Raw genomic sequence first — 72,089 nt, 5'->3', positions numbered from 1 at the left:
TTTTTGCACCAACTGCCTCTAAAAAGGGCCAATCTGGCAAGCCTGTACTAAATCTATCATGCACGCATTGTTTGATTTGTTGTGATGTAATAATACCAAAAGTAGTGATAAACCGAGCAACGCGATACGCACGCTGTTACGGTAATTCACGTTAAAAAACTCACGGAGAGGAGGAAAGTAAGTTAATTTTGGGTTGATTCAACGTTCGAGTCAGCACAAATCGATTTAATTTTCCCGGCGGGTAATATTGCGTAACAACAATGCCCAATAAGAAATTTACGTTTGTTTTACATTAATTCAACATCTAGTGACGTTGAAGTTGAAGTATCATAAAATAACGTTAATTGCTCAACCAGGTACAGGTAACATATCAAGAGGCTCCCTGCGAAAAGATTGCCTCGATTTACGTCAGCTTATAAGCCAACATAATTTCGGCACAATTGGGACACTGCGAGCAGCACAAAGTCTGTGTGATGAACTAGTCAGAATCGGTATCATTAGATGCTGTATCAGCTGGACGAGATAACGGAAAGCGAGGCGCAACAAGGAGTAGATGCTTACAATAATTTGACGTCTACTGGAGTTTATTCAATGCAAATAGGGTGATATTTCTATAAAAGATTCTCCCAACTGGGCACCTGTCTAGTGTCTAAGCGCCGGCGAAGTAGGAAGTAACCCAAATAAAACATCTAGCAACATTGAATCAACATTCTAGTCTGGTGTAGTCTAAGAAAATTAGTTTTTTATTGTAGTCCTTACAATCACCTCGGCAATTGCCGACGGTAATTTCGAAGAGTGTGGTTAGTCTTTCTCACAAAGACTGCGTTTAGCGTCGCTGCAACAATTAAGCTTTAATAGGTTGGATGTTTTCTTTCTTGCACCTTGCGATCTTATGAGCGCTGCTAAACTAAACAAACTTCTTTTATGTTTTCCTTTGTGACGTAAAAAGCGCGTGACTTGTGACCTGTTATCTTTAAAGTGGCGCCTTCGGATTTGCCGCATTTTGATTTGTAAAAGCGATTGTTTCAGTACGTCCTTGGTTTGTATCGGTTATTTTATTGTCATGTTCATTATGATGTCATATTCATCTTCCCTTACGCTGACCGGGAAGTGAAGTTTGATTGTGACGTAACGAAAGTAAGACCATTCCTAAAAAAGATCAAACGTGGCTTTCTCTCACCAGGAATTGCCAGCGTGTGGCAGTTGCCCTACCAACAACAATGCAGTGAATACCGCATTTTTTTCAACGCAGCGTTGTTGCGGAATTGCTTTGTTCTGTCGGATACCTAGCGAGAGACATAGCGTAAAACAAGAAGTTGCGCTGCAGTTGGTTGGATAATCCAGCGTTTAAGAAAAACGGAAATAATTGTAACGAACACTTCATAAGTGTCATGAAAACAGGGTGGGCGAAACATATTTTGCCCACTCTTGTTTCACAGCAGGGTGGGCGTCGCCCACCCCGCCCACCCTATTTCGACGCCTATGTTGGGTGATATATCAAATTAAAATTTTCGATACGATACGATATCTTTTCAATATCGATATTTATTTCAATTTTATTAGATGTTTGAACTATCACAGTCCTAACTCGTAACTGCAAACTCTTACAAAAACGTTGCCAAGGCCAAACGGCAAAAGTTGAAATTGCCTCGGCAATTGCTTTGAACATTTATTACGAAAAAAATTGTACCAAAACATGTAAAACAAAAAGCGAAAAATCTACTAGAGTAGTCCATCTCGACCGCACTGTTTGATTTGTTGTAATGTAATAATGCCAAAAGTAGCGATTAAGGAGGGGTGCACAACCTTTTTGCTACTGCCGTCCGCATTCAGATTAACTCTATAAAGCACGGCCGCCAGTAATTTTTAAAGGATTTATTTTTAATTTGCATTATTTTAGAGAAGAATTTATTCGTTAATATCTACTAAACTTATCATACTTAGGCAATAGGCTATACCTAATCAGTGGCGGATCTACCGGGTGGGCCTGATTGGTACAGGCCCACCCAGATTGACAGTGGGCCCACCCAAAATCAGATTCATAAAAAAAAAATATTAACGTTTAATACTAGAACAACCATAAACAATTTACACAAAGCTACATTTTGCAACTTTCCGCGAGGATTCGAAAGGTGACTTTGGTGACGTGCTCAAACTAACAGAAAAACTGATGGTAAAACATGAGGTAACTAGCTGGGATGTGGTTGCTTCTCGTGAACGCAAGCTACCTTCGAAGTTTTATAAGTCTATTGTCACCACCTCAGGAATCTCTCCGGCAACTAAAGTCAAGACACCCTTTGTGCCAGCTGCTGTTGAATTACTACATCCATTCAGCGATCATGCCATCAGCGCAGCACACTTCATGGAAGACACTTGGAATGCAGCGTGGTGCGCCACCGACACCAAACTACATGGTTTTATACCCCACCCGGTGGCGCGCCTCCCTGGTATGGACCTGCCTCGGCCGACTTGGGTCAAGCTCAACATAATCCGAACCGGAGTCGGTCGCTTCCATTCCAACATGCACAAGTGGGTCTGGCTCCCTCATCGGCCTGCGAATGCGGCGCGGAGGAACAAACTGCTGACCATGTCGTTCTCGAATGCCCCATCTACAAGGCACCAAATGGAACGCATGGTATAGCAACGCTGGACGAAGCTACACTCACCTGGCTCTCCACCACCTGCCCTGAAAGTTGATTTGATCTAGTCTCAAACAAAAGAAGAAAGAAGACAATGCTGGGAAAAACGTCGGCTGTCAAGAGCAATGAGGATTTAAGGGCACTGTGGAACTGTATTCTTGACAGACAGATCACGGAGTTAAGCTGCCGCTTTATCGACAACACGTAGGCCTATGGATTAATCAGGGCAGCGGCCTCTTTCGCACCTGGATCTATCACTGTGCACGTGTGCACTGTATGGCATTCAAATCGCAGATGCTAAACATGCTATATTCATTCAACACATTAAACGGAAAATAGATCGGGAAAACTTTTCTACCTTGATGAAAGTACTGGACAGCTGCCCTGCTGTCATTTTCTCGAACATGAACAGTGTTTTAAGGACCATCATAACACTGCCTTCCACGTCCTGCATCGTTGAGAGACTTTTCTCCGCAACAAACAGGATTCAAACGCGCTTGAAATCATCCATGCTAACTGGACGCCTTAACAACTTGACACTTTTGAAAAACAACTCATTGACAGTTCGGATTATGATGACATAATCAACTTTTTAACTCAAAACCTAGGAGACTCCGTCTTGTGTAAAAGCTCCGGTAAGTGGTAACACTACGTTTTTGTATGCTGGCCCGCCGTGGCATTATTGGTAAAGGCCCACCACGATATTTCTTAGGCCCACCCATAAATTACGTTTTGAATCCGCCACTGTACCTAATAGTACCATGAAATATCAAACATTTTTTGAAATGAATTTATTCAATAAAAGTCTGCGACATTGCAACTCCCTTGATTTTGCATACGAGCACAATTTAAAACACCAGTCTCAGTTAATTTGTTCGGTACGCGCTTTTTAGGTACTTCATTTGTGAAAAGGCAGACTCACACTTTTCTTCGAATTTTTGACACAGATTTTCCTCGACTTGCCTTCCAATTTTGCATAATTGTGTGACATATGACGACAAAAATGCTGGTTTGAATTATTTCCTTTAACAGTTTTAACTACTTGACTGCATATTAGACACTAAGAAACATCATAGTATGCGTTGCAGTCTCGATCATGAAATAATCCAACTCCCGTTTGGAATTGAATACCCTTTTCTCCTCTGCTACTGTTCTTTTTCTTTTTAAGGACATAGTGCAATGTAGGCAACGCCGGTCTTAGGGTATTTCGGGCCCTGTGCGGAATATGCGTTGCGGGCCCCGATCACAATGATCCAATTTAGTAGCGTAGCTAGGTATTTAAAAGGGGAGGGGGGTTGACGGCGTGTTTGCCCAAGGCGACACTCAGCGTCTGGGGCGCCTCCCTTAGAAATTTTTGAAAAATTACTTTGAATTTGGGGCATTCCGAGAGCATGTTCAACAAAAAATTTGGGTATGAATATTGCTGTAAAAGGTGCTGTCCGGTGGCAAAGGTGGCCTGACGCAACAATCTCAGCACTTGCCTCACCCTAAAGCCACAACTGACGTCAAGGATAGGCTACCACCGGTACTTGCTTGTGAATCGAATTGAATTTTTTCCATTGGAAATGACAACATTACTGTATTTTCTGAGTAAATTGCGACTCCCATAATTTGCGAGCCATGTGCGATCCTACGGTTTGCACACCCCAAAGACCGGCACTTAATGTAGGCTACAGTTACAATGAAATTGGGTTGAGGAAAAAGTTTTGTCTCAAAACGATTTTAACAATATAGCCTAGCCTACAAAAACTTATGATAATAATGTTTTTCAAGTTTTAAAATTTAAAATATTATAATAATTACAAGGGTATCCAGTGGTTCTAGATATCCCTGTATAGCCTAATATTTAAAATTCATTTCATTTTTTTAATAAAATAATTTTTTTGCTTCAAAAACAAGGCACGGCCGCCAACACATGCTAATTAAATTACGTGTTAACGGCCGCATGATTATTCATCGACGGCCGCATGCGGCCGTACGGCCGCAGGTTGAACACCGTTGCGATAAAGCGAGCAACGCGATACGCACGCTGTTACGGTAATTCACGGGGAGGAACAGTAAGTTAATTTTGCGTGAATTCAACGTTCGAGTCAGCACAAATCGATTTAATTTTCCCGGCGGGTTATATTGCGTAACAACAATGCCAAAAAGAAATTTACGTTTGTTTTACATTAATTCGACATCTAACGAGGTTGAATTATCATAAATTAATAGCTCCCTGCGAGAAGATTGCCTCGATTTACGTATGCACTAACATAGTTTCGGCACAATTGGGATACTGCGAGCAACACAAAGTCTCTTTGATAAAGAACTAGCTGTCAGAATCGGAATCATCAGATGCTGTATTGGAGGATGAGGTTGTCGCGTCATCACTGGAATCAGACACATCAAGAGGCTCATCGCTTGGCTGTAAATCTACACTGTCTTTGCCGTTCGCAATGAAGCGTCCACGTTTTGCGGCTTTCGTGCCTTGATACCCATCCACACGCCTCTTTCGCAGAGCTCCATTAGGGTATTGACTAAAGAACAAATCTATGGCCGTGGCATAACGACTGGCAGGAATGTGTAACTCTAACCTTACAAGCGCTCGTGTGGCCTCGGCATTTTTATTGCCGACGCTAATTTCAAAGACTGAGAAACTCTTTTCCTAATTAGAACAAAAATATCGAAAAGTATCGAAGTATCGACTATTTTTTCAAATATCGTATCGTTTTTTTCAATATCGCCCAACACTAGTGGCAATTTAACCTGCACTTGAAAAACATCTCTCTAAAGAAGCAGATGTGGCAGTTACACAAAAATATTGCGCTTGACAAAAAAGATCTCTTTAATGCGAACAACGAAACTCGCACATTTTTCCTATGCCGGGTTGCACTAAATCAGGGGTTCTTAACCTTTTTTGTCTTGTTTACCCCTTGCCGAATGAAAAAAGTAAAATTTACCCCCACCGTTTTGGTGGCCCCTTGTGATGTCCGTGCCCAAACTTCGAGGTCATAAATCTCGTTGCGACTTCTACTGACTTTTCAATCATCAATTGTTGGAAAATTTGTGTAAATTTATTTTTGTACTCTTCTACTCCACAGATCTAATTTTGTCTAAAAGCCCTGAATTTTATCATGTAGGCCTACATCTATAATGGTATCATCACTTTTTCCTTGAGTTTGCATATTGAGCTGGTTCAAACTTGAAAAAATGTCTGTCAAGTAAACCAATGCACTAATAAATTTGTGGTCGCCAAAGTGCTTATACTCATCGGGGATTTGCGTTCTCGATTTAAATCTCGATTTCACCATATAGTTCGAAAACTCGAGACAAAACAATACCCCTAAAGAGCCACCGAACTTCGGTGTGATAAAGGAGAACAGAGTGTTGTGATCTCATCTGCTCACAAACCACTTTGAAAAGACGATGTTTAAGAGCACGTGCCCTGATAAAATTCACACATTCAACCACATGCTTCAATACTGCTTTCAAATATTCTGGAAAGGCTTTACTTGCCAGTGCATGTTGATGAAGCGTACAGTGAGTAGAAATGATGTTCGGTGCGGGTTGTTTCACCAGAGTTGTATAGCCAGACTTAGCATTGAGCATAGAAGGGGCACCGTCTGTGCAAAGTGAACCCACATGTTTCCAGGATATATTATTTTGAAAGAAACTATCATTTTTTTCCAGAACATTAACCGCTTTGGTAGTCGTCTCTAAACTTTCGCACATCAAGAATTCCTCTTTCATCTCACCAGCATGCACATATCGACAGTAAACCAACAAATATGCACAGTTCGACACGTCAGTGACTCGTCTAGCTGAAGACTAATTCTTGCCTTACTAGCTCGAATTTCGTCTTTGTGGTCGAAGTTCTAATTAGGTTGTGTACTGTGAAAATGTAGCACACATACCCTGCTGAAATGAAACTGGTAGTCTACTTGCGTGGAGATAAAAGAAAAAGAAGAAAACTTACAGCATAAATTTGAATCAAAATCGAATGCAACACTATCAGTTTTTTAATAACTTAAAAAATGAAGTTTGCTTTAATTTATGATTCAGTAAATTTACCCCCTCGGTAGGTGAAATTTACCCCCAGGGGGTAAATTTACCCCCGGTTAAGAACCCCTGCACTAAATCGATAAACAATTCTACTTTCGCTGCAGCGAATTCGTTGCGACCAGAAGCAGTGTTGTCAGATTGGGCGATTTATCTGCAATTGGGCTACTTTTAGTTGGGCTTGGCGCCAAAAAATGTTGGTTTGCGACTTGCGCTTTTTTGGGCTACTTTCAGTCTCTTATTTGGCGCGATACGGCGCTTAAATTTGGCAGAACTTTAAGTTGTTTGGCAGTGAATTTTGAGTTGGCAGAATGGAATAATTGGTAGAATCCGACGAGCCTTTGAAAATGTTGGTAAAGTTTCGGTTTATTACGGAAAAAATGACGTTATTTTTATGATTCGGCATGACTCGCATGAGGATTGATTTTACCGCTGATCATGAGCAGCTTTGACTGTTGTTGCATTAATGCTGTATTTATTTTCATCCGGGAAAACGGAAGGACTGACTGGTGAGTGGCGAAAGTGAAATTGCACTTGTATCGAATATCGGAAATTATAGTTATGATCTTTTTAGTGCCATAATTTTTGAAGCTTTTATTGGTGTCTAAGCTATAAATTAAAGTTGGAAAAATTGAATGTCAGTGGAGAAATATACTGAATGTAAACTGGTCTTCCTTGTATGATGAAAAAACAATGATAGATTGTTGTAGGCTACTTTTTGTACCAAGGTGTACGAGTTTAGAAATGCTGCAGTGCAGGGAAGTATAAATTTAGAGAAGTTGCTCAATTGGCACTAACAATGTATATCAATCAGCAATGCATTGGTTGAGCGAGCATTTTCGAGAGTTTCTGCAATCAAAACCAAACTGCGAAATCGTATGGGACTTCAACTTTTGTCAGCGATTTTGAGGATCAGAACTCTGCTGCAACAATTGGAAAAATGACTGGTTGATCCCCGGTCATCAGTGCTGAAGTATGATAGCTCTATTTATGAAAATGAAGCTTCAGCAGTTGATGAAAGAATTTTGTCGGGTCTTAGTTCTTAGTAGTTCATCTGAGTTGACAGGCTTATGCTATGCGTTAGCATCTACTATGGAACCATTTGTATCTTGAATTTGAAAATAGGAATTTGTAGGAAGTCTGTATAGCATTGTCCCATCTAAGTTTTTTTCTATTGAACAATGCTTGATTCAATATTGAACATTCTACGGTACTTCTTGTATGTTGTAACAGTGTATGCATTTTGTATCTACACAATCAGCATGATGGACAAAGATGTTGCTTTGTCCATGACTCTTGGGGGCATGCCTCAAAACCTCCCTAGAAAGCTTGCGCCTTCGTCGCTCGATCGTCGACGTCGCGACGGCAAATTGGGCTACTTTTAAATCGCTTTGGCGCATTTTTGGGCTCTTTTTTTTCAAATCTGGCAACACTGACCAGAAGGAGTGGTACGGAGTCAATCGTTAAAGCGGTTTCAATTATTCGATTTCATATGCATTTTGAAACCGGTTAGGCCTCACAACCGGTTATTCTATATCATATTCGGTATTCTATTTTGCCCATCCCTATTCAGTGCTTCCACTTTTGCAAAGCTAGATTACCACTTGTATTACTACATTTTGCCCTCAGATTACCACATGTTTTACTGTGACTTTCTTCCCAATTTCAACTGTATTTTGACTTACTTTTACATTTACAAAGTGGCTATTTTTACCCACTTGTTGCCATGGTTACAATCAGGTGTTGCCAGAGTTAGGATTAAAGTTAGAAAGGGTTAAGGCAAGGGTTACAATTAGGAATAAGGTTAGGGTTTTGATCTTTACCCAGAACTAAATAAAATTCTAAAATATACCGTAAGCTTTTGTTTTTAACCGTTTTAAACTTTTCTCAAACTAAGGCAAAATTCCTTATCTGGCAACGCAACGCTATTATTCATCTGCGGTGGGATGGCGCAACGGATAAGGCGTTGGCTTTCCAATTATGCAAACCTGGTTCAACTCCCGACTTCAGCTGGTTGTTGAAAACACCACTCACCTCTACCCAGTACCCAGGGTGTAATAAATTGGGTGGGCATAGTTGCTGAAGTAAAGGCGGCCGAGAGAAAGGAACTAGCCACCCTACTCTCCTTAGTGCCGAAGGCTTAATACAAGGCAGTGGCTATTTGACCGGCGCCGGTCTTTAAATCTGAAACACTATTTGACCGGTCATGACGTCACTATATAGGCATTTTTTTCTTTTTCAAAGCAAAAGACGAGAAGAGTGCCTATATAAGTTCTAAATTCAACATCAATGTTCAACTGATTCGGTGGCGCGTAGGATACGTATCGGGCTGGTGCTCCAGAGGGAATGAGTTCGATACTACGTGGAAGCTTTTTTGTGACTCAATCGTTAGGCTTCTGCATTTTTGTGGTCAATTATTAATTTGAGTAGCCTACAGCCCAATTTTTTATGTCTTATACCGGTATGAGTAATAAAGGTATGAGTAATAAAGTTAGGGTTTTTTAATTTTCTTGAATTGAAGAATTTTTCTGGATAATTTTTCGTTTGTCATTAGAGAATGTGACCGTGTTTGCCAAACGACGCAAAAATGTAATGACCAACGGAAAATTATGACAAACGGAAAATTACCCAGAGAAATTCTCAAATTCCAGAAGATTAAAAACTCTAACTTTATTACTTAATTTCCTTGAATTTAAGAATTTCTCTGGATAATTTTCCGTTTGTCATAAGAGGATGTGACCGTGTTTGCCAAACGACGCAAAAATGTAATAATAAAAATTAAAAATGAATGTAAAATGTATGTAAAACGCAAAAATATAATAATAAAAATTAAAAATAAAAGAAGCTGCCGCATAGTATCGAACTCATTCCCTCTGGAGCAGTGGCTCCGAGAGGGGAGGAAGTCGGGCCAGTTTCCCCCCTAGAAAAACATTGTAAAGGAAAAACGAGTACAGGGTTCCCACGCAGTCGGGAAAGTAGGGAAAAAGTAGGGAATTTGAAAACCCGTTTTCCAGACCGGGAAAAGGTCGGGAATTTTGTGAAACCTCCGTCGTGGTATTGAAAAAGTATGGAAAACCTTGATGACTAAATTGTAGATAAAAAATCCGATGTATTGGTATCGGTGATATCGGCCATTGTTTGAGTATCGGTATCGGCAAAATTTGGCCGATACTAAACAGGTAAAAAAGGCGCTTGCTGCGGATTTTCTACAGAAGCAAAGATATAGATTTTTTAAAGTAGTAACTAACGTCAGATTGATATAGAAAAATAACAACCTGTTAAATTTTTGATATCTCACACTCCCGTGACTTCTTGCGCGCGCATTTTGGCATTGGTTGCTTGCAGTGATTCTTTCACAAACAAAACGTTTTGTTTCAGCAGTTTTGCCTTGTTTGATTCTTAAGTTGTAAAGGAGACTCAATTTCTCCAATATTTATCATTTGTGTTTTTTTTTTACTCTCAGCAGAGTATAAAACTTGTAAAAGTTTTTCATCCATACAACGTCATGAATGAAATATCTCAAATCGGCGTAATGACGTGACATCATCTAAACATTTTATCAAATAAGGAATTAACAAATTCGATCGTCACAAGTGGTTTGGTTGTGGTAAACAAATACGTTTTGACTTTGAAGTTCAGTGAAACAAAATATCCATTAATCGATATGTAATATATGTAGTCAAATTCCATATCAAGAATAAGTCCATATTTTTTCAGGTTTATGTATGCTCCAGAGATGAGTAGGCACAACAAGACCTTTTACTGATTGGTTCAGTGAGGATTTGTAGTCCCGTTGCTTTCATATTTAGTGAATAGACTCGTTTTCAATTCATTTTTATAAGACATTACGTAATGAAAAAATATGTGATAAGGATGGAAGACATTACGTCGTGTATTTTCAATACAAATTGAAGTTTAAAATTTATTCTTTTGTTCATAGTCGTAATCCTCCTTCAAAGCGGTATTACAAAGAACAATTTTCGATATGGGGGGCATCAAGAATAAGTCGACATGACTTTTAAGGTTTACGTCAGCTCCGGAGATCAGTAACATATAGTATAAGGTTGTCCTCTTAGATACAAGACCATTGGTTTAGTAAGGATTCGTAGTTCCATTACTTTCATTTTGAGTGATCATACTGATTTTCAATTTATTCCTACAAGACATTACGACTACGTAATGAAAAAATATATGATAACTAAGGAAGGAAGACATAAAGTCATTTCTTTTCAATTCAAAATGAAGTTTAAAATTTATTCTTTTGTTCATACTCGTAATCCTCCTTCAAAGCGGTATTACAAAGAACAATGTTGTGGCGCAACATGCAGCTTTTCAATAAAGTTCGGGAACTGTTTTTTTCTTGTTCATCTGCGCTTTAATTACCGGTCATTCTACTGTACAGACAGTGGTGTAGCGTAACCATGGTGTGACTTATTTATTTGTGGGGCACTCCAGAAGCAGAAATATTTAACTTGACATGAAAATTTAGCCTCGGGCGATTTTTGTTCTGTAGCCTAACATTCAAAATTTTACTTATTATCGTATATACTCGAGTGCAGTTTGAGATTTTCGCAAGTGGTTTTCACCTCAAAAAGCCAGGTTCGACTTATACACGGGACAACCTGTTTCCAACTCGGCAGCCTTCAAAATTAACGTATATTTGCTGCTGCAAAATTATTGCCGACCAGACACTGAGTGTGAAACAGCGTCGGCTGAAGTAAAAGTTTTGCATACGTTTATTTGCCGTGATTCAAACTTCAGTTTCAACTTCAAATTTTAATGATTTCTTGTTAATTCTAAACTTTATACACTTGTTGAGCAATACGCAAAGCTCACGAGACAAAAGAGCTGATTTAAGCAATCGATTTTTTATTTTTGCGTGTTGTTCTTATTACGTAACATTCCATGATCGTTGAAGTCGATTAGCGGCCGCATAAAACAATGATGTCAGGTTGGCTAGGTGATAATAGCGGTAAGAGACATCGTTAATGCAGGCAATCTCTGCGACCAAGACCACAATACCTCAGTCCTCAATCACGGTGGCCATTCATTACTAAAACCTACTATCATGACACAACAAAAAAGACAATATCATTCATAAATCCTATTTACTGTACAATGTCTTTGTGATTCAGTGTTCAGAATCACAAAGACAGTGTTCAGTGTTCTTTTCACTTACTTCAGTTTGTCAGTAGTGTGGTTTTTAATTGTTTTGGTTTGGCTTATGGCAGGTTGCCATGTCCGATGGAATGAGGCTTTGAATTGCAGTTTTAGTATTATAAATGTGACCATAGGCGCCAACTTTTATTTTTGAACGAGGTGGCGGATAGCACAATATGGCAACCTATAAACTTTCAAACTGCATGTTTTTGTTTGATTTTTACTAAGCGTGTTTCGTAGATGCAATTGTCTTTTCACACCTGATTTGTAGCTCGATAATTTACAAAGCAACTTTAAAACAAAGCGCAGGAGGTATGTCGTGAATTTTATTGTTACGTTTCTGCTCTGACACTTTACATTTGGCAAAAGTATTTTTGCGAACAGCAGCTCTGTCAATCCAACTGTTAATCAACTGGTCAAGTTGTAACCGTGAAGCTTCAGCTTGATAAACATTTAAAATTAGGACGTGGTTCAATCGATGTTGCGTCATGGTAGATCGCAAGCAGGTTTTTATGCGCCTGAGTGCACTAAACGATCGCTCCGCCTAGCAGGTGGTGGAAGGCAACGATAATCTTCCACCTCCCTGATCGTGCTAACGCTTTTTGCAGTGGCACACTTTCGTTTCGTTCAGGCGTTTGGTCACTTTCATGCTGGCTGAAATCCTGACTAGACGCAACAAAAAATGACTCAATGGAGGGCTGCAATTTTGAACGCTTTTTCGGTGGCATCTTTAAGCTGAATAAAACTGGAATGTCGGCGAAAACTTTTACTGAACGACTTTTCGTAATTTTTTCTATGATGTAACAAGCAACTCCTAAGTCAGACCAATGAATTCCCACCTCACAGTTTGTCACGCATTGACACGCAATTTTACTGCATGAAGTAGATAACAAAGTAGAAATTAAAGCATGAAGTAGATGACAGTACACTCCAATTGAAATCGGAAAATAATTCAAAATGCAAAATCTTCAGTAGTTGAAAAAGGTTGCTTTTATTATTGGAAATTGGCAGGGGGTGTAGCTTTCTTCGAATAGAATCATGTAAACGTGTAAATTTGCAGAACGTTAAAAGTTCTGCTATTTTACTAAGTTCACTTTTTAAATAAAACTCAAAAAGTTTCGAAAATTGCATTTTTTTAATGAAATTTGAAAATAGATATTTATTTATTTATTTAGGGGGTGGAGCTATCAATCATCGAGATAATTTTATTTCCAAGTATTTTATAGCTGTCATAATTTATAGTGATATTTTGAGCAGTTTAAAAATTTTCAAAAAAGATTTTTGAGGGAGGCAATGGAAAGATCGTATTTTATTGATTAATAAATCCCATTGTAAACCTAACAAATGTAACAATGACTTATGACAAGTAACAAATAAAACGATCGCAACAACAAGGAAAAAACTCGTAGCCACGTGTTGCGTGTGGTAATCTTCACGTAGCTTGCTTGATGTTATGCGAGTATCATGCTTGTGACAAAAACAATCATTTTCTTCGCAATACTTTATTGGTTCACCTCTTGCTTTACGTTGACTTGAAGCGAAAACCAATGATAAAAAAAAAGATTTAAACGTCCGTTCAAATTACATTTATTTGCAGTAAGTAATGTAACCTGAACGGGGTGGCTGCCACCCCGCCACAGCGGTTACGGGGTGGCGTGGCCACTCCGTAACCCCGTAAGTCGGCGCCAGTTAATGTGACAGTTTATTCAAACTGATTTCAGTTCGGGTCTTTTGAATAAAAAAGAGTTTTTTCTTCAAACAGGAATCTTCTACTGTACATTTTTATTATTTTTCATACTGATTCGAATGTAATAGAGTCCGGATATACAATTTTAAACCTGTGCATGATCGTGTTTGGAAATAATACAGCACAGAAATTTTCATCGATTAAACACTGTTAATGCGCAATTTAGATCAAAATCAGGTTGGGAATTTTTTTAATTAGTGTTGAAAAAGTAGGGAATTTTTAGAATTTAGTATTGAAAAAGTAAGGAATTTGTTTATAAAAAATGTGTGGGAACCCTGCGAGTAGTTTTTTGTGTTTGCACTTTTGAGGGGGGCCCATTTTTAGTACTAAAGTAAAAATGTACCAACTAAATAATCAACAAATTCTTAAATGAAGTGCGTAGTTCCAAGTATTTCTCAAGCATTGTAAATGTCACTCTCGATGCTTCTCATCAAGAACAAATCATTTTCGTGTTAAGGTAGGCGATGTTGAACACTCAAGAACAGCTTCAAGATGTAAAATCTGAAGCTGAAATGATTTCTGTATCACAGAACGGTTTCGATTGTATTGATAGTGTCAACTTGAAAACTGGTGCTGTTTTAGCTAAGCAGGAACTATTTTTGCTTGACAACTGAACCTTAACTTCAAAATCTGCGTTGGCCAGGCAGAGGATGTTGTATCCAACATAAGTTATCTGGGAAAGTTAAAGGTATCAGTCCAAGCACGATTAAAGAAAGTAAATCCTGTATATTTTTTGTTTATGGATCATCATCAGTCATCATCTCCGCCTGCAGCAGATTGCGCATCAACATGAGTTATTTGCTTCCAAGAGTGGCGATTTTGAGCCAGCTCGCCCAGTGTCGCCAAGTTGAGTCCGGTCCATGATTGGATGTTGTCTTGCCATCGTTTTGGTTGTCTGCCACGTTTTCTTTTTCCTTCTGTGCAAACTTTTCCTTCTGTGCAAACTTTGCTGATTCCAAATTGTGATCTTTAAGTGTGGCCGAACAGTTTTAAAACTTTTGATTTTATTAACTTATTGCTGCAATTGGATGTAATTTTGTCATAGTTAAAAGATCTTCTGTTTTCGTGTGGTCAAGTAGCCTTCTGTTGGTCATGCTTCTCATGATGTGATTTTGGAAGGTAGTGAGTTTTTTCTTTATTTGAGTTTTTTGTTTATGGATGTTGTTGCTTAAATCTAGTTGGAATTCATAATGTTGCCTACAGACAGCGTTGTTCAAATGTCTTATCATTTTTGGAGTAGGCCTAATTGATTATCTGTAAGCTAGTGGCATCTTTAAAGTTATAGCCCAGTCAGAGGAAAAATTCTGAATAATCTAAAGAAAGCTGTCCTATCATCTTGCAAAGAAAATTGACTTCGGGAATGTAATCAAGGCGTGGTGCAGTCAAACCCAATGCTTTACATTACCCTTTTGCAATTGAAGCTATAAAGACGTTACTTAAATGCATCAAGTACGGAACCAACAAGAGCTTGATCGCAAGCTGAGTCAGTGCTAAAGTAGCCTACAACTAGCAGTTTTAAATTTGTGACTGCTTTGTATTATGTGGATTACGGTCCAAACAAGATTCACTGATGAATTTAATGAAATTAAATGAAGATGTAATCTAAGTAAGAGAAAGCTGAGAAGAGTAGGCTACTACTCGCAAGCTAAAGTTGCAGTGGCAATTATAAATTTAAAAGAAAATGATTTGCTTTTCCTGAGGACAGAACGCTTTTACAACTCCACTTAACTAGCTGAATCATTCGAAGAAAATGTATTCTACCGTACATTGCAAAGGATTTGATAGTTGTTGGAATTGACAAATGTATCAACAAACCATGCAACAAACTCAAACATATCGTCGATGAGTTTGAAGTTCCATGAAAATTTCATCGTATGTCTGTTGTGCAGTTGCGGGCATGTGGGACAAATTTAAACCATGTGTAGGCTACAACAATGACATTTTTCAAGACATTTTGGATGAGTTGGTACTTTTGACAGAAAGCCATACAGCAAACTTCAGCTGCAAACCAGAACGAACTACCCCATAATCTCTACACAAGGAAGCATTGATTGCAACTTTCGAAAGGTTTTTCTAAATAGTTTTGTTATGATGTTTTTTGTGTTCCGGTAGCTACCTCCAACGGTTGCGCTTTGAGAACGTGGTTTTAGCAATTACTGAAATTTGTAAAGAATTGTTTGCGCTCCAGTAGGCCTATGACTCAAAACCGATTGAAAAGCCTAACTATACATGTTGTGCATCAATTCAGACGTTGCAAAATTATATCTTTTGATGCTGTGATCCGTAACTTTGCATTACAAAAAGTCCAGAAAGAGTTGAATTAAATCAGGGATGTCCAAAGTCCGGCCCACGGGCCAACTTTGGCCCACGAGACGTTTTTGTATGGCCGGCGCCCGTTGTTGTACAATGTGTTATTTTTGGCCTGCAGACACACAAAAATCATATAAATTCAACTTGCAGTTTTCAGAAAAAATATTGTGGCTGTTGGCCCGCGAACACTTATTATCAAATCTGGCTCGCGTGGGAAAAAAGTGTGGACACTCCTGAATTAAATGCTTGGTTGAACTATTTTTGTTGCCTGTAGGCCTATTGTGTGTTTACAAAGCTTTCTAGACAAAAAAGTTAGCCTCAACGTTCAAATATTATGTAACGCTTTTTTCCGAATTTTTGACCCCCCCTCCCCCATGTAACGCCAACGTAACGCTTTTTTCAATCCCCCCCTCCCCCATGTAACGCTTTTTCAGTACGAATTCAGCACAAAAAACTACCATTCCGTACTCGAAAGCGTTACATAACGTTTTGCTTGAACCCCCTCCCCCCTAATGTGACGCTAACGTAACGCTTTGCATAAACCCCCCCTCCCCCTCGAAAGCGTTACGTAATATTTGAACGTTCCCAAGGGCTATGGCATTCCAAATGACTGCCAGACAAACGAGAGCCAGATGCTGGAAGCTGCTTGACACCAAAACGTAACTAAAATTTCACCAGCTATTTAAAACACCCTAAATAAATCGATTTCGCCTAAAGTACACATGGTTTTTAAGACATAAGACACTGCCATCACGCATACGCAAACCTCTTGCAAAACGTTTTCTATACGAGCAGGGATTATTCGCTAAAAAGTTCAAAACATTGAAAAAACTTTTTTGAAAAAATTTAGTGGGGAAAATTTCACCAAAAAGTTGTCTGGTTCCAAGGTCAAAAAGATTGGCATCAAAAATCTCTAAATTTCACCAGAATTTTTTAAGTTGGTATCCTACTTTCCCATCTGGCAACGCTGAACAGGAGCGCAGCTTAGTTGCCGTCAAGCCCGCACTGACAAGCATCGCTCGGAAGAAGCTGATTGGCTAGTATACTGAGATATTTCAGAGCCAACTTCTTTAGCAGGGACATCTGCTCAATGTTGTTAACTTGTTACGGTGTTACGCCACCAGTCAAACTATCGCAGAGTCGCATACGCACGTGAATTAAAAAAAAGCATTGCACAATTGTGCATGTGTACAAAACGTGAAGAAAATTGTGCGCTTAGTTTATTTGATTGCTCATGCGGGCGAGTGACGTAAGGATGCATGCGCCGTGCACGCACAACCACGTGCAAAACGTTTTTGAAAGTGCGAATGGTGTTAGTGCCAAGAAAAAAGAGAGTAAACCACACTTTTTTCAGTTCACTGTCTCAAGCTGAACAGCTTGCACAAGACATGCATATCTATAAAACCGAATCCTATTACCCGGTTTTATTGCCATTTTGGATTCGGATAGTTTAGGATCCGAATCCTTCTGGATTCGGTATTCTGAATTGCCCATCCCTAATGAGCGATTGTCAAATTGTTTTGTGGGCCGCACAAAATTCTTTGACGGGCCGCAGGTTTGTCACCTTTGATCTAAATGAACGGGCGCCACAGTGCTCCGCACCTAAATATCTTGACGCCACAGTATGCGCGCCTATTTGACCGGCGTCTAACTGTCTGTTCCTAAAAGACTTGCTCCCTACAATATGTCAACATATCATATTATGTCCAAGGTCAAAACAAACCTAACAAGTCAGACAAACCATGTGCCGTAATTAAGAAGCGTTGATCGGATTAGTAAGGTTAATAAAAAGTCTACACATTGTGTGAAATATCTGCATAAAGCAAAATTAAAGAAGAATTCATGTCAAGTATTGTTATGGTGACGTGTACTAGGGTGGCCAAAAAAAATTGAAATTTTTTATTTTTGTTTGCACACCCTCTCATTTGAGGAGGATTCATGAAAAAATGACTCTGTGAAAATTTGAAGTGAATCCGACAAGAGGAAGTGCTCTCCCACCGACCTCAAAGTTTGCTTTTATTGGCATAATCTGTCAAAATTCCTTGAATATGTGACGTAATTCTTTTTTGACTTATCTACATTGCAGTTGCAGCATTTTTGTTTTAACCATTGTTTTACTCTGAATTTATGATACAATAAGTGTTTCCACATGCAGAAATAAATAATGCACAAAATAGATCACATTAACAAGCGTTTGGTATGAAATTAAATGCACTAAACTTTAGCGAAAACCGCATAAAAGTACGTTCACCAGTCACGATCGCAACGCTTTAGGTGACAACACGTTGCCCAGAAATTGCAAGAGAAATGTTTGTAAAGAGTCAAGCCATTGGTTGACTTTATTGCACTTGTTGGAAGCAGCTTTCTGTGGTGTTCGACCACTTGATAGAGGAGCTGGCGCTGTTGTTCATTTTTTGTAAGGACTTCATTGAAGTGAGTAGCTAATTTGACTGCCCAGTGCCCGCTCTGCACAATCATTGACGGCTTTGAGATGAAGCCAAACTTTGCAGGCTTCTTTATAATCATCACGATCACGCCATGTGTCGACAGAAGCAGTGACTCGAAAAGGTTAAGTGAATGCTGTGTTACAAACTGTGCCAAAGAGAGACGTTGAAACTTGACAATTTTGTTTGGGGCAACACGACGAACATCTTCGGGAAATGGGTCTTTCTTAAGAGCATTAACGATTGCTTCTTTTCATCATCTGTGTTATTATCATTGAATAAAGGTAGTGCAGCAAGATCCTCACCGATGTACCACAAGCGCAACCTCAACTTTTTTCTGCCACTTGAGAAATTGCATTGTCAACCTCTTTATAATCCTCTGTGAGCTATAACATTGCTAGGTCATTTGTAGGGGCAGATATTGATGAAGGTGCTGCAAACCAAAAAGTGGCATAGATAGTAGTAGTTAATATTACTTCATGTGCAACTGTACTGCACGCAAGTGGCAGTGTAATCTTATTGATCTTCATCTCGTAGTAGAGACGGCGAAGAACCACACCCCATACAGGCAGCTGACATGGCCCCTCAAGACAGTCAACAAATGGACACCCACTCTCTAGTGTTGACTCTCTTGAGGGGCCATGTCAGCTGCCTGTATGGGGTGTGGTTCTTCACCACCTCTACTACGAGATGAAAATCAATAAGATTACACTGCCACTTGCTTGCAGTACAGTTCTTGTGGGTGAAAGCTAATATCGCTACCACTGCAAAGACTCACGTTGTTACCAAACTAAAACGCATCCATCAAGAGCATATAGGAGAATCAAAGCACAAAGGGAGGCGAAATTCAGCTTCCTAGCTGACCTCAGAAGCTGACTTCACCCAGAGCTTAAGTGCATTATTTGATATTACACATGCTAACTGGGAATGCCACACAACAATACCAGAAGACTGCCAGTTTTTGATAGACCAATGTGGTGCATGACAGATACTGATGACAACAGAGGACCCAATCATGGACTTCTAAATAGTATCAGGACTGGAAACTCAGTTTACAACAGTAGGCCAAACAGTTGGTACAACAGTTGGCCAACAGTGGGCCAACAGGGTTAGTTACTTGGCTGTTGGTCCACTGTTGGCCAACTGTTGTACCAACTGTTTGGCCTACTGTTGTAAACTAAGTTTCCAGTCCTGATATATTTAGAAGTCCATGACCTAATGCATCGCAAAGCTGCTGCAAAGTATAGAAAGCGCAAAGATGATGAACAAAGACGCAACAGAAATCGCATTGATCCAGTACCATCAAGTACTGCTGCTTTCTCATCTGAAAATGATCAGCAGATGATGAAGATTCTTCCAGTGACCCACTATTTGCACCACAAATCCAAATAACAGCAAAACAAAACTCAGTAGGAGCAGCCATTACCAAAACGCTGCATTATCGATAATCCACTGTTTAATCCAGCACTGAACAGAACTATAACATCAAGTCGTCAAGCAATGATGATCATCACTCCTGATCTTGCTGCAGCTGGAATTGATATAAATGAATTGACAATGTCACATTCCTCTGTCATGAATGCTCAAAACACCTCACGTGAAAGCCTTGCAGCTGCAGTGCGGAAAAAATTTAAACCAACTGTTCCACTTGTTGCTCATTTTCATGGTACCATTTGACTAATGCCACTGGCACAAAGTGCGACTCTTTGGCCATTGTAGTTTTTGGTATGCATGTTGAAATACTGCTTGGCATTCCGAAGCTGCCTATTGGAACGGGATCACTAATGGGCCAAAAAGTAGTGGAATTCATACACGAGTTGTAGCAGAGCATTTAGCTGCACTTTGTTTTGACACAACATCAAGCAATATGAGAATCCACACTGGAGCTATCACTGTCGTGCAGCAGGCATTTAATCGAAGGCTGCTATTTCTTGCATGCCGTCGTCTCAAAGCCGTCAATGATTGTGCAGAGCGGGCACTGGGCAGTCAAATTAGCTACTCACTTCAATGAAGTCCTTACGGAAAATAAACAGCAGCGCCAGCTCCTCTATCAGGTGGTCGAGCACCACAGAAAGCTGCTTCCAACAAGTGCAAGTAAAAGCCAACATGCCAACAGCTCCATTAAATAAAATCAATGGCTTGACTCTTTACAAACGTTTCGTTTGCTTTTTCTGGGCAATGTGTTTTCACCTAAAGCGTTGCGATCGTGACTGGTGAACGTACTTTTATGCGGTTTTTGCTAAAGTTTAGTGCATTTAATTTCATACCAAACACTTGTTAATGTGAACTATTTTGTGCATTATTTATGTTTTTCTGCATGTGGAAACACTTATTGTATCATAAATTCAGAGTAAAACAATGGTTAAAACAAAAATGCTGCAACTGCAATGTACATAAGTCAAAAAAGAATTACGTCACATATTCAAGGAATTTTGACGAATTATGCCAATAAAAGCAAACTTTGAGGTCGGTGGGAGAGCACTTCCTCTTGTCGGATTCACTTCAAATTTTTACAGTGTTATTTTTTCATGAATCCTCCTCAAATGAGAGGGTGTGCAAACAAAAATAAAAAATTTCAATTTTTTTTGGCCACCCTAACGTGTACCTTGCAATGAGATGTCTCTGCGACAAACAGGTTGGTCACGGTCATTTGTCTTGTTTCTGCTTGAAGTGCTGGTATTGCAAAATAACATCTTTTGCCTTTTCTTCATAAGGTTGCATCCAAGGACCAAGGTACTACACTACTACAACTATACCTTTTGATATTTTAATCCTTGTGTCTGTTGTTGAAGTTGGGCTGTTTGGGGTTATCACTTGCAGTGTTGGTAAGGCAAAACACAATCTTGGTCTTGGGCATGATATTAAACTGCATCCTTGACGTGTGGAGGAGAGTTAGCAGTCTAGGGTGTTTCATTTGCTCCCTTTATTTGAATTTTGATCTGTCCCTAAGTTAAGTCTAATCCACTTTGGAAAAAAATAACCTTACAATAATTTTTAATGTCATGGCCTCCCGTTCACCCGCCCACCGCGACCTCCAAATTTCTGCCTACTCCAATTGCCATAACTCAAAAACTACTTTTGATAGACATGGGTTGTTGGGTATCAAATTTATTGGCATACCCCACTTTAATTCAAAAATGCTGCCAAAACAACAATCTGAGCAAAAAAACATTTTTTGTCATTTTTGCACAACATAAAAAAAGCACTTAGCATGAATACCCAAACATATGATGTGAACAGCAACCAAACATAAGTGGCAATTGACACAACACCAAAATTAGTCACATGACACAATATTATCAAAAACCATCTATGAAGTAATAGGACATTACAATTAGTAATAGCACAGCAGGGGCAAATGTACACACAACTTCCATTAAGCAGGCAGCAACGTGGTGTGTTGTACTTAGCGCATTGGGTCTTTGCATCAAAGCGTGTTTACATTAATTTCAGCTACTGAAACCACTGTGTTGCTGTTTTCTTGGCAAGAAAGGTCAAAATGATAGCCTCCATCCAGTAATGGGTAGTTCCAAATTCAAATCATACTAATGTAAGTCACTGGAAACAGTGTATCACAGGCAACACCAAAGCAAGTGCTGCAAAAATTGCCTACTATGTGCTGTGCTTCAATGATGTTTTTCCGTCCTGGAGGATAAAAATTCAATGACGACAACACAAGTGGGACATGAATAGTCACAGCAACAGCTAATGCTCATTAAGTAGGGCATGGATAGGATACTAAGGCCTGTATTCTAAGATCCAATTTGAGTTCAAGCTTGAACACAAGTTGAACTTGGGGTATGGTATACCAAATACAGCACATGGACCAAGTCAAACTTGAGTTTCTGCTTGAACTCATGTTGCATCTTAGAATACGGGCTTAAGTTATCTATAATCCTGCAATTAGTTACACTTTTCACAAACTGCAAGTACGATTTTCTCTAAGCCAGTTGATTAACATATTATCATGATTGATGATGCATGCATATAATCCTTAAAGAGGCGGTTGGGCATCATCAACAGTGGGAGCTTCTTTTGCGAAGGGATGGTTGACACTTTCTGTGTTCTTCTGCCACTTGCAGGATGTCTTGGTGCTTGGTAATGGTCTTCACTGCGAGAAGATCCCAAGAAGTTTGAGCTTAATTTTATATACCTTTCAGCACAGTCATTAATTACATTGATTCCTTGGACATTTATCAGGTTTTCTTTGAAGGTGCTGTCATCATGCCATTCATTAACAGGCATGTGCAAAAATTCATGGTTCATGTTCAACAAGTTGAAAAAATACCATGAATCTTGTCCAACTAAATCACCAAGCCTTGTATCTTGGCTATCACCGTATCTTGGCTGCACGAGGAGGCATTGCCAATCTAAGCTACTACAAGTCAAACGAGAGAAGAAGAAGACCGAGCCTTGTTGATGGCTCTAAGTCTAAGGTGTTGTGGAAATGTTGGCTTTCCAAACCCAGATCCATGTCGCTGTTTCGGGATGGCTGAGTGTGTATCAATGCATTGCAGCATTCGATCAGCAAGAAACATCTTTTCTCAAGAATTTTCACAAGAATAGAGAAAGAGGAATCATTTCCTCTGTCAAGTATCAAAGGTGTCTCTTTAATGCCTTCAGAGCACTGGTTGTAATACAGTCATTGATGTTGCTGTCACCTAAACAGCATTTTGCAAAACTTCAAATCATTCCATGGAGCATTAGTGAGTGATGAACATGTCAACCACCACTGAGATTACACAAGAGTGACGAAGTTGACAAAGCCTCTTATCTTTGAAGTTTGTTGAGTGGTAGTAACAGTGCCAGGTGGAAGCTCTCCAATGTATTTTTCCAGAAGACATATCTTAACACAGTAAATTAGCTTTGCCATCCATCTGGCTTTCTGCAAAGCTCTTGGCTTTTTGAAGGTTTTAGGTCATGCAGTGAATGCTACAGGAAAATACGACAGAGTTCAATGAACTCTAAATAATCACCCCTCTGGGAAGTATGCTGAGCAGAACAAAGTTCCAGGACTTTCTGCTTTTGCATTTTTTTGCAAAATTACACTCAAATAATAGATTATAGCGCTTTCTGGAAACACTTTAAGGGTAATATTTGTATGAAATTTATTAGCAGAGTAACAGCTATTAACGTATTAAAGGTAGCTCTTACACACAAACGGGCAAAACTGCGGCTAAAATTAGAGAACACCAAAAACTCAGCTACACAAAAACTCAATAACTACACAAAAACCCAACAGAGTAAGCCATTCTGAAATTGCTTCCACAAATTAATTTAAAAAAACATAAATCGCGTAAATTTTGCGCGATTTACGATTTTCAAAATTTTTTGGTGTCTTTCTGTGTGTCTAACACAAGTCTCTGGGAGTGTTAATGGCCAGACGTCTTAGAAAACGTTATAAATTTCTACAAATTTTATTATATTTTCAACAAAGGGCTCAACTTCGGAATCCAAACTTTGAAAACTTGGGGTCCATGGCCCCTTTCGCCCCCCCTGGCTACGCCTATGGGTCTAACGTTTTGAAGATGGAATATGACGAGAATTTGCCAAAACGTCGGAAACTCTGGAAGGAAATGCTAAAAAATCTTTCTAATTCCTTCATTGTGTTCTTCACTCATCACCAAGACGTAAGTTTGCTAACAGCTGCGTACAAAACATTTACATTTGCAGGCTTTGCTCACCGCTCTTTCATCAATTCTCGTTTATATATTTGATACGTAGCCTACTTTACTTTACTGCCGGCTTGGTTTAGGTTTCATTCAGCACTTTTTTCAATATTTACGCTTATGCTTTTTCAATATTTACGCTCATGTTTTGACATTATTGCGTCACTGTATTCTTATTTAAAACATTACTTGTAGGCTTTAACTGTCCTTTATCAGAACTGATGATGCAATAGCAAGTGCGAAATATATGTTCTGTTACATCTACTGACAACTGATCCCTGTTGCCTTAGCAATTGAGGTTTTAGCAGCTGCGTACAAAGTTGTTTAAACGTCATTGAGTGTTGACGCAACGTGAAGTCGCAACCCTGGTTTGAATTTCTTGTTTGCTGTGGCCAAGCGGATGACCGGAGGTGAAAAAGGCAACTACATTTTTCAGCGCAGACAGCGGCATTGTGCAGATATCCCCTGCACGATGATGCCACTGTCTTGTTTTGCTAACCTTACTCGTTATCTTGTTCGATACATTTGAGTGCTAGGGATTATTGGAACTGCTTCGATAAAGCTGTTTAAAGTTTAAGTTTACCCAAAAATGTAAGTAACGGAGAACCAGCTATCAGTGGGTTACTTTTCACAGCTCAGCAACTATTGCAACGGAATTTTGAATAGTACTTCTGAAGGGAAAGAAGCAAAGACCTCGAAGTATCGAATCAGCTTTCATCTCTTTAGGTTGTTACTTGAGATGTAGAATGCAGTTCATTGCTGCTGATTCCTTTGCTACAAAATAACTTATACATACTGAAAAGGCAGTCAGTGCCCCAATCAGTAGAACGAGGCACTGGTAGTTAGCATTTTTAGCTGTAAAACTAGTGTACAGTTGTAAGGTGAGGCTTGGCCGCTCAGCGTTAGGTAAATCAAATTTCAGGCTGTTTCTATGCTACAACAGCTTGTATTTGTTGCCTACACATGACCGTGTCTCTTTCACCATATGTCCTCACAAAAAATTTATTACGTTGTCATAACCATGTTCGTTCAGTGCCGATAGAACTCGTATCAGTTACGGCAAATCACATTACATTGATGTTTCACCGTGATGTGATGAAAACCTAAAGGTGATGAAAACTCCAAGCGGATGTTAAGACAGCAACGAGCCATGTCTAGCTGTTGATGCTTGTGTTAAAATTTGTTATTTCTTTTGACTTTGGCTCGTTCTTGTGGAAAGTCCGTACCTGCTAGGAAGTGAGGGTGAGTTCATCGAGGCTGCTTGGCGCCACGTGAATACGCAGCCCATTCAATAACCACATGTTCCTTCGCTGCTTCCTGTTGTGTTGCATCTGTGGTTTCATTGTATTGTTGCAATGGGCATAAAACATGATCATAGTTTGTTGACGTCGTGCTGTCTAATCATCATCAGATAATGAAGAATTTTCAAGCCGCAGAAGGTGCAAGTTTACCCACCACGACTTACATTGATTTGTTGGGCGTGTCCTATGCAAGCGGTTCTTCATTTCCGCCTCTTGATTGGTTGGTTTGGATTCGAACGAGTTTCAATTATTAACTCGTGGTGTGTCGTAAAGTTTTAAATTCAAAAATTTTCATCGGTTTGACGTTTGTTTTACGAATCAATGACAGGGCAGGTGATATTATCCGCTCGTCTTTATCACCGGGATGAGTAAATGATTGACGAATCCGTGTGGAAGGCACCATACCACTAATATAGCAATGTTTTTGTTTGCTAAACCCACTTTGTTCCCAGGCTACCATCAAACTACGTACATTAACGATGCGATTCTGTGAGTCTCTGTATCTTGATATCAACATATTATTATTTTAATTAACAAGAAGCCGGTCTGTGAAGCTTGAACAGAATCTAAATCCAATGTTCATCCACTTTTTACTTTGGAGACAACACTTTTGAAATCACCCACTATTTATCAAGCTACTACAGCACAAAGCTTTTGGAATATCAAAGTATGGTTTACTGTCTGCAGATTAGAATCTTTGCGTCTCTAACACGGAGACAACGAAAAGACTGTAGGATTGACTGTTTTACAAGTCGGTTGCCACTCTGTATGGGAATGAATGGTCATGTGACAACACACACAGTAAAACCATTTTAAAAACACTTACAAAAAACGCCATCACATGAAAACTTCTTAGACTGTTTACATTAAAACATTTTTGATGAAACTGAACTTACTATTATGAAAAGTCTAAGTGGAAAACTGTTTGAAGAGTGCATATCCCTGGAAGAGTGCTAGGGACCGTTCAAATATTACGTAACGCTATCGAGGGGGATGGGGGGGGGTTTATGAAAACTGAAAAGCGTTACGTTAGCGTCACATCGGGGGGAGGGGGTTCAAGCAAAACGTTACGTAACGCTTACGAGTACGGTAGTTTATTTGTGCTGGCTGGTATCGTCGTTTGGATACTAAATTAAGCTGAAATCATATCCAACAGCACCAACAAAATCTCTATCAAGTATCAACTACGGTACTGTAATTCCCGTAATTCCAATTCCATACAGGTTCTAAGTGCTTAAAACCTCTCATTGCGGAATTGCAAGGCAGCATTCTTACATCACAAAGCTTGCTTTATATGTTTGATGTGAGTGAACAACATTAGGGTTGCCAGATGGCCTTTTTTTAGGCCAAATTCCAAAAATCTGGCCTTTTTAAAATGCAGTTGGCTTAAAAAAAATTGATGCAACTAAGGCCAGAAAATCTGGCCTTATTTGGCCCTTTTTATGGCTGCAAATTTTGACCGGTTTAGAAAGTGATATTTTAAGTAAATTGCAAATGAAAGTATCACTTATCACTTAAAGCAGTGGTTTTCAACGTTTTTGGTGGAACGGAACCCAATGAAACATTCCAAAAGCTGGAGGAACCCCTGTTCAATAATTTAATTACCTTATGCAAAAAACATCATTTGATTAATAAAATTAAATTGAAATACTTATGTTCAGATTTATTTATGTACAATAGAAATACAAACTGTAAAAAACCTAATAGCCTACTGGCAAAACAAAATGATCTCTAACATGTTCAGTTGTTCACGGCAACTTGACCCACCGGCAGAGGTGGGCAGTAGCGCGCTACTTTTGTAGTGGCGCTACTTTTTTGGTAAAAGTAGCGGTAGCGGCGTTACTTTTTAGTTGGAGTAGCGGCGCTATTTTTGTTCCAATTAGCGGGAGAGGCGTTACTTTTTTTTCAGTCGCACTCCCGCTACTTTTTAATTTAAATTGAAAAAAATGCTTGTTTTTTGCAATGCTGGTGTGGTCAAGCAGCTATATAATTTGCGTGAAGAAGTTGACCGAGATCAGTGATCTTGTAACCTGTGAGGAGTTGAAAATGAAAATCCTTGAAGGGGTGATTCAACAAGTGCTTCAACAACATGAAATGCTTTATGGCATCATGTCTTCATCCCTCCTTCAAGACGTCGTGGCTACAATTTCTGCACTACGTTTCCACGGATAATGCTGACGCACTGCGAGAAAAAGTCAAGACAGATGTAATTCGACTGTTGCAGGAGATCAAGCCAGGTTGATACCGAGAAGAGTGACACCAACACCAGTCATGATTCCGAGTCTCCGATGGTGTATTTTTGGAGTGTTTGCGCCATCCCGTGAAACGTCTGTGCAGATGGAAGCAACAATTGTGGACTCATTTTTTTCGGACAAGAGCGAGTCCTTGAGCTTTTCGAATACCGAGTTAAAACATCTGCTCATTAAATACACCATCCCCAATCCCCATTCCTTCCAGTGCTGCGGTGGAGAGACTTTTCTCTGTTGGAAAAGATGTACTTAAGCGACAGCGGGCAGGACTTAGTGACTCTCATTTTGTAATGCTCGTGTTTTTGAAAGATGCGTAACGATAAATTTCCCTTAGAATGTGTTTTCTATAACGACGTTAAAATGGCAGTGTAAACGAATGATAACATTCGTTTTCAAGGTCATTTTTGCGTCACTAGTGACTTGAGTGTTTTCTAGTGTAATTTTAGACAAAAGTAGCGGAAGAAGTAGCAGTAGCGCGCGCTACTTTGGCCCGAGTAGCGGGTAGCGCGCTACTTTTGTAAATTGGTAGCGGTAGTGCGCGCTACGTTGGCCCAAGTAGCGGGTAGCGCGCTACTTTGAAAGTAGCGGGTGCCCACCGGTGTACAAACGAACTGTCTGAAAGGACTCCTTGAAGTGAAGAAAACATGTGGACAAAATTTGGCAGGAAAGCAGAAAGTTAAAGGTTATCGCACCACAAGAAAACAACGAAAATTCGGGATCGCAGCGAACGTGTTAAAGTGTAGAAAATTTATTAATAGTGGCAAACCTAATCAATATTTGATTATATTTAAACAATATGCATATAATAGACTCTCGGATTTGAATGTAAACTTGCGGAACCCCTAGACTTACTGGCGGAACCTTACGGTTCCGCGGAACCCTGGTGGAAAACCACTGACTTAAAGCCTGAACTACAGTATATCCGTTTTAATTACTAAGTAGAAACATAGAGAGTAGAGAATGTGTTAGCTGTGGACAGGGTGGTTCTATTGAGTTGAACCGGGTGGGCTACTAAACGTTTTCAGTAGGTACATAACGTTTTAATTCCAAAAAAAGAATACAGTAGAACTCGGTTAATCCGGATTCGATTTGACCGGCGATTCCATCCGGATTAGGCGAAGATGCGGATTAACCGATGACGGTTCTATCAAGCCTGACGTTACCTAGATAGAAGGGTGTCGGTAAAAATCACCGAAATTGAACGCATTAGTGTGGTCATCTGTCAATTCCGAGACGCGCGATCACCATATTAGCGATAGAATTCTTTTGAAATGCAGTAGCCTATGCATGTAAAACGATTGTATTTGTAGACTCTGCGTCTAACGCAAGAACACACTGGCAAAAGTTATATCTTCAGACATGCGTGTCGGAATAATCTGTAACTTAGTCACTCAAAACTTTTGAAAACAGTTAAGGAAGACGAGTTTCTTTGGAAAACTTACAAAAAATCAAACAAAGTCTTCTATTGGAAAAACATCACCGACATACCGCCGAAAATTCCACCGACATCTTTTCAAGTGACAGTACGAGTTTGGGCATTTACGCACGAATTTTGCGTTAGGAGGGATTACTGTGCATGAAAAGAAGAAATCCGCAATAATTTATTGCGTCACATTAACGGAACAATAGATAAGAAATTTCTCGCAATAAGCCACGTTACGTTTTAGCATAAAATGGCAAAACTGTCGGGAAAATCCGGATAAAGCGATAGAGAAAGCGCAACTTTTGTCCGGAATAGGCGAAGATCCGGATTAAATAATCCGAAGTCGTTTCTCAAGGAAAAGATTACAAATCATTTGTACTTCCAGTTTCATCCGGATTAGGCGAAGATCCGGATTAACCGAATCCGGATTAACCGAGTTCTACTGTATATCTAAAATTTCATGTCTCAAGCGTAAGCTTTAGGTGCATACCAGGGTTGTCAGAAAGCTTTTGAGAAAAAGAGCCAAATAATGTCAAAAAAGGGCCAAACTGGGTAAAAAAGAGCCAAATTGTTCAATAATGTTAATCACGTTGCTAATAAAACATAATAACGTTACAACATTGCAACAACACATTCTACAACAGGGGCGACGAACTTTTTTGCGGTCGCGGGCCACTTTGTCAATTACACATGAGTTATCGGGCCACACAACTTTTTAATCGTAACCTACTATGAAATGTTTTAGAAGCGACTCAAGATATTATTCATGAAAAGCAGTGGCGTATCCTGGTTGGTGGAGCAAGGGAAGCAATAAAAGTCGTGGGGGATCAGAGCGTGCCGAAGGCACGTGTTTTCTAGGGGGGTCCGGGGGCATGTTCCCCCGGAAAAACTTTGCAAAATTACACTCAAATAATGGATTATAGTGCTTTCAGGAAATACTTTTAGGATAATATTTGTATGAAATTTATAAGCAGACAAACAGCTATTAACTTATTAAAGGTAGCTCTTACACACAAACGGGCAAAAAATGCGGCTAAAATTAGAAAACACCAAAAACTCAGCTGCAGCTACCTACTGCTGTAGTAGCCTACAGTAGCGTAAGCCAGAATTCATTTCAGTCAAGTTTAGCCTAGACCTCACATATCCTGTTTTATGCCAAAGTCTATCCAGCCAGGGTAGCAGTGTAAAGTCAACATTTGGCTCAAACTTTTGCTTACTAGGCCGATATTATAACCAAAACAGCGTGTTAATTTTTTTCATTTTCAGCCCACTGGCGCAAAATCCAACAGAGCAAATTTGCCAGACTATGAAAAGGTCTAAAAGCTAAAATAATACAAAAAAGACCAAAACAAGAAAAATATTAGACAAAAAGGCCAAATGGATATATTTACCTTTTTCTATTAAAAATAATAAAATGTAGCCTACATATATTTTATGACTTGTAGCGGATTTCAATACATTGTAGCAAAAATAATTTTAAAAGTATAACCTGAAAAATAGCAAGTATAAAAGGACTGTGTAGCGAATGAGTTTTAATCCGCCACATTACGAGTATTAAACAAGTATAAAACATGTATTTAACAATGTTGAACATGGTTTCATTTGGTAAGGTTACAATATTTGAGAAATATTGATGATTATGCTTTTTGAAGAAGTAATTTAAAAAACCTAATTTGAGGAATTTGGCCAATCTGGTAACTCTGCGACAGGGAAGCGATTGAAAAGTTGCTTCCATTGATGAGTTAAAAGAAACGTAAATCGAGCAAACTTTGCGCTGCTTTTTTTTTCCTTTCTCTCACTTGTTTCTTAGTATAGCAAAAACGAGAGCAAGGGAAGCGATACGAATGTTTGCTTCCGTAAGTTTCCAACTTTTTTAAAATTAAAGCCGAGCTGAAATCATACGGGGACATGAGTTAGAAAGTGTTCTAATTCGTATTCAGGTAAGGAAATTACGAAATCGTTTTACTGAAAAATATCATTTTCTCTTTTCAATTTTGACAGGGGAAGCAATGCTTCCCTTGCTTCCATTGAGGATACGCCCCTGATGAAAAGTAACAAACGGCAAATGAAAGTAATAAAACCCACACAGTTGAAATTATCTTACGCAGAATCGAAACATACAACAGTAAAAAACAGTACAACATATACAACAACAGTACATACAACAGTACAACATACAAACCAAGATATTTTATCAACACGTGTTTCCACGTCATAATTTTGATATAAACTGGCAAAACGGGCTTTGTAATGGAAAAGCGTCACGTGGGGGAGGGGGTTGACAAAAACGTTACGTTGGCGTCACATGAGGAAGGGGGGTCAAAAATTCGGAAAAGCAGCGTTACGTAATATTTAAACACTCCCCTACTAAAAAGTGCATGATATTGAAATACCAAAAAAACTTTAAATACACATTACACATAGAGTAAATTTACAAAAGTGCCCTCTGTGTGATGTCTGCATGATTGCAATTGGGAATATTTTTAATAGCAATAGAGTTGGCAGGATTTTGGTGTGTCTGGAGCCAGCGTCTGTATAAAAGGGCGACTCCAGCTTGACGAAACATGATTATCAAAATATTGTTTTTGCTCTCTTTCATTGCACTCTATCTTAAACAAAAAACATAAGTGTTTGCTCTAGTCAGTTTTTGTCACTTAAAGTCGCCGCTTCCGTTTCGTTTCCGGCTTCCAGAATGAAGCATTTCCAAATACGCTTCGGCTACTCGACATTTAAAAGTGCATAATACTTAGATCACATTTCAGTCAGCAATAAATAAATTAAAAACAAACTAGAGATGTACCGATGATATCGGCCATTTCTGAAGTATCGACTATATTTGGCCAATAGCCTACCAAAAATGTTTAAAAAGAAACGGATGTAACTTAGATTTTTTGAAGCAGGCTAAGTAACTAACATCACACTTATGATACTTCACACTCCCATTACTAGTGTTCCCTCCCACGTGCATAATTGCGCTGTGACACAAGATCATAGTGCGATTTGATTTCTGCGTAGCCTACTTGCAACGCCTCGAAATTAAAGCAAAGCTTTAAAGTTTATCTTCTATAGAACGTGTCTGTGATCTGCTGAATTATACTTGAATACATTTCTATTTGAAACAAAAAAACATTATCAGTTAAAAAACGACAAAAAGAAGTTAAAAGTTTATGAAACTGAAAAAAATTATTGCGCCTTAGAAAATTTCCTCTCCTTTGGACTCGTCTAGTGACGTAGCCAGAAGAGGAGGGGGCAAAGAAGGGACAAGACTTTTTTCAGGAGGAGCAACATATTTCCCGACGTCATATGTAAAGGCGATATAAATTGCTTTAAAATTTATGTTAGCGTTAAAGTTAAATTGACGATAAAAGATTAACTTACTGTCTTGGACTGGTCATTCGAATTGCATTTCCTGATTCTGGTTCGCTACAATTTGAAGGAAAAGCCATACAAATGACATTTTCTAAATAACGATCATGGTGAATCAAGATAACACATTATTCCGTAATCATATGAAAAAATTAACAGTATGAATCGCAAAAAGGACAAAGAAAAAGTTGCTGTTTTCAATAACAATCGTTAGAAAAATGATTACAAGAAAGCTTGAAAACTTTCTGTGGTTCACTACAGTATGAACTACAGTATGAACAAACTACAATAAAGAGGCTGCGGGTAACATTTAAGTGAGTTAAGTCTTGAGCTTTGTGGTATTTTGGCAAAGGAAAACAACCGGCTCCACTTACCCCAAAACGATTCTCATATCATATTATTGTAGACTGTGGTTATTTGCAGATATCAACAAATTCGTTTAGATCGAGATCAGTTGATCGTTGACACCGTGATCACTAGAAGCCTTTTGTCAGTAATGGCATTAGCCTGCGCAAATAAGACTAAATCAGACTCAGTGCCGAAAAAATTCTTTCTAAGGAAATCCTTATCACTGGGATTGTGACAGCAATTTTGCAGAAATACCAGAGTTCGTGAAAATTTTACAAGGTTCAATTTTGCAGATCAACCCAAGACTGGCTCAAGAGTGAGTGAACCTTTTTAGTCGTGCGTTCGATCATTCTTTTAGCTTGGTGGAATTCATCCAAGAGATCATCAGAATTTAAGTGACATGCGTCTGCAATATGTTTCAAATGGCGGCAGCAATGGCGAGTGGTTAGCACGTTGGGCTCACAGTCGAAAGCCTGCATGTTCGACTCCAGCCACCCGCACTTGCTGTTGTTTCTCTAGGCAAGAAACTTTACGATAATTGCCTCTACCCAGTGATCGATTTCGAGTAATGGGTAGTACCAAATTTAAGTCATAAGTAAAGTAGACAACCGGAAACAGACATTGCCGTCGGCTGCAGCGTGGGTCAGGTGTACGTCGGAAGGCGTACACCGATGCATAGCGCTCAAGTCCGCTTTTCCGCAATGCAGGATAAAGATAAACAAACAAACAAACAAATCTCTCATCAAAAACATTTCGCTCTTTAGATTCAAACACTGAATTTCCCGCATTATGTTGCCATTTGAGCCAGCAAACCTTCGTTAAATCCTCAACAATATCTAACTTTCTTGCATATTGAGAGACGTTATTGGCTAATGCCAATAACGTGATATTAGCAGTAGTGCAAATTACTTTGTGATATTATGTTCTTTTATTGTCAGAACTAAGTTGCAACTAAAATGGGCGAATTTTCTCTAATTGTGAAACCTCATGGCCATCTTTTTATCCGCTTCCATCTGTTTAGCTGTAGCCTAGTTTGTTTGCTTTTTGACAAAAAACGCTCCATTCTGATACAATGTGAATGTACAACTACTGATATTTCACTTATTCATCATACGAAGTAGCTGGTGTTGTGCAAACATCTCCTACAACAAAGCTTCAACTTAGCCTACTCATCCCTGCGGCTGTCCTGACATTTTCATAACTTTCGCAGCGGGAATCCCACGAGCTCACCCATAGCCTACATGGCAGAAATCGAAGCCTTTCCGAAGATCAATATTGTGACATCTTGTTTTTAGCTGGATCAAGGAAAACGAATGTACTTAACCTCAGCATAATTAGTGCAGTCGTGGGAACTTAAAAAGTGGTGTTTGTGGGAAATTTTTTTTATCAAGCTGATACTTTTCTCAGACCTTCTCCATATTATGCAAATGGCTCAAAAAAAATGCCCATCAATCGGATGATGGGAAACCCCCTTTTGGACCCATTTTCCAAATGACGTCCAATCCCTTTATGAAAATTTCAAAGTTTTTCAAAATAGAACATATTATACATCATTTTTCAGCTTTTTTCAAGGAGAACAACTTTTTCTATTAACAATAACCCTAAAAATGTACAGAAAAGAAGTTATTACCGATTAAGCAAAAGGATAAATCTGAATTTCAGGCAAATTTGAAATTATTCGTCACTGTTGGACTTATTCTTCTATATTCTATAACAAAAATTAAACAAAGTAAGCGAAACGTAAATTGAAGCTTTCATCAAAAACGTCAAAGATGTTGCTTTCCTCCTCGTCTTGTCCCGTTTCATATCTTCATTGTACGAGAATTCCTTTTCTTCGGTACCAACATCGACGTCGTGCAGAAGTGAAAAAAAAGTCTACATCTGGAATATCTCGTTCATAGAAATTATTACTTAGATACGAAAAAGATGTAAAACTATCTTTGTATTTAAAGCATACTTAGGCTACTATACTATTACATTCAACACCATGACATTCACCACACGAAGAAACACATGCCATTCCATAATTGCGGCAGGTGCAAGTTTTCGTTCCACATGAATTTTTCGTTAATTTCTTACATCTGCATCTAATTACTTTGGTCAATGCTTCTGGTGCTATAGGCATATCCGTCATTATTGGGAAAAGTTCGTTGTTGCTATTGTTTCTCCATCCCCATTCACAAACATTGAATTTATAAATGCTAAAGACGTAGGCTAACCCATGGAAGTAGGCTGCTCTTTGGCTCGCTGGTAGCATTTCCGGTACATTTATCCCTTCGCATGCCATAGGCCTATACATGTATTTGTCATGTCTAAAAGTAAACAAAGGTAAATATTACATACAGGGTATCTAGAACTGGACAATATCTTAAAAGTGTAAACATTATTATATAATCCCTATGTAAAAATACATACCTGAGTTTAGTAAGCGTTGAATCTTCATTGCCACAATACCAGATCTTGAATGCAGTTATAGAGGCTTCTCGACTTCGTTTTGGGAACTCCAGACATTGCTGATAATTGCAGAATTCTCTTTCAGCGTTTCTGATTTTTGCAAACTTCTTTTCCCTTTTCCAAATATCGATGACGTTGTGTCGCATCCTGACCATGCATGGAGGAAAAGAAGATCTTCTTTAATATCTTTAATACTTGGGTTGGCTTCTTTGATTCTCCAGGTTTTGTTGAAGCGCTCCTTGGTCGAAATAAATATCATCATGAGTGTCAGTCTTCCAATGATGCAGTAACATAGTAACTACATCAGTATCATCAGCAATGACATTTACTGGACCTTTTCGAAGAGAACCTTAATCAAGGGATTTCGCTACAATGGAACCGTCAGCATCATCAGAGCATTTTGCCTCGCGTAATTAACCGCAACTACGGTAAGCTACTACGCAAGAACTCAATAAACAAACAACAAAACTCTCCAAAATTAGACTACGAGCAGTTATTGTCAAACTCCCAATTACAATCCGACTACAACGTAGAGGTCAAGAACAGGTACGCTGCCCTGTGTGACTCAACTATGAATAAAGAAAGCTCTGACGACTTGTCTTCAAAATGGACAGCTCTTCGTACCGCCATCACAGAATCGGCCGAAGCAGTTATATCGCACAAAGCAAAAGCTGCCAATCAAGTATGGATGATCGACGAAGTTCTAAAGCTCATGGATAAGAGAAGAGAATCGAAGAAAGATCTGAAAAATTTCAACTCACTAAATAAGGAAATCAAAACTCGATGCAAGCAACTGAAAGAACGATGGTGGCACCAACAGTGTGACGAGATTGAGCGTAGACCATCCATTGCTCACATCCAAGTGAAGAAGATGCAAAAGAACTCTGTGCACTCCTGCACAGGCTGCATTAAAGCCAAGAACGGTAACATCTTGCTGGAGAAGGATGAAATCCTTGAGAGATGGGCTGAATATATCAGAGACTTGTTCGACGATGCTCGTGGAAACAAACCTGCGATATCGAAAGAGATGGATGGACCACCGATTCTAGAAAGTGAAATACGTCACGCTATAAAGAAAGCCAAATTGAAAAAAGCTCCAGGTCCTGACGCTGTAAATACAGAAACCCTTAAGGTTTTAGACGATTTGGAATAAAAAAGTTGACTGAAATCGCGAATGAGATTTATGACAGCGGAAAAATTCCGGAGGACCTATTACAATCGATCGTCATCACATTACCGAAGAAACCCGGGGCGATTGATTGCGAACTACACCGCACAATCAGTCTAATGAGTCATGTCACCAAAATTTTTCTGACCGTTTTACTCTATCGACTACGCAGATGCATCAATTCCGAAATCTCAGATGTGCAATGCGGATTTGTGAAAGACAAAGGAACTAGAAACGCCACATTCCTAATCAGAACACTTGCTGAGAGGTCGATAGAACACAGGGAAGACCTGTACCTCTGCTTTATGGACTACAGCAAAGCTTTCGATCGCGTTAGACATGAGCCACTCATGGAGATGCTTGACAGCTTAGACACAGATGGTAAAGACCTCCGACTTCTCAGAAATCTCTACTGGGATCAATCAGCAGCAGTCCGGATAGATGGCGAGCTGAGCAAGTGGACACAAATTCGGAGAGGTGTTAGACAGGGGTGCGTAGTTTCACCTGATCTTTTCTCACTCTACGGCGAAATGATCTTACGACATCTAGATGACGAAGAAGGCGTCTCTGTAGGCGGACAACACTTCAACAACATAAGATACGCAGACGACACAGTAGGCTACTAATCGCCACATCAAACTCCAGTTTACAAAATTTACTCGACATAGTCATTAAGCAAAGTGAGAACCTTGGACATAATTTGAATGCAACAAAAACCTTCTGCATGACCATCTCATCAAAAGAAATAACTTCAGTATGCACTATCAAAATACAAAATACAACAGTCTCACAAGTAAATAGTTTCAACTATCTGGGTTCTATGGTCACTTCGAATGGTCGATGCTGGAGCGACGTAAAATCAAGAATTGCACAATCCAAACAAGCTTTCATCAAAATGGACAAAATACTGAAATCTAATTCAATCTCTCTAAACACTAGAATAAGAATTTTACATGTGTACATTTGGTCAGTTCTGCTATATGGCTGTGAATCCTGGACTGTATGCCCGAAGATAGAGACGAAGATCAACAGTGCTGAAATTTGGTTCATTCGTAGAATGATGGGAATTAACTGGACGGATAAAATCACTAACGAAGAAGTGTGGAGACGCTCTGGGTGCACCCCTGGCGTCCTCATCACAACCATCAAAAAAAGGCAAATGACATTTATCGGGCATGTCTACCGCAAACGCGGAATTGAACACTCGGCAATGATGGAGCGATTTCATGGTCAGAGGCACCGGGGACGTCCACGTTTGGAAATGTTCAAAAATCTTTCAACATGGACAAACCAAAATTTTGAAAACCTAATTAGAAGTATGGACAATCGATCGTTGTGGAGACTCACGATAGCCGACGCCTTATTCAGGCATGGCCGATGATGATGAATTAACCGCCATGCGATGTGCCTTTCTCCTCTGCTTTGCAGTTTCATTCTTGTGCATTTCGTTTTGCAATATTCATTATGTAGATCAAGTATTTTCAATGTAGATGTTAGCCTATAGTAAAATCATCAGAGCACTTGTGAACTTCAACTTCGGATTGTCTCAGAAGGGTAGAAACAAACTTGATGAATTCAGCCTTGGTTTCGATGCAGCTGAGGTAGCGCTCTTGAGTAAAAGGAAGTGAATTGCTCGGATCAATTTTCACAAACGTGCTCTGTGGGACGGAATTTCGGCGCAAGTGCTCGTGAGTTTTAGTACTTTCGTCATGATAGACATCAAACACAACAACAGCATGGGTAGGCTATAATGGTTTTGGATATATTTCACATACGAATTTCAAACTTCATTCCTTTTTTCCAGCGAACTTTATGTAGTAGGCCTAATGCACCACCGTCGATAATAGAAGTTGCTTGTTGATTTCCTCTAAGGCACGCGACGAAGAACCAGGCAAAAAATTTTTTCGAAAAGAGGGTTTGTCAGGCTTTCTCATCATGCCTTCCTTGAACATCGATATTGGCTCTGAAGTCAACTCGAATTCGAAAAATTGCTCAAGGCTTTCCTCGCTTTCAGCAAACATCCTATTGCACACGACTTTCGAACCAATACCACTTGCACCACTTTTGTTTTGTTTACTTCCATTAAGGATTCTAATGGTTTGATCAATTGATTGATGCGATAGTAATTGCTACTCTATCTAAGCCTTTTTGGATATTTTGACCAATTTGCTCCGCTTGTTCACAATATTGACGTCATCTTTTCCAGCGATGGACACTAGACCGTTTGAAAGAAAAGATAGGTTTATATCTGGTACCAAGAATGGGTTTTTCGTTGTTAACCAGGCCAGAAACTTTTACAATATTCGTAATCCCTCTTTTTTCTTGAAGCACCCAACTTTTCATGCTGGTTAGCCTACTTCATAGAAACTGAGCCTTGTTTAGTTGCGTCATGGCTTCATGAATACTTGCCGAGTGACTCACACTAAAAACCCAAAGATGATAGTTTCACATCTTTTTCGTATCTAAGTATAATTAGTATGTACGACATACTCCAGAGACTAGACAAAAAACTTAAGAATGAAGGTTTTTTTTCACTTTTGCATAACGTCGATGTTGGTACCGAAAAGGAGTGCTCTTACAATGAAGATGAAACGGGACAAGACGAGGAGAAAAGCAACATCTTTGACGTTTTTGATGATGATGATAGATCCAATTTTTGTTTAATTCTTGTTAACAAATGTAGAATAATAAGTCCAACAGTGACGAATAATTTCAAATTTGCCTGGAATTCATAGATTTATCCTTTTGCTTAGTCGGTAATAACTATTTTTCTGTACATTTTCAGGGTTCTGGTTAATAAAAAAAATTATTCCCCTTGAAAAAAGCTAAAAAATGATGTATAATATGTTCTATTTTGAAAAACTTGAAATTTTCATAAGGAATTGTGACGTCATTTGGAAAATGGGCCCAAAAAGGGGTTTCTCATCATCCGATTGATGGGGATTTTTTTCTGAGCCATTTGCATAGTATGGGGAAGGTCTGAGAAAAGTATCAGCTTGATAACAATTTTTCCCACAAAAAACCTCCCACGACTGCACTAAATCTGTCATTGTTACATTCATTCAATGTAAAATTGACAAATTTTGCTGTCTGTGACCAAATCTGTTTAAATTAGGCGAGCTACTGTAGCCTAATGCTCTATAAAAGATTGAATTGTATAAAAACAGTTCTCCCAGATTAACATCTTATAAATTGGATTTTACAGGGGGGCAATCGCCCCTTCTTGGCTACGCCACTGCGCATGACTCCTTGCGTGCATCTTTTGGCAGTGGTCTCCTGTAGTGATTCTGTCACGCAAACAAATCGTTTTGTTTCAACAGTTTTGCGTTGCCCGATAATTGTGAATGCGGCTCCATGGCTCCAATATTTATCATCTGTGTGTTTAATAGTTATTCATCTGTAAGCTATAACTTAATTTGTTATTCATCTCCAATAGTTATCATCTGTATCATCACAAATCCCATTTCGAAAAAGAACTCGTCGTCGTGTGAGTCTCTGGGGCTGAGAGTCTATCCCTTTACCATCTCAGATTCGATAGTCAATTTCCATATCAAGAATACGTCGATTTGATTTAAGTACAAAATTAAGTTGAGGCCCAACAAGACCATTACTGATTGGTTTAGTGGTCCATTTCCTTTCATTTTGAGTGATTAGCCTAGCTTTCAATTTAGTCTTTAGCTTTCAATTTAGGCTTTAGCTTTCAATTTAGTGGTCCATTTCCTTTCATGTTGAGTGATTAGCCTAGCTTTCAATTTAGTCTTGTAAGACATTATGTAATATGTGAAAAGGATAGCAGACATTACGTCATGTCTTTTCAATACAAAGTGAAGTTTAAATTAGCGTAAATATGCGGTCATTGGAATACTACATTGTTTTAGATTACGTACTGGGCCGCCCTTGAACTCGTCACTCATTGCTGCAGGTTCGTCGTAGATTTCGTTCACAAATCTCATTATAATTACCTCTAATATATTTCAGAACAATCGGCACAGTATCACCATTCACTGACGCACTCTAAAAAGTAAATGTTTGTAGCTTGGTCAGTACAATGCCTGCGCAATGACACGTGCTCCACTCAATTAATGGAAAAATAAATTCATAGGTAGCCTATTATATTTACATCTTTTATTAAAAAAATATGGCGGGCGTTGAATAACTTTGAAGTTTATACAGCGGTGTAGCACAAGCAAAATGAGAGCAATTGCTTTTATTCAGCAAGCAATACAACGATACCCTGCTTATCACAGTCTTGAAGCAACTGGTACAATACAGTGTAGACGATCGGTTTCCTATCGGGACGGTATAAAACTAAAGTGGTTAGATAATGAAGTGACGTGTACAAGGTGGGCGATGATACGAGTCGGTGAAATAATAAGAGAAAACGATCACAGTAGAATGCGGTGGTTCGGTTGGTGATCGAACACCTCGATCACGAATTGAGTGACCTAAAGGTAGAGTGGCCCAAGTCGAAAATCTTCATTTTGAGTAAATCGACTTCAAAGTTAGGCACTTTTTTTACTATGAAGGTGAAGTTGAATCTATCCAGTGAAGTACAGGGAATAATTCATATGACTACAAAAATTTTTTCGGAAAATTGTGTGGTCATATGACGTCACGTTTTTTTTTTATTAGCTTTGTTTATACTTGGGTCACTCTACTGTTTGTATTTTTAGCGAAAAAAAGTGACCCAAGTTTACTTGGTTTTGCAAAAATTCATAATTTCCCAACAGTAAACTGGCCTATCTAAAAAAATTCGAATAAAAAAAAATAAATAAATGCATGTTTTAATGAAATTTTATCCATTGGATAATTGCAACGCATATTTTTGGATTGGGGCAGGATAAATTTGACTTACGCTTAATATAATAAATCGTTTGGCAAGCAACTGGTACCAAAAATTTTCGTAAAAACGTTTTTACTTCAAAGTTCAGCATTCTGATCTAGCTCATGACATCATCAAAACTCAATAAGCAACCATAAATAAAACCGTACACGATCTGGGCGAAACCCTCTTGGGCGACGGTAACGAAAGTTTAGCCGTTTAAAACAGTGGTGACCTATATAATTTATCTAGTTGCTTTGCGGCGTTACTGTTCATCGTGAAGCTTAATAGAAACCCCTAAGAAAAGAGCCAAACGAAGACCTCCCAAGAGGAATGGCCAAAAAGTGGTTGACATCAGTTTTGAACGCTCCTTAACCGTTATCGAAACTTGTCAGTCGCAATACCGATGTTGATGGTGCATTCTGTTGAAACATTTTTCGGTATAAGCGACAGGCAGAAGAATCATCCGGCAACCACTGCAAAGTTCTGATTTCGTGTTACTTCAAGTCTTAAAATGTAATGACTGTCAGTCACAATGTGTTCTGTGAACTGCTGATCCCTAGAGCAGCAGTTCTTAACTTTTTGCCTTGTCGGCACCACCTTGAAATTACCAAACAGTTCTCGCACCCCCTCCTAGGATTGGCTGAAAAGTAATAGTCGCCTACAGTTCGAAATTTTTGTTGAAACCTGGTAAAACAACTTTGCTTCTTACGTCATATTATAACAAACCTTGATAATTCAGCATCCCCGCACCGCCGAGGCACAGGTCTCGCACCCCTTAGTGGTGTGTGCACCCCTAGTTAAGAGCATTCGGATTAAAAAATATCAGTTGACGTTCAGTAGCAGAGGACACAGCTTGTATTAACCACACGCAAATTAGTAGCTTTTACTGCAGTAAATGATTTTATTTTAAGTGCCCACGTTCATTACATGAAGTCACACGGAATCAGAACTTTGCAGTGGTTGCCGGATGATTCTTCTGCCTGTCGCTTATACCGAAAAATGTTTTAACAAAATGCACCATCAGCATCGGTATTGCGACTGACAAGTTTCGATAACGGTTAGGGAGCGTTCAAAACTGATGTCAACCACTTTTTGGCCATTCCTCTTGGGAGGTCTTGGTTTGGCTCTTTTCTTAGGGGTTTCTCTTAAGCTTCACGATAAACCGTGACGTCGCAAAGCAACTAGCTAAATTATATAGGTGTCACCACCGTTCCGAACGGCTAAACTTTCGCTACCGTCGCCCACTTTGGCCGTCACCCACATAAGCCGTGGCCCACTTCGACTGTCGCCCAAGAGGGTTTCGCCCAGATGTCGTGTACCGAAATAAAATGCTGTAACTTTCATTGCAATCACATATACAACAAGTATTCTCTGAAAAGAATTGTAAATTGATTATACAACAAGTACATGCTTCCGTACATTGCTGAAATAACTATATGACTGGTGTACACTGTACAGGTATATTAAATTGATCTACATCGGTTTATAAATATTTGCATGTTTCCGTTTTTCTATTGGTATCCTCAGTAGCATCAAAAGTAAAGACATGTGTTCATTGACGATTCACTCTAAAGTTTTCAATGCAAGTGTAAATGACAATATGTAAAACCCGGTAGCATGGAGTGAAAATGGAAAGCAATATTCCAGTGGTTCAAGGATAAACCCGATAAAAACTTCCCTTGCCCTGTAACCAGACAATTATCTCATTAAATTTCAGTATGGGCTGTTGGTATCAGCTATTGTATAATGCGAATAAAGAACCAACAGAGAGATGGGAATTAAGTTTTATTTTGTTAATGTTATGGAATTTATACACTCATAATATTTTATGTTATGCATGTTGACTGATGATGATATTTTGTCAATCATATTGCATTATGTATGTATGCTACAACATGCACTGCCTTAGCTTGTTCAAAGTTCAACACGAATCCTGCGCTAAATTGGAACACTTTCACTATAGATAAGACTCTAGTTACATTCCCAAATCACCTTCCAAATACTTGTTCCAGATTCTCATTGTGCGAAAGCTTTCTTAGCACACCACCTTACAATCCCAAAAATCTGGAGAAGAGCTTTAGTACAGTAGTTGCCATCCTTGTTGTATATGTGATTACTTGTTGTATAATGTGATTACCTCACAAGCCACTGGAGGACCCAAGGAGTTATCGTCCGATATCCCTACTCTGTGTTCCTTTCAAAAAGTCTGGCTGATCTATGCCCGCGTCAACTCAATCATCAACCCGCTCCTTCCAAAAGAGCAAGCTGGATTTCGGCGCGGAAAATCCACCGTCGATCAGGTTACCCTCTTGACCCAGACATCGAGGACTGCTTTGAGGCAAAAAAAGGCCGGTGCTGTCTTTCTAGATCTCACAGCTGCCTATGACACCGTATGGCATTGCGGCCTTACTTGCAAGCTGCTTTACCTGCTTCCTGACCGACATATGGTCCGTGTGATTATGGAACTTGTCAGGAATCGAAGCTTCACCCTCACCACTGGCAACTCACGGAGAAGCAGACTGAGACGTCTGAAAAACGGCGTCCCACAGGGATCGATCCTGGCTTCAATTCGTTTCAACATCCACACCCACGACCTGCCAACCACAGTCTCCGCAAAATGCGCTTATGCGGATGACCTGGCAATTCTCCACTTCACGAAGTCGTGGGAAATCTAGAAGACATCTTGAGCCAGGACATGCAATGCAAACCCTTTCAGCTTATCTCCAAAACTGGCGACTGAAACTCAGCATACCAAAAATGTGGCAGCAGCTTTCCACCTGCACAATCGGGAAGCTTATCCTGAGATACATGTCCAGAACAACGGAAAATCTCTGTCCTTCTGCCCTGAACCAAAGTACCTTGGGGTGACACCAGACAGATCGCTCACGTACTGCCACCATTTGGTGTCACTGCGTAAGAAACTGACATTCCGCTGCGCTACTTAAGCGCCTGGCAGGCTGTGTCTGTTCTAATTAGCAGACACTGTCTAGTGTCTACAGTATGCCTGTAATATAACAGCATAATCTTGGTGCGCAATGGCCCTTAGTAGTCCTAGCGTTTGTTCTTTGCAGTTGCACGTGGAATTTCAGCGTCGCGAACACACTTGCTCGTTCGTATGCATTATGACACAACAATGCAGAGACAAATCCCCATTGACTTATTGTGGAACAGTACTGCAACGCTGGGTTTCCGACAAGTGTCATTGTTACCATGCCAACTCAATTTACTAAGTTGTGGAAGAGTATACTGTTATTACAGATGTTGAGCTGTTATTGCTTTTGTAATTTTCTTCACGTATTGCAAACCAAGTAAATGTGGTCCACTGTACTATTGGTTAGTTTTGATAACAAATACAAACCAAGTAGACTTGGGCCACTGTTGGATTTGTAATTTTTTTCAGTGATGAACCAAGTTTACTTGGGTCATATTTTTTTCTAACGATAGAACTTCCCAATTTTCCCAAAAAAAATTTTGCATCTTTTGTTGTTCCTATGGAAGCAAAAACTCATTTTCGGTCCAAGTTGACTTGGGCCACTCTACCTTTAGGTCACTCAATTGAAATCCAGGTGAGTCCCGAATCAATGCAAACACAAGATGATGCTACCAACTTGCTCTGTACAGATGATACACTTCAGTGATGCACTAATTTGATAGCAAACTGTTTGGCCTAACGAGCGTGACAAATGAACACCACTGTGGACTCGTGCATCCGAAGTCATTAATTACAAGTAGCGTAGGGTGATGAATATAAATACTTTGGGCGCAGAGCAACCGAAACACTGTAGTACCGGACACATGGTAAAACAATTCACATTTGGCAAGCTATAAAATCTATGGAACATCACCAAACACAAATCTATTGATTGAGGTACCTTACAATTTTCAAGCCTCGGAATAAAAGTGTTGAGTGGTTCAGGTTTCCACAGTCGACTGCCAAGTTGATTTTGCAAACAAAACAAGTTGAAAAGAAAATCACTGCGGGAATTAAAAAGACGAGACACTGCAATAAACATTTTTTTAATCACAAGAAGCCAAGCTCATGTCCAGCACTGCATTGGTCGGGCAAAAGCGTAGCAAATATTGCACGGTGGGTTCGCTCCTTGTTGAACACTGATGGAGCATAAGGCACCTCAATCCAAGGTTGAAGAATCATAAAACAGCCATTAAATTAAACAATCTAAACACAAATAGAAGTAACATGCGATTTCAATCGTCTTTTCCTGCAGCGACCGTTCCATTAGAACGTGAAGGAACGGCACCGGCTTCCTTGTGGATGTCCATGTACTTGGTTAGACCACTGAGCATCTTCCGGAACCACATCACGTTAAGGATGTCGAGGACAACGCAAACAAACAACCACGACATGTGGACCGTGGTGCTCAGACTGGAACAAGAAAGCGGTTTGCGATGACATACGACGGAGATCAGTTTGTATAAACATCAAAACATCATGCATCCTGAAATCGCGAATCAGCGTGATTTAAAAATAACACCGACGTTATGACGTGTGTAATAATGTCAACGAGCAGTGATACCTGCAGGAGTTGGAGGCAGCTAGCAGGAAGAGGCACAGTGTATGGTAAGTTGGGAATATCGTAGAATTTGCTTTCTGACGTGTATTACACTATTTGTGATGATTAAGAAGCAAAAGATACAAACAGAAAGTAAAACAAGGATTGTTTAACCATGAGCGACGCTGCACAGATACTATCCACTAAAGCTGCGAGATGTAAGAGAAAATCATGAAAAATACGTTTGGCAACGACACGTTAGCAAGCAGACACGAATACAACAAAGTTACATGTTCTTACTGGCGATGGTAGTCCTCCGTCTGCGACACGTTCACCACCATGTAGTAGTAATATGGCATGAGGGCTATCCTGGTCAGGAAGAAGCTAAAGGTCATCAAACAGCCGTTGTAGAAGTACAATGAGCCTGTCTTGCTGTTGGTCACCGAGAGCGCCCACCTGTGGATCATGTAATTGTTTTCGAACTTCACAAGGCAGAAAGTATCAGGTAGGAACACAGCACAGTAAAACACACATTGCTTCCTAGTATAGACAGTTTGAACGCCGCCGACTATGGTTCAATATAACGAACATTATTCAAGCAAATGGCAACATACAGAAAAGAACCGAGGCAGCCAGTCAGTTGAGCATCTGAGTGATGCTCAACGAATCAACAAAACCTTCATAGACGGCCTCAAAGGGCATAATTTCCCTTGCATGAAAAAACTACGTTTTGATAAGTTATTAGCCACATGACTATTAACGCTATCATGTAGCCGAAATTAGCTTTTTTACTTGCGTTATCTTTAAACATCTGCTAGTGTAGTTCCTCATCTGAAAGATATATATTTAATTAAAACTTGGCACGTACAAAAGAATTTGCCTAATAACAGCGCGTTTTGGGGATTACAGAAAGATGGTGTTGCATACGAAAAATAAAATATTTCCATTTTAATCAACAAACATTATCATCCAAACAAACAATCGTGTATTATCGAATCATGTTTGCCACAGCCAGAAAAAAACCTTCAAACCGGCAAACTTCACAGTAAATGCATCATCTATTAATTTTTTACATTAGTGATAGTCACTGAAACGTTCAAACTAATTGTGTATCGCGGCCCGTGATCATTTGTAATGGAGGGGCCGCAATATTGCTTCGATATGATTATTGGTCGAGAATGATTTCGTTGGAGTTTTAAAAGATATGCAAGAAATATTGATGATCTATTATGTAGGCTAGCTTATAGCTTAGCTGAGAATTTCTCACCAACCTAAGTTTTACTACCAATAACGCAGTTAAGTGTTAACTATCAAGCTATATTGAATAAACACTTTTAAAATAATTGAAGGTTTAGGACATAGGCGTTGATTACGCGGGGCAAGGGGCGGCGCTCCCTCGGGTCTGAAACAGTGAGGGGGTGAGATATGTCTGGTGCCCTCGATTTTTGTTAAAAGCATTACAATTTTGTCAGAAAACTTTCAGTTTTACGCAAATGCGTAAGCCATCTTTGTTCAAAAAGTCGGCTTCGCTAAATGTCTTGTAGCAAACGTGGCGCATCGGATTGTGCTGTGGCAATTTTAGCTCGTCTATTTAATGTTGAGTCACGATTGAGTTCATAATAATACACAACAATTACAAAAGCTAAAAAGTGTTTGATAAAACGAAGTCCAATTCGATAGTTCATTCAGTTAAACGACCGATTGTGAACCAAGAAACGGCAAGATTAAGCATCTATGCTTCAACTTTTGGGATGTTCGCTTGCATACCTTGAGTGTACGATTGTTTGGTATGTTTTGGTGTAGAGCTCGACCGATATATCGGTCAGCCGATATGTATCGGCCGATATCAGGTGTAGCCGATATTTCGTATCGGCTATTTTTCGCCGATAAACATCGGCTAGCAAGAGCACACTCAAAACCAGCCATACATGCCTTTAGAACAGTGGTTCTTAACCTATGGGTAATTACCCACATGTGGGTAATTTGAAGATAGCAGGTGGGTAATCAGCTGAACCAGAATATATAGAATTAGATGTAACAAACAATGTCACAGCTGTAAGTGGTAAAGTTGCTTTATTACTTACACTTTTTTTGATGTTTTGAGTCCCTTCAAAACAACCAAACAAGCACAGTGATATTTTATCATTTTTAAAATTGTTTCGTCATAGTAATTTATTCAAAAGTGAGAAAAACTAACTGGTAAAGGTGATCAGGTACTATGACACTTCCTCAAGTAATTTATTTTCTCATCAGTTTTGTCGCCGGTTTTATGTATTTTATTTTTGTGACATAATAATAAGATTTTTCTTGTATAATAATCAGTTCAGTTACAGTTGTTTTATGAGCAAGCTTGATGGCTGCGTTGCTGTTTGAAGTAGTATAGCTAAGTGTACATTTAGAGTTAGTGTTGAGACGAGCGAGCTATATTCTTTTGAAGATGAAAGCTTGGAAAAATTCTGGGGAAAGCATATCCAAAAATCACTAACATTGTTGACCATGTAGCCTATATATATTCTACTTATCTCTGTGAATCAGCAATTTCAAGTGTTGTTGCTTTTTGAAATCAAAATCCCGAAACAAGCTGTTAGATCTGGAGTCAGATTTGAGTTGTGCAGTATCCAAAATCGCACCCAATATTGCATCGATTGTACACAAAAAAAACAAGAACAAATGTCTCACTGACACTATTGATGTCGTTCTTTGCATTAAATGTTATTTTTGTTGAATAACGCTGTTCTATATTTTTAATACGGCAAAATAGATAAAATTAGATTTTGGGTAATCGGACTTTGATCTGGACAGAAATGGGTAATAAGGGAAAAAAGGTTAAGAACCCCTGCTTTAGAAGAAACACAAGTTGCTCAAACGTGCTTGCATAGCACAAACAATTGCTGTGAGAATATAATTTCCCGCCCATTCTAGTGCGCGCATCTAGAAAATGTTAATGCTGTATCCCTTAGCTTCCATTCAAGCAGGAAAAATTTCGAGTTTTACGTTGCTTCAACGATTGATGACATTTAATCAGTGTAACAAAGGTGAATTTTTCGCTAAGAATCGATGGGAGTGCGGGTGTACTTCTACACTAACCACGCACAGCTTATTTCAAGTCTTACGTCACAATGACTGGCTTTGATCTCCGAGTGATATTGATAAGACAAGATTCGTTACAAAATTAGATTATACGAGTAGGCTATCGCAGCAAGATGCAGCAAAACTAGTCAAGTTTTGGTATTACAGTAAGAAAGAAAAGGTCCAGGGAAAATTAACTTTCGTTCACATGACATGCAAAAATAAACCCAAAGAAAAAATCCTAGTGAAACTTTGCAGCACAGAAGAAAATAGTAGCGTCATTGTAGAAGTTGCAAAAATAAAGAAAAAAATCCTGGTGAAACTTTGCACAGAAGAAAATAGTAGCGTCATTGTAGAAGTTTTCCGATTTGTGCCCAGAGCATTGTGACGCAAGAAGCCACACGACCTCTTTCGGTGGAAGTTATGCGGCGTAATTAAGCAAGCAACCACCTGCGCCGAGTCCCGGGCGGGTGGGCCGCGCCCGCCGGACATTTCAGGAATTTAAAAAAAAATTAATTCAATTTTAAGTCCAAAAATTTCTGTAACCATCTGCCACCTTCTAATACTAGCCTACTTACCTTATTCGCAAGGTTTTGTCGCCATATGATAGGCCCTACTAGACCTACTAATTAAGCGATTAGTTTTCGTCAATTATTGCCATGTTACATTCATGCAACGTTAATCAACGTTGATTCGCCGTTAAACGAGCAAAAGTGTCCAGCCGCGCGGTTTGTCTCCACTCTGCCACTCGTAAGCCCAGTGCTATAAATCAAGTAAATTGCGCAAACCTGTGAGGAACTTCATTCGCAGCAAAAGTCTGACCGCAATTTCCACTGCTGTTACATCGTTTTAACATCGCCAGATGTTAAATCGGTTTAAAAACTGTGGCATTGTTCTTCAAAGGAGTAATTTTCTCTCAAACGACGTCATCAATTAACTCTGCTGCTAAAATGCTCTATTTTGTCGTCTCAACCATCACAGTTGCGTCTGTTACGTCACTGATATTAAACTGTGCACTACTGCACAGTGCACACGTGTTGGTTTGGCCGGATGAAACCGTTGGTTGTCATTAGTTGCAATTCAGCTCCTTCGTTATATAACTGTTCTAATTGTAGATTCAATGTAAGCTCGGTTCAATAGCGCAGTTTATCGCTAGATATTTGCAATTTATAGTAGTAGGAACTAGGAAGCCTAGATCTTGGACCTTGGTGGTAGGAAACAGGCCCGCAACCAGAAAATATTTTCGGGGGGGGCATTTAATTTTTATCAAAGAACAAACATTAAAATGATGCATTGTGACATTTTTATGTTAATGTCCACAAACAAAATCGTTAGCATGGCTTCCAACCAGCGTAGCCTACTTCCGGTTTCGATAGTCTACACCAGTGGCGTAGCCAGAAAAAAAAATTGGAAGGGCCAAATATTTGATGAATTGAAGAGAACGACAAAGTGTTTGATTTAAGACATCGCCACCTGATGTGCAGTGGCGTATCCTGGTGGGTTGAGCAAGGGGAAGCAATGAAACTGGTGGGGGTGAGAGCGTGCCGAACGCACGCGTATTCTAGGGGGGTCCGGGGGCATGCTCCCACGGAAATTTTTTGCAAATTACACTCAAATAATGGATTATAGCGCTTTCTGGAAACACTTTTAGGATAATATTTGTATGAAATTTATTAGCAGATAAACAGCTATTAACTTATTAAAGGTAGCTCTTACACACGAACGGGCAAAATCTGCGGATAAAATTAGAGAACACCAAAAACTTAGCTACACAAAAACCCAACAGAGTAAGCCATTCTGAAATTGCTTCCACAAATTAGTTAAAAGAAACGTAAATCGAGTAAATTTTGCGCGATTTACGATTTGCAAAATTTATTGGTGTCTTTCTGTGTGTCTAAAACAGCGCTTCTCAACCAGCGGGCCATGGCTCACTGGTGGGCCATAGAAGCATTTTGAGGTGGGCCACAGACATATTTTAAAAATTGAAAGATTTATTGAAACATTTTGTTTCATTTTTGTCACTGTAGTCAATTTTACACTTGTGTGTTTGTTTAGTTACAATGAATGATGCTGCTGTTTTTAGCTACAAAGTGGCAATCATCATTCTATCTAATTATTGCAACATACAGTACAGTTTTACATCACCTCAGTTTTTACAACACTGTATGATGTAATAGACTACTACTTTGTGGTTACAATTAAGCCATCTTTATAAGCGGTAGCCTTGTTGAACTTCTGCAGATCCGCTTTTTAGTACGTGCAGCATTTTGTTTTGTGGATTATTTTGGGGAGGAATTGACAATACAGTATTTGAAGCTTTAAGTTTGATAAAAATTACATTCAGTATGCAGCCTACATCAATTTTTGATAACAGAGAAGAAAAAGGACAATGCGTATTATGTTGTAAGGTTCTTAGTCATCCAAATTACTAGGAGAAGGATGAAGATGTGAAATTTTTTTAATGAAAAGAAGATACTGTGAAGCGTCAGCGCCTGGATTCAACAAGGGGATTCCAGCAACATTCCAAAGGCAATGTTCTGCTGCTTTTGTTTATAAACCTGTTTTGTAATTTTTTTCTTACATAAAAACGGAATGGGCCACAGAACTTTTATGCAAACAAAAATGGGCCACGAAGGAAAAAAGGTTGAGAACCACTGGTCTAAAACAAGTCCTTGTGGTGTTCATAGCCAGATGTCTTGGAAAACGTTATAAATTTCTACAAATTTTATTATATTTTCAACAAAGCGCTCAACTTCGGAATTCAAGCTTTGAAAATTTGGGGGGGCCATAGCCCCTTTCGCCCCCCCCCCCCCTGGCTACGCCTATGGTCTACACTCTACAGTATGGCTGTACATGTACGACGTACGTCTATTCATAGTAGGCTACATTTCATACTGCATAGAACGCTGAAAAATTTTTCAAAAAATTTTGGGGGGGGCAAATGCCCCCAATGCCCCCCCTGGTTGCGGGCTTGGTAGGAAAACAACAGTGGAGTTCTACATTATTATTGGTGATCACGACGTGACGTGACAGTATGTGTTCGCCCGCCCAGCTATTTTGAAAACTCGGCGCCTATGACAGCAACCAATGCATAAACTTTCTTGGACTGGTTTGTTGCTTAAGGGAGCAAGTCTTTTAGGCGCTGACAGTTAGGCGCTGGTCTAATAGGCGCGCACACTGTGGCGTCTGGATATTTAGGTGCGGAGCACTGTGGCGCCCGGTCGTTTAGGTGCTATTCCTAGTAAAGTCTGTAGATTGTATTAGCTTGGCAGCTTGCCAGAAAATTATATCATGGCTTCAGTGAGTGAAGCTGCTAAAACCGGCAAAGCTTTTCACACAAAATGTTACATTGAACAGAAAAATATATTGTTGTTTTATTGATTTATTATTGTTTTATTTGTTGTTAGTCCAGGTTTGCTTTGGTGAAAGCTTTATCAATAAATTATTGAAGCTTCCGAACATTATTGAGTTCATTTTTAGTTAACTCTTTCGCGACCACGGACGTATACACACGTGTTGGGATTTTTGCCATGATGACCAAGGAAGTATCCCTACGTCCAAGGTTAAAAGGTAGCCTATTTCAAGCAAAAAAATAATGTAAATGATGGCAGATCCATAGTCTTTGCCTGTCCTTTTTTGGCTAATTAAAAAAAAATATTTTGGCGGTGCAGTTATCAGATGAGGACTTCTTAAAGATGGGGACACAGTGGATTTTTTTTCTTTTACTCATTGGAATTGGCAGTCAAAACTGGCTAGGCAACCCCTTACTTTGGAATTTCTCGATCAAAAACACTGTAGGCTAAATTACGTAAACTTTTTGCTTAAAATTTTCCAAATTTTTCCATAATCATTCTGCTGTACCTCCTAAAGCATTGCGCGCAGAAACGAAGTAAATTTTTTCTCATGTGCAGAATTGTTTTGGCATTCGATTAAACTACATATATTTTCGTATTATTGTATCATGCTTGGGTAGTAAAAATTATAATGAAGTACACTTTTCTGCCAATTTTTAATTTTTTAAAAAATTAGAAAAAAATACCTTTTGGAAAGTTGCTAGTTGTACATAGAATGTTTTAAATTTTATTGCAAAGCTGAAGAGGTATGCTTTCATTTGATGTCAAGATTGTGCGTCTACGTCGATAACATGACATGTTTTTACCGCGTAAATACAACAGATTTGTGTGAAAAATGTCTGGTAATTTAGATTAAATATAAATTACTTCTGTTCGGGATGGATTGGCCATGTGACGAGAACGCGTAAGACGCTCTACTACTGTTCACATGAATACATTTCTACAGGGCATATAGGCTACACCTTGGCTACAAGTTGCAAGCATAATGGTGAGACTTCGCTCGTTATTAAACCTAGTCCGGGTTTTGACGGAAAATTAAGTTACTCTTCACTCAAGCCTACCGCCCGCTTGAGTACAGCCTACGGTACATTTTTTACTGATGTTTAGTTATTATTTGACCTAACTAAAAGTGAACTCAATCTCATACATTTTCGGAAACTTGAATAATTTATTGATAAAGCTTTCGCCGGCGCAAACCTGGACTAACATTAACAACAAATAAATGCTGAACACGCGCATTAAAAAAAACAACATATTTTTCTGTTCAATATAACATTTTATGTGAAAATCATTGCCGGTTTAAGCAGCTTCACTCACGGAAGCCATAACATATTTTTCTGTTCAATATAACATTTTGTGTGAAAGGCATTTCCGGTTCAAGCAGCTTCACCCATATACTTTTCTGTGTAATATAACATTTTGTGTGAGAAAGCATTGCCAGTTTAGGCAACTTCACTCACTGAAGCCATGACCAACAACGCACACGCATTAACAAAACAATATATTTTCCTGTTCAATATAATATTTTGTGTGAAAAGCATTGCCCTACGCCCCTACCTGCCAAGCTGATACAATCTACAGACTTTACTAGGAATAGCACCTAAATGAACGGGCGCCACAGTGCTCCGCACCTAAATATCCAGACGCCACAGTGTGCGCGCCTATTAGACCAGCGCCTAACTGTCAGCGCCTAAAAGACGTGGACCCGTTGCTTAATAACCTTGTTGGTAACAAACTTTTTGTAGTTGATATATATCGGCCGCTATATATCGGTATCGGCCTAAAAATTTCATAAATATCGGTATCGGCCTGAAAAAGTGATATCGGTCGAGCTCTATTTTGGTGTGTACGATTGTTTGGTATGTTTTGGTGTGTACGATTGTTTGGTATGTTTTGGTGTGTACGATTGTTTAGCTTGCGTTTTGCTTCAGTAAAAAAGTTCAAATGTAACTTGCAAGTTTTTAAATCCGATCATTTAAATCTCCCGTAGCTCGATGTGACCGACATTTCATGTAAACAGGGTGAATACCTTGAGTCGAACCAGCGCTGGGTGATTTAGAGCCACTGAGCTATCAAGGCGGACAAACTTAAAACTTAAGTTTTAAGCACTTCGAGAGTCGAACCAGCGGCACGCAGCGCTGGTTCGACTCTCGGAGTGCGCGCTTGAGCAACGCATTCTAAAGATTGATCTCCATTCAGCGGCACCTAATGGATGGAATAATTCCCACAACACTTCAACAATCGGAAAACTTCACTTTGTCAATCTCGGTAACCGGCCCTGCGCAAGAGCCTCTACAAGTTAGCGAAACTACCAGGAATAACCAATCAAGGCTTTGTCAGTCCGAGGATAAAGATTCAAAACCAACCTCTACCAGCCAACCCTAGGGTCGGTCGAGCCTCTACTAACGAAGAGGAGGAACCCCGCCTCGGTTTAGTAAAAACGTTGTTAAAGCAGCAGCGAATTCTGTATTACGACGTCACTATTCACGTTTTTGCAACGACCTAACTTTCTGCGTCGTCTTCCGAAAGACCAAGATAGGTCACGTGGCGATATAGAAGCGATGAGTGAAACTAAACTCGCCAACATTATTCAGACAAGTAACAAAAGATGTTGCGCAGTTTTTTATTCTTTTTATTTATTGTGATATTGTTGCTTGATTGACCTATGAATTAATCCTGAACGAACGACATTCACTGCGTTGAATTTAACTAAGTCCCGACATAAGCATGCGAGGGTATTCGCCAGGTGTCCTCCAAGGGGTTTGGTCAGCTTTGCGTATTTACAGACAAACTGAATGCTGCGCAAATTGTTGCACGACAATCGCGACAGACTGACATGTGGGTCCTCAAATAGAGAATTATAATCGTTCAGGCTGAAAATCGGCAACTTTAACAAATCGCCTTCAGAATTGGTGGAAAATTCTCGCTTCCCTGAGATTAGCTTACTTCGGTAAAAATCGACGCCAAGGGTTGATAGTTACTTTTCATCACTGTGTGATTTAAACCACCAGTTCCCAACCTTTTTTCTCTTACACGGACCGGTTTTAAAATAAAATAGTCTCGCGGACCGGCGATAGATAAAACAAAGTCTAACAACTAGGCTACTTATCGGTCTAGTTTTATCTATCGCCATTTACACACACTTAAACCAAATTCCTAAAATATAACAGACAATGTACAAGTTAAGATCGGAAAAGGAAACTACTTTAGTAGGGAGGACTGCGAGGATTGGCCTCAATATTGATGAATATTTAATGTTGTTTTGAAACGAAACGAGCGAGAAAATTTTGCATAACTGTAGCACTACGTGTTTTTTTCGAATTTATGGGGAAAATGCGTGAACAAGTGCTCCCCCCTTGAATAGTACGTTGCTGTTTTGATAGATAAGCCAATACAGCATGTATTAGCTTAGGTACAACTGACGTGATGGAAGCTGACTTGGTAACCTCGTAAGGTACTTTACTTCCTTCCTCTCTCATTTCATTATTTAATGTACCAATATATTGTCGTGATATTTTGAGAAAAAAATAAATTGGCAGTGATTGATTGTCAGTGACGATCGGTGAGGGAAAGCAAGGAAAGCAGTGCTTACCTGAGAGAAAACTATGCAAAATGTAATGACTGAATTCTAGGTTTAACTTCTTATTATTTTTATCACGTCTATTTTAACTTGAAAATTACTGTGTTCGTGACTAGAATTACTCGTAACGCTTGTGAGTAGTCTAAGTCCTCACCAAACCGCATGTCTTGCCTATAAATGCCAATTAACGCAAACGCTCCTGTCAGAAACAACCACTGAGACTTCAGGGAAATCAACTTGCAAAGTTGCTTTCCCCACGTCCAAAAACGCCTTCGTTTTATCCAATCCTCACTCGTTTTGCAAAACGTCACCAGCTGCTTAGCCAATCAGATGTGTTATGGTTAGAGTTGCTTTCCCAGTGACGTCAATGCGTTCAATTGCTAGACTAATTGGTCATACACACAGAATGGTCTCTCGTCACGGTACACAGCACAGCATCATAAAGGCGAAAAGATTGTTGCTGTTTTTTGATGTCTCCTCGCCATGTACTTTAGCCTACTAGCTTTCATAGTCATGCCTTTACCCTTTTTACAGCGTTGATATAACGTTACTTCGCCAATGAACGTTCAGGTGCGGATGCAATATTTAGTCCGTTAAGCTTCTATACGCAGGAGGCAAACTTATCCAGCTTTTTGTACAAATTGCTTGCGGTTGTAATGTTTAGGCCTAAGTGTTAGTTTTTGTAGTGTAGGCCTAACTGAATATCTGAGAAAAAACATTCATGACGAATTAAATAGTTAGACAACTATTATTCCATGTCTAACACTGGATTTTGGTCCTGCAACGTTAAAATTAAGATTATTCATGACTTCTAAACATTAAATGGATGTATGATCACGACATTGGCAAAGCACAATTTGACAGATTTTTATTTTTGATTTGTTTTGGAAATGCTTTCAGAGCGCACCAAATTGGAAGTGTTTTTCAAAAATTTCTAGGGGGCCTATCCCAGACCCCCGCTGGAAGTGTTGCCGAGGCAACACTTCGGTTAAACAACTTTGACGGTTAAAACAACTTTGACGGTTACGCCCTTCATGCCTACTACCTTGCTGCAGAATATTCCAAGTTGCTTTCCCAACGATTTAAGCCACCGAACGTCACTGTTGATTGTAGATATTCTTTCGTACGTATTTAGTGCATGACTGCAATTGTTTCCACTGCAATCAATTTATTTTAAGGTTAAGGACATACTTTCAGCCAACTCTCCCTCTTGACGGCCATTTTGGACGTGTGTTTTGCGACACGGTACTGGGTTGCAACCCGGTAGTTGGAGGCCTCCGATTTAAACAAGATGCGATTGTCTTTCTCATTACGATTCACAAGTAGGTCTGTTTGATTTGCAACTCACCAACTATAAAATTTGAAAGCATTTCAAGGCAATGTCTTGCTTCGTTCAAGTTACGTTACAATAAGCAAACATCATTCACAGGGGCTGCGATGCGATGCAGTCAATACTAATGTAAAAACAACGAATTTTCGAAGCAAAAAAAGGAAAACATAGCTAGAGTAAACCAATCATTTAATTTAAGTAGAATAATACGCTGCTTTCTACTACAAAAAAATTTGGGGGGAGGGGGGCTGGGCTGCAGCTTCTGCAGTGCTTATGGAAGAGTCGCCCTGTCGCTCAATATACTCAGGAAATGATTTTTCTTTCAAGCAAAAAGTTGTTAGCTGTTATGGTAGTCGGACAGATTTAGAAACCATCTCGTTGAAGTTTTATTAGAAAATGGAATATTTACTCGCTATATTTGTAATTGCATCCATCTAGTTGCATTGTGATCAATGCTTGTAGTGTTAAAACAACTTTTACAGGATTTCCGTTATTACCATCAGGCTTTTCTTGTTCGCTTTTCACAACAGTGCGGTATGTTACCAGTAAATGTCCAGTTGGAGGGATTGTCAATGAAAATTGGCAATATAATTTTTATGGCAAGCATTGCCTCCAGCACTTAGACAATTGTCTTGCAAGCTGCTATCCCATGATGTAATGCCAGGGTTGAACCGTTCAAATCCCTAATTGTAAATCGCTATTGTATATCAGTAATCATAAATCTTACATGGTACAGACGGGCCAAAAAAAAATTATACCACAGTTGGCTTCCTAGGTTGGTTTGAAATTAATTCACATGACTCGCAGGACAGTACAAAGCTAAGTGGGTGAAAACAAATTAAGAGTCAATGTCAATCATAGCGTTGTGGCAACACAGCTTATGCGTATGATTGGGGCAAAATAACTGTTGCTTTTGCTTATATAGCAGGGGTCACCAAACTTTATACTCTAAGGGCCGGATTGCTGCGAGATTAACAGCTGCGGGCCAGATGCAAATTGCGAAAAGATATACAACTATTTAGAATCTCTATTGACTTGATTTGAGCACAATAAATAACAAAGTCAGAGGTGGAATAGCAAAGTTGTGATGAAAATCGAAAGGTTGCTGGAAAATATATCCCCTGCTGTGATACACTACAGGGCATCGTGCTCTTGAAAAAACATTACATCTTTCCAAATTTGGCCTATAGGCTGTCAGGCTGTTCCCATTTGAGGTGGCCTAATGATAAAGGTGCAATATGATGGTAGCTCAACAGCAACGTCAGTCCTTTACAAAAAGTTTGGTAACTTTTTTCCTTAAAGGCATACTAAATGAAAATTTCAAACCGGAATTAAGCATTAAAATGAGTTAACTGAACATTCAAGAATACATTTCAAAAACAATTACCCAAAAAAAAATTGTTTTCAATGGCGCTGGCAAGGCCCAAAGTCCAGTGTTTCATTTATTTTCATTTTTTCAAAATGACCAAAACGTGCAAACACTGCTCGAGAATACGTAATAAAAGACAGCAATAACAAAAGCCACGTTACCACATCTGATGTTTTGATGTACATACATACATAGCTTACAGTCAAATCGCCCGCAGTAACAATTATTGCGTGATCTGCTAATTGCTAGTCTTTTGTTACGTAGACTGTACAGTCGCACGCTTCGTTGCTTAAGCCCAATCTCATTTTGAAAGCTCTGACAAAAGCACGTGCACAATTGTGGTCAGACCGCAATGGGGTAAAATTTTATTGAAAATCGTTTTAAGGTAGCATGTTAAACACAAAGAACGTGGAAAATCGCCAAGTCAGGTTTTTCCTTTAGTACCCCTTTAACAGTTGTACCGGTAGTGCAGCTGTTATTTCCGCAGCACGTGGCGGGCCAGATGAAATCAGTTCGCGGGCCGTAGTTTGGTGACCTCTGTTATATAGTATATGGTCATTCCCCTAAGCACGACTTTTTTTTTCTGAAACACGAAATATTTTTCATCACCCACTGTTTAATTCCGAAGATATATTTTTTTGGTAGTAATCCACTTTTAGCTACTTGCGTCTACCTTACAAAACAATTTATTTCAGGCGAAAACTCCATCAACTTCGGAAATACGGAAGAAGATCGTGAATTGGGAGCAGGATTTTCGTGGAAGGGGAAATCCCTAATGCATAAATGCTCAATTGGGGAAATTCGTGTTTGTCCGCCCCGATAGCTCAGTGGTTACGCACCCTGCTCTAAATCACGCAGCGCTGGTTCGACTCTCGGAGTGCGCGCTTGAGCAACGCATTCTAAGGATTGCTCTCCATGCAGCGGCACCCAATGGATGGAATAATTCCAACAACACTTCAACAATCGGAAAACTTTACTTTGTCAATCTCGGTAACCGGCCCTGCGCAAGAGCCTCTACAAGTTAGCGAAACTACCAGGTATAACCAATCAAGGCTTTGTCAGTCCGAGGATAAAGATTCAAAACCAACTAACCAAACAACCTCTACCAGCCAATCCTAGGGTCCGTCGAGCCTCTACTAACGAAAAGGAGGAACCCCACCTCGGTTTAGTAAAAACGTTGTTAAAGTACCAGCGAATTCTGTATTACGACATCACTATTCACATGACTCGCAGGACAGTAAGCGGTTTTGGTCTAATTTTGTGCAGAAATAGGGATAGCAATCTTCTTACCTGTGCCATTTCAGTTTCTGAGTTTAAACAAACATTAGCCTGTTTTATTTGAAATTCGTGTTTCGGGTTATTTTACCAAAAATTCGTGTTCAGGGGAATCACTATATTCTGTGTAATGATGATTCTTGATGGGCCAACTCTATTGATGACATGACTGGCCCTGTCACAACAAAAAGTAAATCATCAACTGAATTGTGCTTTACCTCAAGTTGACAAAAGGGGTAGATAACTCCGCCAATAGACGAAAGTTTGCAAAATACGGCAGAAGCCCATATCTCTGTGGATATAAATGTGTAAGTGACAAGCATAAAGCAATGACGATGTAATCGGTTGCACTGTTCAGGTGTGAGCGGTATACACAACAAAAGCAGAAAACGTTAATTGCTTAATCTTGTTAATTCATAATTACTATCCACATAAATGTGTTTGATTGATGATTTACAAGAACTGGAGAAAAAGCATCACGGAAAATAGCTTAAATAATAGTCGAATCAAGTTTATTCAGGATTCAATAGCGCGAAGACAAACAAACTTTGTACTTTGTCCTGTTGACAAATCGCTTCACATTCTCAAGACTCAGCAAAACCAAATACTTGCTTACCACAGTAAACCAAAAAGCGTACACAGCACTGGCATGGTGCACAATATAGCCCCAGTTTCGTTTCAACTCTTTCACATCCATCACCATCAGAATTAGATCTTTAAAGAAACAAAAAAAGAATAATAGAAAACAACAAATAGTTACAACAAGCGCCACCTTTGAATGCATACCAAGCCAAATTCATGTTGCTACATGAAGAAGAAGCGACATAACGCGGAAGTTAAAACGCGCTTGAAACTGAAATAAGTAATTATATAAGTTAAAAGAAAGTTGGCACGGTCGGCGACCGTCGGTCGCAACACTTTCAAAAAAATTTGAGATGAAAAGGAAAAAAAAATACAAAAAAAATAAAAACAACAAGATATATCCAGGCTATAGCTTTATCAGCCCATATAGCTTTTAGGTGGTGTTTTTAAGATTTGTAAAGACACTTGCTATGAAAATCCGCCATGGTGCGTTATCAAGAGTGCTGATGTTAGTGAAGGGAACACATCTTGAATCTTGATATGTTTACTGTTTAGCTTATAGCAAAGAAGAGCAAGGCAGGCAAAAAAACCCACAACGAAATCCTACCATGGGCAAAGTCATTCAATCGCAAAGCACCAGCAACTTGTCCTTCGATTTTTTGTGGTCGTATCCAGGCTTACGCCCGGTAGTTGAAGAGCTAGAATAAGTGGACGGAAAGGCAAAGAAGCTAATCTTCGTGTTCACCTTCAACCATGCCTTCGAGTGTCTTGCAAAGACCACATACTCTTAAGCGGTGTGGAACTGGCTCCTTGTCAAACATCGAACCATGGTTTCTCACAACACGGCGATACAGCTGACCTTTGCCCCTTGATAAGCTGACGTTTTAACGAAATGACATTCGATGAATTATTGCAGTAGCACTAGACTGGAGTGTAGAAAGTCAGTAGATACTCTCAGACTTAGATAAGACACTTGATTTATAAAATACATCTCTAATTGAAATATACAAAAGAAAAAGATAAAACATTCGAAGTCACACACCTGCCGAGAGGTAACCAATAGCTACTTCTATGTTTCCTGCAGCAAGTCGTGAGTAGCCTCTGAAATACAATCATCAAAGAAATATAATGGAACAAAAGTTCGTGATCATTAATGTGGGGCACTTTCAACAAAAGAAAATGAGCAGAAATAACATGAACCATAATCTACAATCTACATCAGACACAGTTGTTCATTTTGACCAAATATCTTGATTGCAATTTAAATAAACTTACACAACTAAGTTTGTTTGGATAGCCTTCTCATGCATCAGCACATAGATGCCAATCAGTGTCACCATCACAGCATGCACTGTTGAGTTGTTTCTGAAACAAAAGATGTGTTTGAAACAGGAGGTTGTTTTGCCATTTGGTAGGTAACAGTCATGAATGGAAGACGATGACTGATGAGGTTGGCAATTACATGAAATAAACAAATCAATTGTCATGGATCAACACTACCCGTTTCGGATACCCCATGTCTGGATGCGACATATAAGTACACTAGTACAGCAGAGAACACTTGATGCATGGCGTGTGAGTCTACCAGTGGTTTTTTAACCGGGGGGGGGGGGGGGGGGGGAGGTTGCAAACACTCTTGACAATAACAGAATAAAAATAATTTAGTAAATAACTTTCAAAATTGTTTCTTGTCTTAGAATTATGTTAGTCGGCTGCATAGCCGTCTGAGAACGTCTGTGCGAGTGCGATATTTCAAAGAAAGTGGAATTGACACCGCTCCAGCACTCCACCAAGTAGAAGAGGCTGTGCAGTAGAGGAGACTCTGTTGGTACGATCAGTCGATCACATACAACAAATGGAAGAGGACTCCTGACCTAAGAAGGTTCACTCACTGGAAGTGCGCAATCCACACAAACGACCAAAGAAGAGGTTGTGCCATACTGCCATAACCTGCAGAGCGACCCTCGACTTTGATCCACCTTGTGGAGTGCAACTTCCAAAATGGGAGTGCAATAGTGCATGGAAAGCTGCCATCAAGCTGGATCAAAGTTTACAGACGTCCAACCCTGGCTATATGGGGAACAAAGGATGGAAAGCTGTGCACTAACCAACTGGAGCATGATGCATTTTTCTCACCGCATCTCCAACAACAAAGAAACCCTGCCTACATTACCGGGTGCGGACAAAGTCCTTGGACTAAAATTAAATTTTAATTTACTATGTCCTTAAATAGATTTAGTAAGGGTTTGATAGAGCATATTTATTGTACCAAGCCTTATCTTTCAGAATGTGTCATCAGTTTATCATCATTTAGCTTTATTTTCAAAGTATGAGTTGATAAACGTGCAGCTATCATTGAGCTTCATCGAGCAGGCAAGACCAATTCAGAGATAATAAAGTTTCTTGAAGCACCAAAATCAATGGTTTATCACACTGTTAGCAGGCTTAAAGAACTGAACAGTGCCGAAGATCGCCCTCGAAGTAGGATACCATGAACTTCTCGTACCCCAAAGGTTATTAATGCGGTTTGAGCCAGAATCCGCTGCTCCAAGAGATCCATGAGGAAAATAACTCGAGAAATGGATGTGAATGAAAAGACGATCAGGAAGATCGTTAAAATCGATCTGAAGTTGTCCCCCATCAAAATGCAAACTTGCCAACACCTCACAGACCTCCAAAAAGAAAAGATACTCGCTCGAGCTAAAATTCTTCTAAACAGAATGAAGTCAGGTACGGACACAGGAGAGATCATTTTCTCAGATGAAAATTTGTTCAATGTTGAAGCAATGTGTAACCGACAAAATGATCGTATCTTTGATAAGTCTTCTGCAGACATTCCTGACTCCATGAAAAAAGTTTTCAGGCGCCAGAAACTGTCTTCTGTCATAGTGTGGGCCGCTGTCTCCAAAACTTGGATGTTTCCCCTCATTTTTGTTCCACAAGGCGCTAAAGTTAACACCTAATCGGACATTGAGACAAGTTTGACTCCTGCCCTTGCAGAGGCTAAGAAACACTTCAAAAGGAAGCCATTCACATTCCAACAAGACGGTGCGCCATCCCATACGTCCAAGAAAACCCAGTAATGGTGCCAGAACCATTTTCCTCATCTCTGGAGCTAGGCAGTTCGACCGCCCTCATTACCAGACCTGAATCCAATGGACATTTGTGTTTGGTTCATTTTGAAGGCAGATGCCTGTGCTTCATCCCATGACTCAGTTGAGGCGTTGAAGTGCTATCTCAAAAAAGCATGGGGCAAAATACCCCAAGAAACCCTAGGCATGTAAAGCGGTAGGGAGTTTCAAAGTAGATTTGAGCGTGTTATTCAGGCCAGAGGGGGACATATTGAATAAAAGTTTGTACGATTGTTAGTTACTGTCTTGACAATACAACATTAAAATATTTTGCGATTTTATTCACTATTTACTAAAATATTACACTTTAAAGCAGTCCAAGGACTTTATCCGCACCCTGTACTTCTAAACTTAAAAAGCATTTTACAACAGATTCGGTAGCTTGTACTTTGCGTTCTGCAATCGATATGTTAGGACATGAGTAGTTGAGTAGGCTATAGCACCACCTGGGAGCACTTGTCTTTTTAAACTTGTTGAGAAGGAGCGATCTTCCTGGCGTCAGCACTACCGGTACCGTACCTGACTACTCAGTACTCACTATAGAACAGCGAGCATTGTCTTTCGCTAACCATACTAGCAGCGCTGCGATTTTTGCCTTTTTCGGTGACGAGGTCACTCGACACGCGCCATCACTATTCGACAAACGCCGTGCCTTACGGAAAAAAAAAGAAAAAAAACTGAGAGAAGACTAAACGTCGTCAGGTCGAGGAACAATCGGGGGGGGGGGAAGGGGCATCACATGATCCAATCATGAAAGTGCTGACTTACATAAACTTTCTTGCACCAGGTACTTCAAAGCAAGGTTTAAAAGCGACGCTTCACACGAGAAACTCCCAAGGCGTCAGCGCCGCCGTTTTGAACACTGCAGGAGAATGCTTTGATCGAAGTTCCAACGACTGGCATCAAACATTTCGCAACACACGTTTCGTGCTATTCGACACAACGGGTTTCTTTTATAGATGAAATAACCTAGGCTACGTTGAGTTGTCAACGTCTATGCCAGTTTATATTTCGCCGTTTGAGCCAATTAACAATATTGCTCTGGTAAAATGACTGTTGGATACTTGCTATTAAACTTTTTCACATGTAGAAAACAGCGGTTGCAACTCGACTTTCTTCCACTCAAAGAGTCTCTGTGATTACGTAATGGGCGATTTTGCACATTCACAAAAGCACACAACCCAGCTAGCAAAACCCGTCGTTTTTACATTGATTCAACGTCTGCAGACGTTGAATCACAATGCATGACATGTATAAACAAGTTTGCTGGCTGGGAAGTCTGGACATCTGCAGAAAATTTGTCTCGCACCAGGCGAGATGCCATCCTTTGAAAGATTTAACAATGATGGATTTATGTAGCCAGTGCATGATGACGAAAACAAATTTAAGATTTCCTTCCCGTTATATAACTTAAAGCAGGTGATTGATACAGGAGAAAATAATCGCAGAAGCACACAATAAAAGAACACAATAAAGCCTACTTATTACGCAAGTTTTTTACATCAAGAAAATAGTCTAGTTTCCGACCAGATGTTCAGAATCAGAAACACAGATAAGAAAGGTCGTTATATATAAGAGTTTGCTTCTAGAAGAATAGTAGGTAGTCACTGGGAGTGGACAAGGCAAGGTAATAGGCAAGTTGTACGAACAGCATAGCTTTGCCCAACTACGGATAGGATAGTCTTCAGTTAGTCAGTATCCTATAATGACTAAAAAAGGAAAGAATCCTCCGACAACACGGATGGCAAAAGCTTCGGTCGGTCTTACCGAGAAGCGGTTAAGGTTCAGCAAACAGCGAGTGAAGTGCGGGATCTGTTTGAAGGAGCTATCGAGAGAAGCATTGCCACGTCACTTTGGAACTTATCATTCAGGTAAACTTCCGGCTAATAGCGTTTAGTAGCCTAACGTCGCAAAGCATTCTCAATTTTGAACATGTTTAAATTAATAGTGGTAAGCAAAAGCATGCTTAATAAAATGCGCCATTGCGCCTACTACGTTTTCACTTTTCAACAATAAAATTTTATAGATAAGCCCGTTCAAGTGCATAAGAAAACGCATCGATACAATCTTTTCTCGACGAGACAATATAACGTTTCTGAGTTTGCCCAAGCACAACCAACAAGCAGTTCAAGTTCGGTCGGTGAGCTTCCATCTGCAAATATTATAAGGTCAGACTCTGGCGATAGCATGACTTCACTAGATAAGATACAAAGATCAGCTGAAAAGTCTCCCTCAGCCATGCAAACATTGATCTGGATTCATGGCAACAACTTGTTAGTGACAGATTACTTTGGAGAAAAATAACTAGGGAAGGCACAGAAATTTTCGAAAAAAAACAGGATACAAAAAGTCCAAGAAAAACGTAACACTAGAGCAGAAAAGCTAAAACTACCACGTCCCCCACCCTCCATACAATATGACTTTTGCCCACATCTTTTCCATCATAAACTGGGCCTCAAAGGTCACATACCATCCGAAGCCAAATTCGATTTGAAGACGAAACTAATGCTCGGACACGAGCTGGAGTTGACGACGATAGCCAAAGGGCTTTTTTCTTTTGCGATCCTCAGTTTTACGTTTACAACAGTTTTCTTCCCGGAGCAAAACAAACAATATACTCGTCCGGTAGGTACACAACTTAACGCTTGATACTCCTTTGTAATCACTCAATTAACGTGCGATTAAAATCTTATGTAAGTGACTCTGACGTGCATCCACACAACTTGTGTGGTAATTCGCTGCAAACGCTTTATCTGACTCTTGTGACGTTATATTACTATTCGAAAAACAAACGCAGAATTTTTGGTCGTTCGACAAGAAAGAAAAAATCGCAGCCCTGCATACCAGTGTAGCCTCCACACTAGCCATCAAGACTTTTTCCAAAAACAATGTTTTAAACTTGATTAAATTTCGAAATGTCTCAATCAACAATAGTGTTTGTTTATGCCTTTTCAAATATGAGTAATAAAGTTTAAATGTTACAATTTTTTTAATTTTGTTGGGATTTGAAAATTTCTCATAGATATATAAATTTTTGTTTGTCAAAAAGGGGATATGGCCATGTCTGCAAAACAAACTTGCAAATGATTTCTCCACACAACTGTTAGCTCTTAAACTTAAATTTTCTTTTTATTACTAGCTTAGTTTAGGAAAATGACTGATCCTATGCATTACACCAGGGGTTCCCAAACTTTCTGTTCATCGGTACCCTTTGGTCAATTTATAGATTCGCTCGTGTACCCCCAAAATTTTCTCATATTTTTGGCTTTAGAAAGTTTAGATATTGCAACAAATTAACAGTAGAGCTGCATTAGAAGACTGCATACATGATATTTTGTATCAATCAAAGCACACAAAGTTATTCATAACAATGTAATCCAAGGTTAAACAAACACTACAATCAATCAAACAAACAATATATCGGCTGAATAAGCCCAGCGATCCTAGCTAATGTGATGGATAAGCCTGCTTTTTAGCAAAAGGCTCATTAACACGAGGCTCAACAAGCTCATTAATACTCCTCCTCTTCCTCCTCCTGTGAATGTGGTGCCGAGGAACAGACCGCAGACCACATCATCAATGACTGTTCCATCTTCAAGCCACCTAACGGAGTGGAAGGTCTGCGTGTCATGGATGATGAAACCAAAGACAGGTTGCTCTCTAGTAGCCTTCCAGTGTAGTCCGGGAACATCGTGAATCTGGGGTGGTAAAAGGATAGACCCTCGGCCCCAGAGGCTCACACGATGACGACGAATATGAGGTGAAACATTAGCAACAGCACAACGAAGATCATGTTCAGGTGTTTTGAGCTGTGATCTGTTTTTTGATTTGATTCCAAGCAGCACTGAAAATGTTGACTCATACAACCATGTTGATGGAAACAACAACAATGCATGAATAGCAGGTTCCGCAATCTTTTTGTACGACTTGCACATCGTAAACCAAAAATCACTAAATTTCTCTCAGAGCACACATCGCGTGCAAAGCCATCATGCTGGAGTTCAATCAGTTTCTCTTGCATCCCTGTCCCAGCCTGCAGTGTCTGAGCGTTCGCGGTGAAAGGATTCCTAAGATATGCAACTTTGCAATATTTTAAGGCAGATTAGAAGTTATGGAAAGAATATCCTTATACTTAATCTAATGTACCCCTTGAAAAGTCGAAATGTACCCCTGGGGGTACATGTACCCCAGTTTGGAAACCCCTGCATTACGCAATGCATAATTACTGAGTAAATTTGGTGGCTGTAAAAATTAACAATGCTTATTTAAAAAAAAATAGTTTCATCAATGCATGCTATTAGGGTTTTGGCTTTGCCATTCTTTTGTATTATTTTGGAACCTTTACACTTTTATTACACTCAATTTCATGTTTTACAAAAAAAGATATTGGTTATATACATGTCAAATGTCTTGCTTGAGTAAATACGGAAATATAGCCTCAGAGGCTATATTCACAATCATAGGCGTCGAAATAGAGTGGGCCGGGTGGGCGACGCTCACCCTGCCGTGAAACAAGGGTGGGCAAAATATGTTTCGCCTACCCTGTTTCCATGACACTTGTGAAGTGTTCGTTACAATTATTTCCGTTTTTCTTAAACGCTGAATTATCCAACCAACTGCAGCGCAACTTCTTGTTTTACGCTATGTCTCTCGCTAGGTATCCGACAGAACAAAGCAATTCCGCACCAATGCTACTCACTGCATTGTTGTTGCTACGGCAACTACCACAGCTGGCAATTACTGGTGAGAGAAAGCCACGTTTGAACTTTTCTCCGAGTGGTTTCGTTACGTCACTATCAAACTTCAGCTCCAGGTCAGCGTCGTCGTCGTGTGAGCCTCTGGGGCCGAGGGTCTATCCTTTTACCACCCCAGATTCACGATGTTCCCGGACTACGCTGGAAGGCTACTAGAGAGCAGCCAGTCTTTGGTTTCATCATCCATGACACGCAGGCCTTCCACTCCGTTAGGTGACTTGAAGGTGGAACAGTCATTGATAATGTGGTCTGCGGTCTGTTCCTCGGCACCACATTCACAGGAGGAGGAAGAGGCCATTCCACATTGGTGCATGGTTGAGCGGAAAAGCCAGACGCCCGTACGAAGACGGTTGAGGCGCACCCATGCCGGTCTAGGTAGTGTTAGGCTGATGGGGCGTGTGTCGGCGTCGGGGATGAACGAATGGAGTCTGGTGGCGTTTGACTTCCATTCAGAACTCCATTTCTGGTCCGCCCAACTAGCCGCAGAGATGTCTTGTACATCAGCTTCGTTGATAAGAAGTTGAGCGGCTGGCACAAATGGGTGTCTTGATTTCAGTCGACGAGGGTGTTCGTTTGGGAGAGCAGAAATCCTGTGGTGGAGAAGGAGGTCAGGCGCCAGTGCCTGTCGACCGAGGGACAGAGTGGCTTTTTTGCGACGAAGCTCAGCGGATTGGATGCCAGCGAGAATGGGGAGATTGTCCAACGGTGTCGGACGCATGCATCCGGTCACTGTGGGCGCAGGGCGCTGTTTATGGCAGTGTCGATGTTGTGGCAGTGAGCACTGCGGCACCAAACAGGTGCACAGTACTCTGCTGAAGAGTAGACAAGGGCTAAGGCTGCTATACGCAAAGTGTCAGCCCTCAGGACACGAAAACTCTCTCAGCCTATCTCCAGAACTGGCTACTGAAAATCAGCAAAACCAAAACTGTGGCAGCAGCTTTCCACCTCCACAATCAGGAAACTGACCGTGAGCTACACGTTCAGAACAACGGAAAATCTCTGTCCTTCTGCCCCGAACCAAGATATCTTGGGGCAACACTGGACAGATCGCTCACATACCGCCACCATTTGGTGTCACTGCGCAAGAAACTCACATCCCGCGCTGCGCTACTTAAGCGCCTGGCAGGCTCTAGCTGCGGGTCAACGTAATGGGATGTGAATATGACATCATAATGTACATGACAACAAAATAACCGATACAAACTAAAGACGTACTGAAACAATCGCTTTTTACAAATCAAAATGCGGCAAATCCGAAGGCGCCACTAGATAACAGGTCACGAGTCACGTGCTTTTTAGGTCGCAATGGAAAACACAAAAGAAGTTTGTTTAGTTTAGCAGCGCTCATAAGATCGCAAGGTGCATGAAAGAAAACATCTAACCTATTAAAGCTTAATTGCTGCAGCGACGCTAAACGCAGTCTTTGTGAGAAAGACTAACCACAGTCTTCGAAATTAGCGTCGGCAATTGCCGAGGTGATTGTACGGACCACAAGATTACAAGAAAAAACTAATTTTCTTAGACTACACCAGACAAGGACTAGGATGTTGAATCACTCTTACTATTATTGGATGTTTTATTTGGGTTACTTCCTACTTCACCGGCGCTTAGACACGTGCCCAGCTGGGAGAATCTTTTATAGAATATCACCCTTTTTGCAATGATTTAACTCTAGTAGACGTCAAATTATTGTAAGGATCTGTACTCCTTATTGCGCCTCGCTTTCCGTTATCTCATCCAGCTGATACAGCATCTGATGATACCGATTCTGACTAGTTCATCAAACAGACTTTGTGTTGCTCGCAGTGTCCCAATTGTGCCGAAATTATGTTGGCTTATAATCTTACGTAAATCGAGGCAATCTTCTCGCAGGGAGATGTTAATATGTTACCTGTCCCTGGTTGAGCAATTAACGTTATTGTATGATAATTGATAAATCAACGTCGCTAGATGTCAAATTAATGTAAAACAAACGTAAATTTCTTATTGGGCTTTGTTGTTATTGCAATATAACCCGCCGGGAAAACTAAATCGATTTGTGCTGACTCGAACGTTAAATCAACCCAAAATTAACTTACTTTCCCCCCTCCCCGTGAGTTTTTTAACGTCAATTACCGTAACAGCGTCCGTATCGCGATGCTCGCTTTATCACTACTTTTGGTATTATTACATCACAATAAATCAAACAATGCGTTCGTGATAGACTACTCTAGTGTATTTTTCACTTCTCGTTTTACATATTTTAGTACAATCTTTTCCTACTAAATGTTTACTCAACTTTTGCCGTTTTGCCTCGGCAACGTTTTTGCCGAAGTAAAAATATATGCTAATTTTGAAGACTGAACCATTGCGAATTTGCAAACATACATATTCAACGAAATATGTTTGAAAACTCTCGCCCACCCAGAATTCCTCTCTTCTAAGAAAAAATCGACGCCTATGTTCACAATATATGGTAAATATAACCTCTGAATAAAAACAACGTAAAAGGTAAATAAAAACTTTACACACCTACTATTCCATTCCTTTTTCTGATGTGAAGACAACTTCTTGTATGCTGGAATATTGCGTGATATCAACGGACTAATTATTTTATCAAAAGCAAGAAAAAAGGAAAAACTCGTTAAGGCACCATAAAGACTGTTCATTTCAAAAGTTTAGATAACCTACCAACAAAATGTTAGCTGAAAGCAAAAACACACAAGAAGTCAAGGCAAGCGTCAGTTTACTCTTTTCAAACAAATTCTCTCAAGTAGCCTATTGCATTAAATCATCCAAAGTTTCTTCTTAGGCCACATAACATAGGAAAAACCGGGTCTGCTACTATTCGGCGAGTTTCCTATTCGGCGAGAGCCTTTTTCGGCGAGAGCCTTTTTCGGCGAGTGCCCTATTCAGCGAGTTTTTGAAATTTTTGAAAGGAAATTATCAGGTATATACCGTAGCCTAATTATAATTGCCGTTTTTACATCGTTTTAACGGTCGCTAAACGTTGAAATCGTGCAGAAAGGAATAAAAATAAAATGTTTGAACTATTAAATTAAAATTCGTCATGTCAGTTCAGTTGTTTTTATTTCTGACAAATCATATTAAAAACAATACATGTCAACATATAGCAAAGGTAGAAGCGACAAAACGCGAACGTTAAAAAGTGCTTGAATTTGTCACGTCAGTACAATTGTTTTTATTTCTGATCATGATATCAAAAACAATACACGTCAACACAGCAAAGATGTAGAAAAACGTAGAAGTGATAAAACGCGAACGTTAAAACGTGCTTGTGACCGAAGTCAGTTATTGAGTTGAATGAAATTTGGCACAGTCGCAACACCTTCTGAAAAATTTAAGATATGAAGGGAAAATAAAAAAAATAAAATGTTACAAAAAAATAAATAAATTATGTTTATGTCTATAAGTTAGTACTTTTGAATAGTTAAAATGATTAGTTTGGATCAACAAATGTGTGGCCTACAGCTTGGATTGAAAGGAAATTATCGGGTACCGTAGCCTAGTTATCCCGACCAGCAAAAATTTGTTCCAAGAACCCAGTTAGCCTAACAGTTCATTTTTACATTGTAGTAACAGAATGAAAAGGCTAACCAAATGTGTGGCCTATCGTTTTAACGTCGCTAAACGTTGAAATCGTGTAGAAAAGGGAACTTTTGCTGACTAAGATACGTTGAAACTGAGAAACATTCACAGAAGCCCTTCGATTTGTTCCAAGAACCCAGTTAGCCTAACAGTTCACTTTTACATTGTGGTAACAGAATGAAAAGGCCAACCAAATGTGTGGCCTACAGCTTGGATTGAAAGGAAATTATCGGGTTCCGTAGCCTAGTTATCCCGACCAAATCATCCTAATCATCCGTTGCATTCACTCCTCAAATCGCTTGATCAGACCTGATGTCTTCTGATTGTTTTTATCGTTGTCTGACGCAAATACAGCCTTGTCTGACGCAAATACAGCCTTGTCTGAAGCAAATAAAAATAATTA

At 39.6% G+C, this 72,089-nt stretch overlaps 1 protein-coding gene across 1 annotated transcript; it reads right to left on the bottom strand.

Moving 5' to 3' along the window:
• Positions 1 to 40,279: 40,279 nt before the first annotated feature.
• Positions 40,280 to 70,770, bottom strand: LOC145782025 (TLC domain-containing protein 4-B-like). The gene is made up of 7 exons (XM_082593754.1): positions 70,610 to 70,770; positions 61,489 to 61,578; positions 61,256 to 61,314; positions 60,248 to 60,345; positions 59,850 to 59,923; positions 45,956 to 46,111; positions 40,280 to 45,528 (listed from the first exon to the last, which is right to left on the bottom strand). Exons 1-7 carry the CDS (start codon positions 70,744 to 70,746, stop codon positions 45,351 to 45,353), a joined length of 792 nt encoding a protein of 263 aa, XP_082449880.1. The 5' UTR covers positions 70,747 to 70,770; the 3' UTR covers positions 40,280 to 45,350.
• Positions 70,771 to 72,089: the final 1,319 nt, after the last annotated feature.

This window comes from Aplidium turbinatum, chromosome 13 (assembly GCF_918807975.1).
Source record: "Aplidium turbinatum chromosome 13, kaAplTurb1.1, whole genome shotgun sequence".
In the NCBI taxonomy this organism is placed as follows: Eukaryota; Metazoa; Chordata; class Ascidiacea; order Aplousobranchia; family Polyclinidae; genus Aplidium; species Aplidium turbinatum.
Note: the sequence above shows the minus strand (reverse complement) of the source record. Positions and strands in the feature narration are given on the sequence as shown.

Excerpts from the sequence above, each read along its gene's own strand:
- LOC145782025 (XM_082593754.1), bottom strand. The coding sequence starts at position 70,746 with ATGAACAGTCTTTATGGTGCCTTAACGAGTTTTTCCTTTTTTCTTGCT. Across the intron at positions 59,924-60,247 it reads ACGCTTTTTGGTTTACTGTG|AGATATGGGCTTCTGCCGTA; the intron begins GTAAGCAAGTAT and ends TTATATCCACAG. Across the intron at positions 46,112-59,849 it reads ACCCCTTTTGTCAACTTGAG|GTGGGCGCTCTCGGTGACCA; the intron begins GTAAAGCACAAT and ends CATGATCCACAG.